General features: G+C 50.2%; 2 protein-coding genes across 2 annotated transcripts; one reads left to right on the forward strand and one right to left on the reverse strand.

The window, feature by feature from the left end:
* The first annotated feature begins 2,010 nt into the window (after nt 1-2,010).
* LOC147105934 (SLA class II histocompatibility antigen, DQ haplotype C beta chain-like) lies at nt 2,011-30,217 on the forward strand. The gene is made up of 8 exons (XM_086008541.1): nt 2,011-2,213; nt 24,059-24,331; nt 25,222-25,494; nt 26,050-26,163; nt 26,711-26,740; nt 26,840-26,938; nt 28,868-28,897; nt 29,825-30,217. Exons 1-7 carry the CDS (start codon nt 2,132-2,134, stop codon nt 28,894-28,896), a joined length of 900 nt encoding a protein of 299 aa, XP_085864667.1. The 5' UTR covers nt 2,011-2,131; the 3' UTR covers nt 28,897; nt 29,825-30,217.
* Nucleotides 30,218-38,452: 8,235 nt separating this feature from the next.
* Nucleotides 38,453-49,118, reverse strand: LOC147105935 (class II histocompatibility antigen, B-L beta chain-like). Its single transcript, XM_086008542.1, has 6 exons — nt 49,046-49,118; nt 45,388-45,645; nt 44,032-44,313; nt 40,850-40,954; nt 40,175-40,261; nt 38,453-39,186 (listed from the first exon to the last, which is right to left on the reverse strand). Exons 1-6 carry the CDS (start codon nt 49,116-49,118, stop codon nt 39,053-39,055), a joined length of 939 nt encoding a protein of 312 aa, XP_085864668.1. The 3' UTR covers nt 38,453-39,052.
* Between the last annotated feature and the right edge of the window lie 21,478 nt (nt 49,119-70,596).

Consider the following 70,596-nt stretch of genomic DNA (forward strand, 5'->3'; position numbering starts at 1 on the left):
CAGGAGGCCGAATCATAAGGACTACGGACGAGCTTGGAGGTATGTATGCCAGAGGGTCAACTCCAGCAGCATGGTGACCAGGAGCCCTGTCCAATGCAGAAAGAAATTCAACGACCTCACTCAGGTCGTGAGGGTGGGTGTTGTTTCTGCAAACTTCTGCATCCCTTCATTTGCACCTGACTTTATGGCTACAGGGTGGCCTGTGCCCCATTGGCCATCTACCAGCAAGCACCCATGGCCCTTTCTGGGCACACACATGCACATTTGACTCAAGGCATCATGTAAGGGCTCTTGCACCATGGGGGGCATGAGATGACCACTCAGGGCATCAGGTAACGTAACTTCCCCTCCTTTCCCCTGCAGTCCAAGCTGGCGAGGATTGGCAAAGACCAGCTTCGCACCGGTGGAACCTCCACAAGTGGTCACTCTCACGGATCTCGAGGAGAGAGTCCACCAGATTCTTGGAGGACGTCTGAGTGGTCCTGTAACCACTGCAGCTGCCGACCCCATTGTCGACAGCGATGGTAAGGTTCTCACCTTTTACAACTGTCTCCTTCCACTTGTTCCCCCCGCCAGCATGCTTTCTCACTGTGGACCCATGTCATAGCCTTGCCGCAATCTGGCATCCTTTGCTGCCAAGCTGTCCTTTTGCTAAAGCCACTCTTCCACCTCCCTGCTTTCAGATGTTGCATCACCAGCTCGGGAGCCGGGCCCTCAAGCTGCCAGTGCCTCCAAAGGCTCAATGAGAAAAGTACTGTCCAACAGAAGGTCAGCAACTCTCTCCAGCAACGATCAGAATGGCCAGCCCAAATGACTGCAGCTTTTATACTAGTGCTGTCCCCTTTAAATAGCGCCCCCCGAGTCCGGGAAGGGCCTGGGAACGCTCCATCCAACTGTCACTAATAGCGCCAGGCAGAAAGGTTGCGGGCGCTACCGAATATCCGGTCCGGGGCGCCAAAAAGGTGTTGCACACTGAAATGACGTCATGATCTGCCTGCGCCCGCGGGCGCGCGCAAAGAGTTAGCACCGGCGCTAAAAGGATACTCAATATGGGAGGCGGTGCTTTATTCACTGCGCCTGCCCGAAAATTGAGTAACGCCCCAATTCTCGGGCTCTTTAGGCGCTAATCGCTGGCGCTACCAATCGAATTTCTAGGCCTTTATTTTGAAACTTTTATTTTGGTGGGCTGGGTGTTTGACAAATCCATCCCTATGTTGAAGAACCTCTGAATGGAGCTGCTGAGAAATCTAGATCCTCAGGCTTTCTGTGGGATACGCTCCACTTGCCCAAGTTCAGAGAGATTAACCAGCTAAAACTGTGCTTCTCACCACAGAGCATTGCTGAACTTACGGTCCTTGTCTATACAGGAACACCCCACCAGTTGGGGCATGGGCCTGCAGGGTTGCCTGGAACCCATGGGAAGAATCGCAAGCCCCAGCAATGGCTCTACCCCTCCAGTCCTCATCAATGGGCCTGACTGGTTGCTCAGTCAACAACAGTGTCCTGGAATAGTTCAGGACCTGCCTGGCTCAGATATCAGATTCATGAATCTGCCACGGAAGGTTGACTCCAATCTTCCATCACCAGGCATGATATTCTGGAGCCAACTCGATCCCAAAGAGACAAGAGATTCCACCAACACCCCCACCACCACCACCAGGAGCAGTTTAATAATGGTCATCAGGCAACTGACAAGTGTGAATTTGAGTCCTCACTAGTTGGTACCAGGAGCTCCTCAGGAGTAGCCTGGTGAGCAGCCCGACTGACCAGAACATGTGGCCCAGGATCGACACATCACACCTCATCAAAGGCCGTCCCACCAGTCACTTTTTATGACAACACTATCCCTTTAATAGAAACTATCCCTTTAATGGATGTTTTGAGAAAAGCACAAGGAAAAAGAAGAAAATTAATTGTCTGTCAAAGTGCAGTCACCAGATTAAGCACATGTAATTGGAGTCTGCAATCTTTTGGTTTTTCTTGTTCCAGAAGCTTTGGTGGGTGGAGTCAGGAGACTCAATGCAAATGAATGTAGCGAAGGAATTCAAAGCAAGTCTCACCGGACGCCTCACTTCAATTACTTGCACCTTTAATACAGATTTGCTCGGAAATCCATTGCCTTCCTTTCAAGATGCCAGTTTTCTACAGATGGATGTTCGTGGCTGTTGTTGCCGCAGTGGTTTCTGTTCTGGATGTGGTGGGCGGTTGGAGCGGTAAGTGGGTTATTACCCTCACTCACGTTAACATTCTACCTGACTGCTGTTATAAGTGGAACACAGTGCGTATGTAAATCTGTGCTTTAGACATGGATTACTAACTGAAAATCTCCCGGTACTGGCTGCAAGCAATACTGGAGCGTCTTTTCGTTGGAACAAAGAAGGTCCAGAGGAGATCGAATGGAGGATGTTCAAAGTTCTGAGAGGTTTTGATAAAGTAAATCAGGAAAACTATTTCTACTGAATCAGCACACTTAAGATATAGAATGCCCTACCAGAAACTGGTGGAAGCAAAATAAATAAGTGTTTAAAAATGAAATGAATTAAAACTTGGTGAAAACAAAAGCGTTTGGGAAAAGAGCAGGGGAATGGGACAAAGGGGAGAAACCTGGCACAGGTGTGATGGGCTGAATGGCCTCCTGGGCTGTAAAATTCTGTAATTTTGTATTTCTAGGAATGTTGGAAATCTGAAATAAACAGAAAATGCTAGAAACACACAACAGGTGTGTCAGCATTTGAGAGAGACAGACAGATTAATGTTTTAAGTAGAGAGCCTTCATCAGAACGACGAGAAGAGGAGAACAGGTAGATATACTAACTACTAAGAGGCAGCTAATGGGTTTAATACCGAGAGACAGATTGTAAGTAGCGGGAGAGCTGGTGAATACTGGATGGTATATGATCTGCACCACAGACGCTACATTCTACACCAGAGCATCTGAAATGTCACAACATAGCAAGGTTCAGGATTAGGATCCAGAGTGACATCAGTAGGACAAAGACTAAGGTAGTAGACTGGAAAAGAGCAAATTATGAGGATATGAGAGTGGAACTAAAGAAGGTAAACAGAGAAAATATTGAAAAACAAAGAGACAGCAAAACAGTGGGAAATCTTTAAAAGGAAATCAATAGTGTTGAAGAGAAATGTATTCCAATAAAAGCCAAAAACGAGAAAGCTAATTATGGGGCACCATGGATGAATAAAGAACTGAAGGAAAAATTGAATCTGAAGGAAATGAGATACAAGAAGCACTTAGATACTAACGGAGAAGAGGACAAAAGGGAATACGAAGAACTTAATAAGTTAAAAAGTGAAAAAAGCCACCAGGAAGACAAAGAAAAATTACAAAATCAAATTATCAAGCAATATAAAAAGAAATAATAAAGTGTTGTATAGACACTTAAATAACAAAAGGAAAATTAAAGCAAGGATAGGGCCACGAAAGGATGAGCAAGATAAATGTATAGGTAATGACAGAGAAATGGCAGAAGTATTGACTATTTACAAAACCTCCGTTTTTACTAAAGAAGATAATGAAATAGACACTTCACCAGAGGATGAGCTTAAAACGTATATGAACACAGTTGGGATAGAAAGGGGGAATATAATTGACAAAGTAGCAAAACTAAAAGAGGATAAAACCCCAGGTCCGGATGATATGCACCCATGCATATGCAAGGAAACTAGGGAGGAGATAGCAGAGGCACTAGTTTATACACACAAAGGTTCCATAGAAGAGGGGGCAGTGCCAGAGGACTGGCGGACAGCTAATGTTGATCCTATATCCAAAATGGGAGATGGAACAAAACCTGGGAACTATAGACCAATCAGCTTAACGTCAGTGATAGGGAAGATACTGGAATCTGTACTAAAAGAAGTGACAGAAGAGCATCCAGAGACAGAAAATAGTCAGCGTGGATTCTGAAAGGAACTCTTTGAAGTGGTAACAGAAAGAGTAGACAAGGGTAATGCAGCAGATGTCATAGACTTGGATTTTCAAAAGGTCTTTGATAAGGTACCACACAGTAGGCGCATGACAAAGGTGAGGGCATGTGGAGTCGGGACAAATATCTGAATGGATAGCAAATTGGCTAAAAATAGAAAGTAGAGGTAAAGAGTAGTTATTCAGATTGGAGGAAGGTAGAAAGCGGTGTTCCAGAATGATCTGTGCTGGGGCCACTGTTATTCATAACTTACATTAATGACTTGGACTTAGGAATAGGTAACGCAATATCAAAACTTGCAGCTGATACTAAACTCGGTGGGGGGGGGGTTGGGGGGCGCAGCAGGTATAGCTAACACTGAGGAAGAATGCAACACAATAAAAGACTATGGGCTAGATTTTCAGTATCGGCAGTTTTGGGGCGCTAACCTTAGTGCCCGCCCGAAGTTAGCGCCCGCCCCAAAGTAGCGCCCCGTTGCCGGGAATTCAGTGGCTTCGCCCTAAGAGGTTGGTCGAGCGCTAAAAGAGGTGTTCCACTACTCTCTTTAGGCGCTAAGCCGGCGGTCCAGAGGGATAGCGCCCAGGCGGGGCGCAGCGTGGGTGCGGTCATTTTTGGACTGACAGCAGACCCCGTGGCGCCGACCAGCTCTTAAAGGGGGAAGGCACGAATTGGTCTGCTGCCACGCCCTGCACACTGCAGCCTTGCAAAGAGGCCTCAACACTGCTGCTCAGCCCCAGGGAGTCATGGCAACGCCAGAGAAGGCCCGTCAGCGTGCCCTGCGCTTCTCAGAGGGTGATCTGGACATCATGCTCACAGCTCTGGAGGTGAGGCGCAAGATCTTGTTCCCAGAGAGTGGGAGGAATCCAACCCACCACGACTACACCAAAGCCTGGAAGCAGATCGCCCAGAGGGTGACATTCACCGGCGATGCCCCCAGGACCCACAAACAATGTCGTAAAAAATACAACGACCTGACCAGGATTGTCAAGGTGAGTAGCCTTTCCAGTCTCCTCCTCATTCTTGCATGTACACCTGACATGATGGGCAAAGGGAGCTGAAAGTCCTATTGGCCAGCCCTCAGCCAGCAGCATTGGGACAGTCATGAGCATCAAATGGCCATTCGGCACTCTACACTTTGGCCAAGCTATTCCACCATGGGAGGCTGTGCACACTACATCAGGGCTTCACTCTGGCCAAGCTATTCCACCATGGGAGTCAGTGCACACTACATCAGGGCTTCACTCTGGCCAAGCTATTCCACCATGGGAGGCAGTGCACACTACATCAGGGCTACACTGCGCACTTACAGCCCGTCCTTTCTCTTGCAGGCTAAAGTAGCGTTTAATCACCAGGCCCGTGCCAGGGGTGGCCGCGCCAAGCTGCAGAAGCTCACTCGGCTGGAGGAGCGCGTGTGTGTGCTCATGGGAGCACGTGTGATTGTCCCCACAGCGTGCGGTGTATCCGACCCTCCACTGCCCGGCAATGGTAAGGACCTCGCCTTTTGGCCCTCTCACATCACACTGGCCCATCCGAGCTACCTCCTTTGCCACTGTCCCACCAATGCGCTGTATGCCACCAGTCCTAACTCCCTCGCTGACGCCGTCTCCTCACTCTGAAGCTACTCTTGTGCATTCCTGCTTTCAGCTGGTGACGACCAGGACCCTGAAGCTGCCAGTGACAGCACCTCCGAGCAGGAGGAGGAGGAGGAGCAAGCCGGACCATCGGGGGAACAGTCACGTCCCGCAGGAGAGGAGGAAATGCTTGACACCTCCTCACTGGACGAGTGCCTGGAGGAACTGTCGCAGGGCAATGCAGCTTCTGGGACCAGTGGCGTCCAGCCACCCAGGAGCCGTGCGCGTGGCCCGCGGCCCTCCCCCCAAAGGAGGGAAGGATCAGAGGGGAGTGCTGCTGATCAGCACACTCGCCGCCACCAACGTGGCAAGGGTCCCTTAGTTCGGCCCCCTCCTCCCCAGCGGGAGAGTCGCGACTCCAGTCCGGACACCTTCACCTCGGAGGAGGTGCGGAAGCTGGATAAGATGGCCGAGGGTTCGGACCGGCGCCACACGGAGCTCATGAGCGTGGTGGGGCGCATGCCTGAGGCCATCGAGTTGCTGGCGACCAGTGTGCGCGAGTTCGGGGCAGCAACTGCCGCGAGTGGCCGCATGCTGACTGATGCCGTCAAGACCCTGGCGGATGTGATGCGCGCGCACACCAGGACAACAGGGGCTCTCACTGCTGCCACACGCGCCGTCTCAGGCAGGCATCGCCAGGGCAGCCGCCGCGCTGGACCATCCCAGCAAGCCGCCCCTCGGCTGATTGTTACGGATCATGCAGTGCGGGCCCGGCCGAATGCCACCGCGCCACAGCACCAGCCAGCGCATCCCAGATGCCAGCTGGCCCACATTGCGCCATCCGTCGCTGCCATTCCCACACTGGGGCGTCAAGGGCAAGCGGCTGCAGCTGATGGTGGCCAGGCTCAGGTGCGCCACTCAGCAGACGGCCCCTCGAGGCCCAAACGCCGTGTAGGCCGCCCCCCAGCGGCATCTGGCGGAAGGGCATCTGAGCCTCAGGCCCCTTCCCCCAGCCTCGCAGCAGCCACTGGGCAGAGCTTGCGAAGGAGCAGCAGGCCGGGCAGGGGAGGCAAAAGGCTGGGCAAGGTCTCGCCCTCACGGGCCACTCAGTAGAGGGTGTGGCCAGCTTTCCTTTTATATGGCGGTGGCCATCTTTATTTTGCCCATGGTTGTGTTGTTGGAGGGCTTATATTTTGCGTTAGGCCGACGTTGAGGCCCGGTTTGAAGAAAGGTGGAGTGACTCCTCCCCAGTTTGTGGGAGTGAGTCGTTTGTTGGGCTTTTTGTGGGGCCCGTTTATTGTTTTGGGGGATTCATGTGGGAAGGGCTTTTCATTTTTGTGTAATAAAAAATTATCTTTATTCATGCAGTCTCCATGGTTTTTCTTCTTAGTGTTTGTTGGCTTCGCCGGCTGAGGGCTTGTGGAGCGGCTGCATTCATCTTCCCTCATGGCCCCTGGCCATTCCCTGACAGGGGGCTTAGAAGTACCGTGTAATAAGGTGGAGTTGTGCGGCCCTTGGCCCTGGTCGCTCCCTTCTGGGAACGTACTCCTGCTCCTCCTCCTCCTCCTCCTCATGCTCCTTCTGCTCCTCCTCCTGAGGTGCTGGTCCAACGTCAGGTGGCAGTGCCTGAGTCCTGCGGATAGCCAGGTTGTGTCGCATGCAGCAAACCACCACAAATTGGGAGACCCGGTCCGGCGAATACTGGAGAGCTCCTCCGGAGCAATCAAGGCAGCGGAACTGCTGCTTGAGGACCCCAATAGTTAGCTCGATGATGTTGCGGGTGGTTTGATGGCTCTCGTTGTAGGCCTCTTCAGCAGTGGTCCTGGGCGCGCGGAGCGGGGTCATGAGCCAGGTGCACAAAGGATAGCCTTTGTCCCCGAGTAGCCATCCTCTTGGGGGAGGCTGTGCCTGGAACATGTCATGCACAGTACTCTGCCGCAGGATAAAGGCATCGTGGCTGCTGCCTGGGAAGCTGGCATTGACTGCCATGATGCGCTGCTTGTGGTCACAGACCAGCTGCACATTCAGAGAATGGTAGACCTTCCTGTTGCGATACTGCTCGCCATGCTCCAGAGGGGCCCGCAAAGCCACATGCGTACAGTCTATGGTGCCCTGCACCAAGGGGAATTCCCCGAGTCTGGAAAATCCCAATGCGCGCTGATGCTGGCTCTCCAGGGCCATGGGGAAAGAGATGAATTGGCTTCTCATTCTGAACAGTGCTTCGGTCACCTGGCGGATGCAGCGATGCGCTCCGTACTGGGAGATGTTTGCTATGTCCCCAGCAGCGTATTGGAAGGAGCCGGTGGCATAGAAGTTCAATGCCACCGTCACCTTGACTTCCACCGACAGAGACGTCCTGCACCTGAGCTTTGGCCGCAGATCTCGGCGAAGCAGGTGGCAGATCTCTGCAATCACCTCCTTTCGGAATCGGAGCCTTTTAACACATCGCGCGGCACTCATGTTTAGGTAGGAGCGCTGCTGGCGGTATAGCCTGACAGGGTAAGGCCTACGTGGCCGACGCCTGTAGCCCCCTCTGCCTCTAGCCAGGGCTGCCCCTCTCACAATGCGTCTGCGAGCCCTACGGACATGGAGCTGCAGCTCCGCGTTGGCACCCCATGCAACCCCCATCAAATCCTGGCAAACACTCAAATTTCCAAAAGGCCACTTGCAGCGCTCTGGCCTGAGTCCAAAAATACCTGAGCTCTTGCTGCTTGAAACCAGTTAGCTATCCTCGTTTTTGTGTCTCCAGAAATGCGTTGCACAAGAGTGTTTTCTGAAAAAAGGCTGACCTTTATACTGGAGAGCACGTCCCCTTTAATTTGCGCCCCCCGGGGCCCGCGCTGGTTGTGTTGCGTTCCTTTTTCCAAACGCTCCGGCCGCCAGCCGCATATTGGGGCGGTCCGACTGAAGTTTGGAATCGGGGCGCACAAAGGGCGTTGCACGAGGATGTGACGTCATTTTCTGCGCGTGCATCCGGGCGGGCGCTAAACTTTGCGCCGGCGCTTACGGGCAACTTAATTTGGGGCGGGGTGCAAACTGCGCTGCGCACGGGCGCTACACGCATAGCGCCCGAAAATCACTTCTCTTAAGGCGCTAACTGCTGGCGCTATCAACTGAAAATCTAGCCCTATGAAAACTTGCAGGCTGGGCAGTTAAGTAGAAAATAGATAAATGAGAGGCGATACACTTTGGTATGAAAAATAGTAACATCACCTACACCTTAGAGTCATAGGCCTAGAAATTGAGTGGGCTTTGCGCCCATTTTGCGGCGCTAGAGGTCATTGCGCTGGACTTACAGCCGCTTCAGAAATTCCCTGGGGCCCTACCATCGGCGGTAGACCGGTTGCGCTGCGCCGGCACCGATGACGTCATCGGTGTGCGCAGCGTCCCGGTTGCCGTGGTGACGGGCCCCAGCGCCGAAATTGAGTTGCGGCCGCCTCGCCCGTGGCAGCCGCAACTAAGACTCTGGCAACCGAGTCTTACAGGAGTTTGCACCGGCGCATTAAGGTCGCGCTGCGGCCGGCCGCTTTCCCGCCGGCCGCCTGCCCGCACCTCCCTCCCCGGACTCCTCCACCCCCCCCCCCCCGCGGAACAGATGCTTCTGGGCTGCGAGCCCGGCACTTCCCCGAGGTGCCGGGCTCATTTTTGTGAAGATTTTACCGGCCAGCGGGCGGGTGCAGGCAGCTCCTCCTTAACTGAAGGAGGAGGCCTGCAATTCCCGAGCCTGCCGCACCGCATCGGGCGCCGCAGCGCCGGAATAGCGCCGCAATGCGGCAGGTAGCGCCCATTTTCAGGCGCAAACACCCTTCAGTAGCGCCGGCAGCCGTTTGGGCGCGGCGCTACTGAATTTTTGGCACGCGCAGGGGGACTTAGCGCCGGCGCTAACTTTCCGGCGCTAAAGCCCTGGCGCGGCGCCAACTGAATTTCTAGGCCAGGGTTGCCAGAGTCTTAGTTGCGGCTGCCACGGGCGAGGCGGCCGCAACTCAATTTCGGCGCTGGGGCCCGTCACCACGGCAACCGGGACGCTGCGCACACCGATGACGTCATCGGTGCCGGCGCAGCGCAACCGGTCTACCGCCGATGGTAGGGCCCCAGGGAATTCCTGAACCGGCTGTAAGTCCAGCGCAATGACCTCTAGCGCCGCAAAATGGGCGCAAAGCCCACTCAATTTCTAGGCCATAGGGCTAGATTTTCAGTTGCTTGCGCCAGCAGTTAGCGCCTTAAGAGAAGTGATTTTCGGGCGCTATGCGTGTAGCGCCTGGGCGCAGCGCAGTTTGCGCCCCGCCCCAAATTAAGTTGCCCGTTAGCGCCGGCGCAAAGTTTAGCGGCCGCCCGGATGCGCGCGCAGAAAATGACGTCACATCCTCGTGCAACGCCCTTTGGCCGCCCCGAATCCAAACTTCAGTCGGACCGCCCCATTGTGCGCCTGGCGTCCAGAGCGTTTGTAAAATGGAACGCAACACACCCTGGGGAGCGCAAATTAAAGGGCACTCGTACAAAAGGCACTCTGCATGTGTTGTGTGGAAGTAAGCTGTGTGTTGTTCTGAACGGACTATTTATGTTTCCGGGCACCAATCATTCCTCCTCCTCCTCCTCCTCCTCCTCCTCCTCCTCCTCCTCCTCCTCCTCCTCCTCCTCCAGACTTTGCATTTGAAAAAAATACATGCACCCTTCCCCTTTAAGAGCTCACTGGCACCAGAGTGTCTGCCGTGCGCTACGCCCGAGCTCGGGTGTTGCGCTCTCCACCGCCGGCTTAGCGCCTAAAGATACTAGTGGAACGCCTCTTTTAGCGCTCCACCAACCTCTTAGGGCGAAGCCACTGAATTTCCGGCAACGGGGCGCTACTTTGGGGCGGGCGATAACTTCGGGCGGGCGCTAAGCTTAGCGCCCCAAAACTGTCTATACTGAAAATCTAGCCCAAAGAGTCTTAGGGCTAGATTTTCAGTTGCTTGCGCCAGCAGTTAGCGCCTTAAGAGAAGTGATTTCCGGGCGCTATGCGTGTAGCGCCCGGGCGCAGCGCAGTTTGCGCCCCGCCCCAAATTAAGTTGCCCGTAAGCGCCGGCGCAAAGTTTAGCGCCCGCCCGGATGCGCGCGCAGAAAATGACGTCACATCCTCGTGCAACGCCCTTTGGCCGCCCCGATTGCAAACTTCAGTCGGACCGCCCCATTGTGCGGCGGGCGGCCGGAGCGTTTGGAAAAAGGAACGCAACACAACCAGCGCGGGCCCCGGGGGGCGCTAATTAAAGGGAACGTCCTCTCCAGTATAAAGGCCATCCATTATTTCAGAAAACAGTCTTGTGCAACGCATTTCTGGAGACACAACAAGGAGGATAGCTAACTGGTTTCAAGCAGCAAGAGCCAGGTATTTTTGGACTCAGGCAACAGCGCTGCAAGTGGCCATTTGGAAATTAGAGTGTTTGCCAGGATTTGATGGGGGTTGCATGGGGTGCCAACGCGGAGCTGCAGCTCCATGTCCGTAGGGCTCGCAGACGCATTGTGAGAGGGGCAGCCCTGGCTAGAGGCAGAGGGGGCTACAGGCGTCGGCCACGTAGGCCTTACCCAGTCAGGCTATACCGCCAGCAGCGCTCCTACCTAAACATGAGTGCCGCGCGATGTGTTAAAAGGCTCCGATTCCGGAAGGGGGTGATTGCAGAGATCTGCCACCTGCTTCGCCGAGATCTGCGGCCAAAGCTCAGGTGCAGGACGTCTCTGTCGGTGGAAGTGAAGGTGACAGTGGCATTGAACTTCTATGCCACCGGCTCCTTCCAATACGCTGCTGGGGACATAGCAAACATCTCCCAGTACGGCGCGCATCGCTGCATCCGCCAGGTGACCGAAGCACTGTTCAGAAGGAGAAGCCAATTCATCTCCTTCCCCATGGCCCTGGAGAGCCAGCATCAGCGCGCATTGGGATTTTCCAGACTCGGGGAATTCCCCTTGGTGCAGGGCGCCATTGACTGTACGCATGTGGCTTTGCGGGCCCCTCTGGAGCATGGCGAGCAGTATCGCAACAGGAAGGGCTACCATTCTCTGAATGTGCAGCTGGTCTGTGACCACAAGCAGCGCATCATGGCAGTCAATGCCAGCTTCCCAGGCAGCAGCCACGATGCCTTTATCCTGCGGCAGAGTACTGTGCATGACATGTTCCAGGCACAGCCTCCCCCAAGAGGATGGCTACTCGGGGACAAAGGCTATCCTTTGTGCACCTGGCTCATGACCCCGCTCCGCGCGCCCAGGACCGCTGCTGAAGAGGCCTACAACGAGAGCCATCAAACCACCCGCAACATCATCGAGCTAACTATTGGGGTCCTCAAGCAGCGGTTCCGCTGCCTTGATCGCTCCGGAGGAGCTCTCCAGTATTCGCCGGACCGGGTCTCCCAATTTGTGGTGGTTTGCTGCATGCTACACAACCTGGCTATCCGCAGGACTCAGGCACTGCCACCTGACGTTGGACCAGCACCTCAGGAGGAGGAGCAGGAGGAGCATGAGGAGGAGGAGGAGGAGGAGGAGGAGGAGCAGGAGTACGTTCCCAGGAGGGAGCGACCAGGGCCAAGGGCCGCACGACGCCACCTTATTACACGGTACTTCTAAGCCCCCTGTCAGGGAATGGCCAGGGGCCATGAGGGAAGATGAATGCAGCCGCTCCGCAAGCCCTCAGCCGGCGAAGCCAACAAACACTAAGAAGAACAACCATGGAGACTGCATGAATAAAGATAATTTTTTATTAAACAAAAATGAAAAGCCCTTCCCACATGAATCCCCAAAAACAATAAACGGGCCCCACAAAAAGCCCAACAAACGACTCACTCCCACAAACTGGGGAGGAGCCACTCCACCTTTATTGAAACCGGGCCTCAACGTCGGCCTAACGCAAAAAAAAAGCCCTCCAAAAGCACAACCATGGGCAAAATAAAGATGGCCACCGCCATATTAAAGGAAAGCTGGCCACACCCTCTACTGAGTGGCCCGCGAGGGCGAGACCTTGGCCAGCATTTTGCCTCCCCTGCCCTGCCTGCTGCTCCTTCGCAAGCTCTGCCCAGTGGCTGCTGCGAGGCTGGGGGAAGGCGCCTGAGGCTCAGATGCCCTTCCGCCAGATGCCGCTGGGGGGCGGCCTACACGGCGTTTGGGCCTCGAGGGGCCGTCTCCTGAGTGGCGCACCTGAGCCTGGCCACCATCAGCTGCAGCCGCTTGCCCTTGACGGCCCAGAGGGGGAATGGCGGCGACGGATGGCGCAATGTGGGCCAGCAGGCGTCTGGGATGCGCTGGCTGGTGCTGTGGCGCGGTGGCACTCGGCCGGGCCCGCACTGCAGGATCCGCAGCAATCAGCCGACGGCCGGCTTGCTGGGATGGTCCAGCGCGGCGCCTGCCCTGGCGATGCCTGCCTGAGACAGCGCGTGTGGCAGCAGTGAGTGGCCCTGTGGTCCTGGTGTGCGCGCGCATCACATCCGCCAGGGTCTTGACGGCATCAGTTAGCATGCGGCCAGTCGCGGCAGTTGCTGCCCCGAACTCGCGCACACTGGTCGCCAGCGACTCGATGGCCTCAGGCATGCGCCCCACCACGCTCATGAGCTCCGTGTGGCGCCGGTCCGAGTCGTCGGCCATCTGATCGAGCTTCCGCACCTCCTCCGAAGTGAAGGTGTCCGGACTGGAGTCGCGACTCTCCCGCTGGGGAGGAGGGGGCCGAACTAGGGGACCCTTGCCGCGTTGGTGACGGCGAGTGTGCCGAGCAGCAGCACTCCCCTCTGATCCTTCCCCCCTTTGGGGGGAAGGCCGCGGGCCACGCGCACGGCTGCTGGGTGGCTGGACGCCACTGGTCCCAGAAGCTGCATTGCCCTGCGACAGTTCCTCCAGGCACTCGTCCAGTGAGGAGGTGTCGAGCATTTCCTCCTCTCCTGCGGGACGTGACTGTTCCCCCGAAGGTCCGGCTTGCTCCTCCTCCTCCTCCTGGTTGGAGGTGCTGTCACTGGCAGCCTCAGGGTCCTGGTCGTCACCAGCTGAAAGCAGGAATGCACAAGAGTAGCTTCAGAGTGAGGAGACGGCGTCAGCGAGGGAGTTAGGACTGGTGGGATTCAGCGCATTGGTGGGACAGTGGCAAAGGAGGTAGCTCGGATGGGCCAGTGCGACGCGAGAGGGCCAAAAGGCGAGGTCCTTACCATTGCCGGGCAGTGGAGGGTCGGATACACCGCACGCTGTGGGGACAATCACACGTGCTCCCATGAGCACACACACGCGCTCCTCCAGCCGAGTGAGCTTCTGCAGCTTGGCGCGGCCACCCCTGGCACGGGCCTGGCGATTAAACGCTACTTTAGCCTGCAAGAGAAAGGACGGGCTGTAAGTGCGCAGTGAAGCCCTGATGTAGTGTGCACTGCCTCCCATGGTGGAATAGCTTGGACAGAGTGAAGCCCTGATGTAGTGAGCACTGCCTCCCATGGTGGAATAGCTTGGACAGAGTGAAGCCCTGATGTAGTGTGCACTGCCTCCCATGGTGGAATAGCTTGGACAGAGTGAAGCCCTGATGTAGTGTGCACTGCCTCCCATGGTGGAATAGCTTGGCCAAAGTGTAGAGTGCCGAATGGCCATTTGATGCTCATGACTGTCCCAATGCTGCTGGCTGAGGGCTGGCCAAAAGGACTTTCAGGTCCCTTTGCCCATCATGTCAGGTGTACATGCAAGAATGAGGAGGAGACTGGAAAGGCTACTCACCCTCACAATCCTGGTCAGATCGTTGTACTTCTTACGGCATTGTGTGTGGGTCCTGGGGGCCTCGCCGGTGAACGTCACCCTCTGGGCGATCTGCTTCCAGGCTTTGGTGTAGTCGTGGTGGGTTGGATTCCTCCCACTGTCTGGAAACAAGATCTTGCGCCTCACCTCCAGAGCTGTGAGCATGATGTCCAGATCACCCTCTGAGAAGCGCAGGGCACGCTGACGGGCCTTCTCTGGCGTTGCCATGACTCCCTGGGGCTGAGCAGTAGTGTTGAGGCCTCTTTGCAAGGCTGCAGTGTGCAGGGCGTGGCAGCAGACCAATTCGTCCCTTCCCCCTTTAAGAGCTGGTCGGCACCACGGGGTCTGCTGTCAGTGCAAAAATGACCGCACCCGTGCTGCGCCCCGCCTGGGCGCTATCCCTCTGGACCGCCGGCTTAGCGCCTAAAGAGAGTAGTGGAACGCCTCTTTTAGCGCTCCACCAACCTCTTAGGGCGAAGCCACTGAATTCCCGGCAACGGGGCGCTACTTTGGGGCGGGCGCTAACTTCGGGCGGGCGCTAAGGTTAGCGCCCCAAAACTGCCTATACTGAAAATCTAGCCCATAGAGTTATACAGCACAGAAAGAGGCCCTTCAGCCTATCGTGTCTGCGCCGTCCATCAATCCCTGTCCAGTCTAATCCCATTTTCCAGCATTTGGTCCATAGCCTTGTATGCAATGGCATTTCAAGTGCTCATCCAAATGCTTCTTGAATGTTGTGAGGGTTCCTGCCTCTACCACCCTTTCAGGCAGTGAGTTCCAGATTCCAACCACCCTCTGGGTGAAAAAGTTCCTCCTCAAATCCCCTCTAAACCTCCTGCCCCTTACCTTGAATCTATGCCCCCTTGTTATTGACCCCCCTACTAAGGGGAAAAGTTCCTCTTTATCTACCCTATCTATGCCCCTCATCATTTTGTACACCTCAATCAGGTCCCCCCTCAGCCTTCTTTGCTCCAAGGAAAACAACCCCAGCCTGTTTAGTCTTTCTTCATAGCTGAGGTGCTCCATCCCAGGTAACATCCTGGTGAATCTTCTCTGCACCCTCTCCAAAGCAATCACATCCTTCCTATAGTGAGGCGACCAGAACTGCACACAGTACTCCAGCTGTGGCCTCACCAGCGTTTTGTACAGCTCCATCATAACCTCCCTGCTCTTATATTCTATGCCTCGGCTAATGAAGACAAGTATCCCATATGCCTCTTTATCCACCTTATCTACCTGTTCCGCTGCCTTCAGGGATCTATGTACATGTACACCAAGGTCCCTCTGACCCTCTGTACTTCCTAGGGTCCTACCACTCATTGTGTATTCCCTTGCCTTATTTGTCTGTCCAAAATGCATCACCTCGCACTTTTCAGGGTTAAATTCCATTTGCCACTTTTCCGCCCATCTGACCAACCCGTTTATATCGTCCTGTAGCCTGAGGCTTCCCTCCTCGCAATTTACCACCCCACCAATTTTCGTGTCATCCGCGAACTTACTGATCATACCTTTTACATTCTCATCCAAATCATTTATGTAGATCACAAACAGCAAGGGACCCAGCACCGATCCCTGAGGTACCCCACTGGACACAGGCTTCCAGTCACAAAAGCAACCTTCGACCATCACCCTCTGCCTCCTGCCACTCAGCCAGTTTAGGATCCAACGCGCCAAGGCACCCTGGATCCCATGGGCTCTTACCTTCTTCACCAGTCTCCTATGCGGGACTTTGTCAAAAGCTTTGCTGAAGTCCATGTAAACCACATCCACAGCTTTTCCCTCATCCACACACCTAGTCACCCCCTCGAAAAATTCAATCAGATTTGTCAGACATGATTTACCCTTGACAAAGCCATGCTGACTATCCCCGATTAATCCTTGCCTCTCCAAGTGGAGACTAATTTTGTCCCTCAGAATTTTTTCCAATAATTTCCCTACCACAGATGATAGGCTCACTGGCCTGTAATTCCCTGGTTTATCCCTGCTACCCTTCTTGTATAATGATACTACATTAGCTGTTCTCCAGTCCTCTGGTACATCCCCTGTGGCCAGAGAGGTTCTGAAAATTTGTGTCAGAGCCCCTGCAATCTCCTCCTTTGCCTCATACAGCAGCCTGGGATACATCTCGTCCGGGCCTGGGGATTTATCCACTTTTTGGCCTGCTAAAACCGCTAGTACCTCCTCCCTCTCGATGCTAATATGTTCAAGTATGTCACAGTCCCCTTGCCCAATTTCTATGTCTACATCGTCTTTCTCCATAGTGAACACAGATGCAAAAAATTCATTTAAAACCCCGCCTACATCATCTGGCTCTACACACAGATTGCCACTTTGGTCCCTAATGGGCCCTACCCTTTCCCTGGTTATCCTCTTGCCCTTAATATACTTATAAAACATCTTAGGATTTTCCTTTATTTTGCTCGCCAGTGTTATTTCATGGCCCCTCCTCGCCCTCCTAATTTCTTTTTTAAGTATGCCCCTGCACTTTTTATACTCCTCTAGGGCTTCCTCCGTCTTTAGTCTTTTGTAACTGCCAAAAGCCCCCCTTTTTTTCCTAATGCATTTTTGTATATCCCTTGTCATCCAAGGTTCCCTTTGCTTGTTGGTCCCACCCTTGACCTTTACAGGAACATGTTGGCGTTGTACTCTCTCTATTTCCCTTCTGAAAGTCTCCCACTGTTTTGATGTGGATTTTCCTATAAGTAGCTGCTCCCAGTCCACTTTGGCCAGATCCTGCCTTATCATATTAAAATCGGCCTTCCCCCAATTTAGAACCCTTATTTCCGGGCCGTCTTTGTCCTTTTCCATGACCACCTTAATTCTCACCGAATTATGGTCACTGTCGCCAAAATGCTCTCCTACTGACACTTCCACCACTTGCCCGGCTACATTCCCTAGAATTAGGTCCAGTACCGCCCCCTCTCTTGTAGGACTTTCTACATGTTGGCTCAAAAAGCTCTCCTGGATGCACTTTAAGAATTCTGCACCCTCTAAGCCTTTCACATTCTGACTATCCCAATTAATATTGGGGAAGTTGAAATCCCCCACTATTATTACCCTATTATTTTTGCACTTCTCTGAGATTTGCCTACATATCTGTTCCTCTATCTCCCCCTGACTGTTTGGGGGCCTATAGTACACTCCCAGCAAAGTGCTTGCCCCCTTTTTGTTTTTAAGTTCTACCCATATGGCCTCATTAGAGGAACCCGCTAATATATCATCCCTCCTTACAGCAGTAATTGACTCCTTAATTAATATTGCAACACCCCCTCCCCTTTTACACCCCCCTCTGTCTCGCCTGAAGATTCTATACCCCGGAATATTGAGCTGCCAGTCCTGACCCTCCCTCAACCATGTCTCCGTGATAGCAACAATATCGTACTCCCATGTGTTCAACAACAACTTCAGTTCATCCACCTTATTTGCAAGACTCCTTGCATTAAAATAAATGCCTTGCAGCCTTGCCATATTCCCTTTTGCCTTCACATATTTGCTCTGCCTTCCCAGCTGACTTATTTTTTCCTCCGTATTTGGCTGTAAATCACCCCCTACTATAGCTCCACTCTGTATCCCATCCCCCTGCCAAGTTAGTTTAAACCCCCCCCAGCAGTGCTAGCAAACCTCCCCGCAAGGATATTGGTCCCCCTCTGGTTCAGGTGTAAACCGTCCGACTTGTACAAGTCCCACCTTTCCCAGAAGCAGACCCAGTGATCCAGGAAACTAAAGCCCTCCCTCCTGCACCATCCCTTTAGCCACGCATTCATCTGTTCTATCTTCCTATTCCTATACTCACTAGCACGTGGCACCGGGAGTAATCCAGAGATTACAACCTTTGAGGTCCTGCTCTTTAATCTTCCACCTAGCTCCCTAAATTCTTGCTGCAGGACCTCATCCCTCTTTTTACCTATGTCGTTGGTACCTATGTGGACCACGACCTCTGGCTGTTCACTCTCCCCCTCCAGAATGCCCTGCAGCCGCTCAGTGACATCCTTGACCCTGGCACCAGGGAGGCAACAAACCATCACGTCTACGGCCACAGAAACGCCTATCTGTTCCCCTTACTATAGAATCCCCTACCACTATTGCTCTCCCACTCTTTTTCCTCCCTTCCTGGGCAGCAGGAGCACCCCCAGTGCCAGGAAGTTGGCTGCTGCTGCCTTCCCCTGGTGAGTCATCCCCCTCAACAGTATCCAAATCGGTATACCTGTTTCAGAAGGGAATGGTCACAGGGGTCTCCTGCACTACCTGCCTGCTTCTATTGCTCCGCCTGGTGGTCACCCATTTCCTTTCTTCCTGTGCAGCCCTTACCTGCGGTGTGACCAACTCACTAAACGTGTTATCCATGCCCCTCTCAGCATCGTGAATGCTCCACAACCCATCCACCCGCAGCTCCAGCGCCTCAATGCGGTCTGCTAGTAGCTGCAGCTGGATGCATTTCCGGCACACGTGGTCAACAGGGGCACCGGCAGTGTCCCTGAATTCCCACATAGAGCAAGAGGAGCATAACACGGGGCTGGGCTCTCCTGGCATGATTTACCCTTTAATTAATTTAAATTAATTCACTATCACCAATTAAAGATATCTCTAAGGCACTTGTATAGTCTACCTACAGTCCCTGCTACACCAGAAAAGACCCTAGTAACTATAAACTACAGAGTTAAAGTTTAAAAAAGAGAAATACTCACCAACCAATCACTTACCTGCTCCCTGGTGACGTCACACTTGGATTACTTTTTACCTCTCTCCTCTGCTGTTGATTTGATCGGGCCTCACCTCGCAACTGCCGCCGATTTTAAGCTCCGCCGGTCACTGCCCCCTCACAGGTCCGATGCTCTGATCAGGCCTCACCTCGCAACTGCCGCCGATTTTAAGCTCCGCCGGTCACTGCCCCCTCACAGGTCCGATGCTCTGATCGGGCCTCACCTCGCAACTGCCGCCGATTTTAAGCTCCGCCGGTCACTGCCCCCTCACAGGTCCGATGCTCTGATCGGGCCTCACCTCGCAACTGCGAAAATAAGAAACTGCATGGGGTAGAAGAGCAAAGGGATCGAGGGATACAGGTGAACAAATCATTAAAGCACCATCACAGGTCAGCAAAGCAATTAAAAATGCTAACAAAGCACTGGGATTTGTTTCTAGGGGTATAGAATTCAAAAATAGTGAAGTTATGTTAAATTTGTATAGAACCACTTGGAGTGCGGCACAGATTTAAAGTAATTGGTCGGAGGTTTAGAGGGGAGTTGAGAAGAACGTCTTTCACCCAGAGGGTGGTGGGGGTCTGGAACTCACTGCCTGAAAGGGTGGTCGAGGCAGAAACCCTCATCACATTTAAACAGTACTTGGATATGCACTTGAAGTGCCGTAACATACAGGGCTACGGACTAAGAGCTGGAAAGTGGGATTAGGCTGGATAGCTCTTTTTCGGCCGGCACAGACACGATGGGCCGAATGGCCTCCTTCTGTGCTGTAAATGTCTATGATTCTATGAGAGAAAAGGGAATAAATAGAAAGACATGCTGAAAGGCTGAGATGATGTAGATGGAATGGGAGGAGACCCGTGTGGAGTATAAACACCAGCACAGACTAGTTGCGCTGAATGGCCTGTTTCTGTGCTGTATATTCAATGTAATTCTCTCTATGTAAATGTCATTTTCCACAGCTGAAATGTTCCCAATCTGTCATTGAGAAGAACTCTCCCTTCCCACACAAGAATGGCAGGTCCCAACATCTTTACCTTCCATCTAACCAGCCTGTAGCGGATCATCTTCGAACACTGCCGCACATGCCCGATGGGCTGAATGGACTTCTGGACTGTAATTTCTATGAATCTAACAAAGTTCAAAACAAGAAAAGCTCATTCGGCCCTTAAAGACTCCATTGGACCCATGTCTGATTATTCTATCATGGGTTTGGTCCTCCTCCCCCACCTGTTGATCTCTACTTTAAGGAACAGAAACTGCCCCCCCCACCCCACCCCCACCCCGTCCCTTCCCTGAGAAATGAGCGGCGCTGTTAATATCTCTCTAACCCTCAGTAGGTAGCAATTCTACTTAAAGGTTCAGAGTGACCCTTGAATCAATTCCCTTCTCTGGAGTCTGTTCTAAACCTGCAATCCTGAGGAAGGCTCTTTATTCTGTAGATAGAACAGAAATGCCAGCCACAGTTTTCTGCTTACTTACTAGCCTGGAGCTGATAACTCATCTCCAACAGCCAGCGGGTAACGCTTATTGATCCATAAACCAGGCACAAGCATAACAAAAACCAGTCTTTAGAAAGGAGTGTTTGTTCACATGTTGTTGGCTTGGCTCAGTTGGTTTCACCCTCCCTTGAGTCAGAAGGTCATGAGTTCGAGCCCCCCTCCGTAGAAGTGCACAAAATCCAGGTTGACACTCCAATGCAGTACTGAGAGAGTGCCGCACTGCCAGAGGGCCATCCTTCTGATGAGACATTAACCTGAAGCCCTGTCTACCTGTTCAGATTGCGGATGTTAAAGATCGCATGGCATTATAAGATGAAGAGCAGGGAATTCTCCTGGTGCCCTGGCCAGCATTCCTTCCTCAACCAACACCCCAAACCCATTAACTGGTGGCTAACTGAGGAAGTTAAGGATGGTATCAAATTGAAAGAAAAGGCATACAATGTTGTGAAGATTAGTGGTAGGCCAGAGGATTGGGACATTTTTAGAAACCAGCAAAAGATGACTAAAAATTAAGAGGGAGAAGATAGATTATGAAAGTAAACTAGCAAAAAATATAAAAACAGACACACACAGAAACACACAGAAACCCCACAGTGCAGATAGAGGCCATTTCGGCCCATCGAGCCTGCACCGACACATATCCCACCCGATCCCCGTAACCCCTACACCAACACATATCCCACCCTATCCCCACGTATTTAATCCCCCCTAACACTAAGGGTCAATTTATCATAGCCAATCAACCTAACCCGCACATCTTGGGACTGTGGGAGGAAACCGGAGCGCCCGGAGAAAACCCACGCAAACACGGGGAGAATGTGCAAACTCCACACAGACAGTCACCCGAGGCCGGATTCGAACCCGGGTCCCTGGCGCTGTGAGGCAACAGTGCCACTGTGCTGACAGTAAGAGCTTCTACTATATAAAAGGGACGAGAATAGCTAAAGTAAACGTTGGTCCCTTAGAGGATGGGACTGGGGAATTAATAATGGGAAACAAGGAAATGGCAGAGACTTTGAACAAATATTTTGTATCAGTCTTCACGGTAGAAGACACTAAAAGCCTCCCAATAATAATTGATAATCAAGGGGCTATAGGGAAGGAGGAACTTAAAACAATGACCATCACTAGAGAAAAAGTACGAGGCAAACTAATGGGACTAAAGGTGGACAAGTCCCCTGGACCTGATGGCCTGCATCCTAGGGTCTTAAAAGAAGTGGCTGCAGAGATAGTGGATGCGTTGGTTGTAATCTACCAAAATTCCCTGGATTCTGGAGAGGTCCCAGCGGATTGGAAAACCGCAAATGTAACTCCCCAATTCAAGAAAGGAAGGAGACAGAAAGCAGGAAACTATAGGCCAGTTAGCCTAACATCTGTCATTGGGAAAATGCTGGAATCAATTATTAAGGAAGTAATAGCAGGACATTTAGAAAATTATAATGCAATCAAGCAGAGTCAACATGGTTATATGAAAGGGAAATCGGGTTTGACAAATTTACTAGAGTTCGCTGAGGATGTAACAAGCAGGGTGGATAAGGAGGAACCAGTAGATGTAGTGTATTTGGATTTCCAGAAGGCATTTGATAAGGTGCCACATAAAAGGTTACTGCACAAGATAAGAGGTTGGTGGTAATATATTAGCATGGATAGAGGATTGGCTAACTAACAGAAAACAGAGAGTCGGGATAAATGGGTCATTTTCCGGTTGGCAAACTGTAACTAGTGGGGTGCCACAGGGATCAGTGCTGGGGCCCCAACTATTTACAATCTATATTAATGACTTGGATGAAGGGACAGAGTGTACTGTAGCCAAATTTGCTGAAGATACAAAGATAGGTGGGAAAGCAAGTTGTGAGGAGGACACAGAGTCTGCAAAGAGATATAGACAGGTTAAGTGAGTGGGCAACAATTTGGCAGATGGAGTATAGTGTGGGAAAATGTGATGTTATCCACTTAGGTAGGAAAAATAAAAAAGCAAAATATTATTTAAATGGGGAGAGATTACAGAATGCTGAGGTACAGTGGGATCTGGGGGTCCTCGTACATGAAACACAAAAAGTTAGCATGCAGGTACAGCAAGTAATTAGGAAGGCAAATGGAATGTTGGCCTTTATTGCAAAGGGGATGGAGTATAAAAGTAGGGAAGTCCTGCTACAACTGTACAGGGCGCTGGTGAGACCACACCTGGAGTACTGCGTACAGTTTTGGTCTCCTTATTTAAGGAGGGATATACTTGCATTGGAGGCAGTTCAGAGAAGGTTCACGAGGTCGATTCCTGAGATGAAGGGGTTGTCTTATGAAGAAAGGTTGAGCAGGCTGGGCCGATACTCATTGGAGTTTAGAAGAATGAGAGGTGATCTTATTGAAACATATAAGATTCTGAGGGGGTTGGACAGGGTAGATGCAGAGAGGATGTTTCCCCTCGTGGGGGAATCTAGAACTGGGGGCACAGTTTCAGGATAAGGGGTCGCCCATTTGAAACGAAGATGAGGAGGAATTTCTTCTCTCAGAGGGTCGTGAATCTTTGGAATTCTCTACCCCGGAGAGCTGTGGAGGCGGAGTCAGTGAATATATTCAAGGCGGAGATAGACAGATATATGAGCTACAGGGGAGTCAAGGGTTATGGGGAGCGGGCGGGAAAGTCGCGTCGAGGCCAAGATCAGATCAGATCAGATCAGATCAGATCTTATTGAATGTCAGGGCAGGCTCGAGGGGCCGAATGGCCTACGCCTGCTCCTATTTCTTATGTTCTTATCTCATTACTGTTTGTGAAACTCACTGTGCATGAAATGGCTGTCATATCTGCTTCCAGAACAGCAGCCTGAGTATTTCATTTCTTATCAATTATTGATTTAAATGTTATCTAATCAGAGCGGCCTACTGGCCTGTACTGAGCCCCATGCAGATCATCTGTGGCTGAAGTGCAGCTCTTTGTTTGGAGCCCGTCCACCTACTAAATCCTGATTATATGAGGTGAAGAATAACACAAAGGATCTGGTCAGCTGCAATAAATCTGGCAACCTTCACTTCAATATATTTTGCATGTACTCAGTTCTGAAGCAACTGGTCTGGAGCCTGACAAAGACCCAAAGTGCAGCAACACCACTGCTACTACAAGCTTGGCTTGATGAGGCAAAGAACCACTGCTGGTAACTGTATTAGGGAAGGAATATGAGAGGAAATAAGAGGCAAGGAGAAAGAAAAGGAATGAGATGAGGAGAGGATAAATCGGGAGACAGAGGATAAGAGAGAGACAGAATGAGACCAGGTGTATTTTGCAAATTCCTCAATAAATGGCTCAGTGACACCTCAAAATGGGCCCAACAGCAATTAGCCTCTAACTGACCCTAAGATGTGCCTAACAACAGTTAGATTTTGTGGCCTCAAAGGGACTCGGAAACTTGAACACAACTCCAGCATAGCAGCAGAATAATACACTGCATTACACCGTATAATGCTACTGTTGTATCATCTGACACACCAGGCGCAATGGCACAGGAGATCCACACTACTGATTTAAAAAAATGCTCAGGTCAGATCCTGATCCAAGGCCTGATGGCAGAATGAGCTGAATGTCCTTTATAGGTCCACCATTCTTGTAATGATCTGCTGTGATTTCCTTTCAGATATGCACTTATTTCATGTGCAGTGTGAATGCATCTATCGTGACGGTGGGCTGGCTGATATATCTTTGCAATATGCTTACGATGGTGCGACTATTATGTACTATGATGTGGGTATTAAAAGATACATTGCAGCTCAGCCTATTGCACAAGCTGAAGTGGACAGGCGGAACTCGGAACCAGATTACGTCGTGTCTGTTCCACGCCGTGTCGAGAGTGTCTGTGATGAAATTAAACAAGCAGCTATATCAAGCAAAATCACCCTGGAAAAAATGGGTAAGATAGTTCATATAAACAGCAACTTACACTTACATAACGCAGCAAAATGTCCCAAAGAACTTCACGTGGGTGGGTGGGTGGGGGGATTCTGACACCGCGCAGGGAGTGGGGGAGGAGATATGGACGAAGTAGATGATTTTGGGGAGAGATATAGTAAGGTAGAGGGTTTGGGAAGAAAGTCCTAGAAAGCAGGGGTGTGATGGTGAAAGGCTCTGCCATCGATGGAGGGGAGGACACAACGGTCCAGGCTCAGAGGTGTCAGCTGGGCCGTGAGGTAGGAGGAGGTTCCTGAGGTAGGGTGCAGTGTGGCTTTGGAAAGATTTACGTGCTTGAAATGAATAAGTTGCGCAATTACAGCCAACAGACAGAGGAGACTTTCATTCTATCATTCTGGAGCTGGATTCAAACCCACAGTAGAAGGAAAGTGCTTGAACCACTGCACCATCATTTCAGGAAAAGCCAGGCTTGTAGGAGTGCTTGAACTCCTAACGAAAGTACTGAGACTGAAACTAGCAGTTAACCAAACGTGGTTTAATGCACTAGTAAAAGTTACAAACAAAACCGCAGGAGAAACTCTATACAGGTCTGTACATCAACTGGTTCCTCGAGGACAGCGGGGGAACGCCTCTCCCCTCTGACGTCATGACATCATCACGTTTCCCGCCGTTGGGAACGCCACGTGACCTGCATGATGACATCATCGCGCTGGATCGCCATTTTACCGAACCCGCGCTGTTTATACAGAGCAAATACTTCAAGGTAACAAGCCCCTGTTAAAGGCAATGATATACTTTACTGCAAGAGTCTCTTGGTGGCTTGGCACAGGCTCAGAGTTTTTTCAACAGGGCTAATTATAACCTGCAATCCGTTCTTGTCTGTTTTCACAGCTCCTACATCCAGCAGAGCCTTTGTTCAGAGGAAAGCAGGCCAGAATGATTTGGTGTGTTTGGTGAAGAACTTCTTCCCCAATGACATCAAAGTGAGCTGGGTCAGAAATGGGGCAGTCACTGTCAACGGACCAGTGACAACTAACATTCTACCTCAAAGCAACGGGACGTTTCAAGTGAGAAGTATCCTCCGACTGAACAAAGATGCTGATGCTTCATACTCCTGTCAAGTGGAACACGAGGCCATCAGTGGGAAACTCACGGTACCTCTAGGTAAGGTTCGCTACTCGAGAAAGCTCAGGCAGGAAGAAGCCATTAGACCCAACAAACCCATCCTGTTCTCAAAGATCAATCCTGCCTACTCACCATATCCCTCACTCTCTCCAGAAACACATCCAATCACCTTGTGACTCCACCCATTCCGTCTGCTATGTTATTCTTCCCTGCTAACCTATTCCACAACTTGATTATCCTTTGGGTGAAACCATTCCTCCTAACTTGTTAAAGTTTAACTAAGGGCCACCTGCTTTCTGTCCAATGAAATAATGTGAGGTCTGCATTAGTGGAAAGTTGACCTCCCTCAAAGTGGAGGCACCTCCCCAGTCAGTAATGGAAATTGAAAAAATAATCCACTTCCTTCACTGTGTCTCTCAAACTTCTACCATATCTCCAACTCACTGTCAGCAATGCCACGAGCCAGTTACTAGTAACGCTCAGGTAGCTTTTCCATGTACGTAACCGGACGGGTGTGGAGAACGTCCTGTTGTTAGATTATAAAACACAAAGTAAAACTGGAAATCACCAGACTCCCAACTGTCCTTTCCTCAGAACAGAACAGGAACACTGCAAATGAAGCTTTGATCATCATCGGAGCCATGCTGGGGATACTGGGAATAGGTGCTGCTGTGGTGACTGGAATTCTGTATTGCTGTGTCTTAAATCGTAAGCTATTACACAAATGACAAACTATCGTTAATGTTCCAGATTATATTGGGAGCCAGTACCTGCACTATGCTTTGCACAGACTTTAGCAAAGGGCCCAAATATTTTGACCTCCTCCATACATTTGGTGTGTTTTAAAAAATGGGGGTTTCAATATGTAAAGAGAACTATGGATATAATTGATCATTGCAGGACAAGGAATGTGCTAACTAAAGGAAATGGTCAGAGTTAGACATGTCTGTGTATATATCAGAGAACCTCACGTTCTCCGTTTTAATGGGGCTATTGGAGAAAAGGTAAAATAAAAGGAGTCTTTAAAGAGATAAACTTTGAAATTAATGTTTGAGATATTGTGGTGCAAAAGTTTAACCAGTTTAAATGATAATCCTTGTCCACTGAGGGTGTGTGTGTGTGAGAGAGAGGGGGGAAGCTGAGGAAGAGACAGAAAACACAGGTGAAATAAAATAGAAAGTGGGAGGGAACATTTAGATATACATCACTTCCAGGGGCTAATGTCAAACTGTTAACCCTTCTGTTTCTCATACAGGTTGCAACCAGTTCAAGTTTCAACCAACAGGTGAGATAAACAGTCCTTTACTCTGAATAATTTTGGCCTCATTTTGTGGTGGGTAATATTTAATGTGGTAGTACAATTTGGTGATTTTTCTCTTTCTAGCAAAGTTCACTAATCGGGCAGGGCCATGCCGATCGAATCCATGCAAAGCCAGCACACGGTCCAGTACCTCCAACACCTCCAATTCCAGCATCTCTTCAGGTAACAGCAGTTTTGTAACCCAGTCAACAATCAAAACCATAAGAACATAAGAAATAGGAGCAGGAGTAGGCCATTCAGCCCTTCGAGCCTGCTCTGTCATTCAATGAGATCATGGCTGATCATCTACCTCAACTCCACTTTCCTGCATTATCCCCATATCCTCGATTCCCTTAATATCCAAAAATCTATCAATCTCTGCCTTGAATATACTCAACGACTGAGCCTCCACAGCCCTCTGGGGTAGAGAATTCCAAAGATTCACATCCCTTTGAGTGAAGAAATTTCTCCTGATCTTATTCCTAAACGGCTGACCCCTTATTCTGAGACTGTGACCCCTGGCTCTAGGCTCCCCAGCCAGGGGAAACATCCTCCCAGAATCTACCCTGTCAAGCCCCTTAAGAACTTTATACGTTTCAATGAGATCACCTCTCATTCTTCTGAACTCTAGGGAATATAGGCCTAGTCTACTCAATCTCTCCTCATGGGACAATCCCCCATCCCAGGGATCATTCTGGTGAACCTTCGTTGCACTCCCTCTATGGCAAGTGTATCCTTCCTTAGGTAACTGTACACAATACTCCAGGTGTGGTCTCACCAGGGCCCTATATAATTGCAGGGAGACGTCCTTACTCTTATACTCAGATCCTCTTGTAATAAAGGCCAACATACCATTTGCTTTCCTAATTGCTTGCTGTACCTGCATGTTAACTTTCAGTGATTCGTGTACAAGGACACCCAGGTCCCTCTGAACACCAACATTTCCCAATCACTCACCATTTAAAAAATACTCTGCTTTTCTATTTTTCCTACCAAAGTGGCTAACTTCACATTTGTTCACATTATATTCCGTGTGCCATGTTCTTGCCCACTCACTTAACCTGTCTATATCCCTTTGCAGCCCCTTTGCATCCTCCTCACAACTTACATTCCAACTTAGCTTTGTATTGTCAGCAAACTTGGATACATTACACTTGGTCCCTTCACCCAATTCATTGATATAGATTGTGAATAGCTGAGACCCAAGCACTGATCCTTGCGGTACCCCACTAGTTACAGCCTGCCAACCTGAAAATGACCCGTTTATCCCTACTCTCTGTTTTTTGTCCGTGAACCAATCCTCAAACCAAGCTAATATATTACCGCCAACCCCATGAGCCCTAATTTTGTGTAATAACCTCTTGTGCGGTACCTTATCGAATGCTTTCTGAAAATCCAAATGCACTACAGTCATCTCAGCAACGTGATCTTACCCAAGAACAACAGAGCTTGATCCTCCTCCCCACGGTCACTCAGATCAGGAATAACAGAGCTTGATCCTCCTCCCCACGGTCACTCAGACCAGGAGTAACAGAGCTTGATCTTCCTCCCCACGGTCACTCAGACCAGGAATAACAGAGCTTGATCCTCCTCCCCACGGTCACTCAGACCAGGAATAACAGAGCTTGATCCTCCTCCCCACGGTCACTCAGACCAGGAAGGTCCCACGTTTGATCGCTGGGCCTGTGCTGAGATACTTCATCTCAGCTGCTCTGAGGTAGGGGTGCAACAATTGGCCTCAGTTCCTTGGGCTGGGGGGGAAGAAATCAATAAACATCCCTGCTCCTGGTCACTATCCGATGATTCCTGCTGGAAAGAGCACGTGTGTAGACATTAATATCAGGATCAGGCCGTGAAACCCACCCCACCAACTGTTGACACTCACTGTCCAGTCACACATGACAACTGGCTCCTAGCATGGGCAACCAGGGATCCAGTGGCTGTGGGACTGAAATTAAACAAGGAGACATTATCAGGAGGGAAGGGGAGAGGTTGGTGAGAGAAAAAATATTCTTTGTATCTATGAGCTTTTTGAAGTACGTTTTCCTGGTTTGTAACCCAGGACGACAGATTCTGAATAAATGAACTTACATTTTATTATCTTCTTTTCAGCTGATGGTTTGACTAAATCCTCTGCATAAGGTAAAAGTTCTGTCAAATATATTCAGTGTTTCTGCAGTGATGCTTGTAACTGGGAGAAGTGCCTCTGTGCCGTCTGTGAGGGATTCATCCGTCACCTGAACAGGCAGAAGGACGCAGCTCTTTTCTGAGCAATAAGCATTGGTTGAATAAAATCTCAAAAGGATTTAGTGCAGAACCTTCCTCTATATAATAAAGAATGTCACTGTATCGATGCAGTAATTCAGTCTCGAGTTATTTGCTCTGGATTTCCTAAAGGAACATTACTGTGCTATCAGCTTGGCTCAGTTGGTAACATTTATGTGATGAAATATTCCATTCATCACTCATCAGTATTTCTCTGCCTGTGACTGTGGTTGGTTTCAGTTTCATTTCCATTGTATTGTACTATGTGTAGGGCTCCGCCCATACCTGGCTCCTATGTAAGCTGGCCCAGCCTGCAGCACATCCAGTACGGCAGACCTCTGGATGGAAGATACATTCTCCTCTGTGTGTTACCTTCTAAGTCAATAAAAGCCTTGTTTTGTTTCGCTAACATCGAGTCTCGGATTTATTGAGGCACATCAATTTACATCTCTGACTTAGAAAGCTGTGGGCTCAGAACTTAAGAACATGAACTAGGCTGAGACTCAAGTGCAGTATTGAGGGAGTGCTGCACTGGCTTTTGAATGAGATGTTAACCTGAGGCCACGTCTGTCTATTCAGTTCGATGTTAAAGATCCCACGGTGTTGTTAAAAAGAGCAGAGAGTTCTCTCAGTGCCCGAGCCAATATTACTCCCTCAACCACACCTTCAATGGCTACAATTTGCTTACATAGGTCACTTCAAACTAATTCATTATGAAGTACTTTGGGATATTTGAGAGACATGATAAAGTGTTATATCAATGCAAGTATTTACTCCTTAATCTCATTCGTGTTTCCTTCGTAGAATGCAAGGAGATGCAGAAGATGAAAGGCCCTGGTGAAGTTTGAGGAGTTTTATTTCCATGTCTCCGCCTGTATTTGCTGTTTATTCTGATCAAAGCATTTGCTGTCATTGTAGATCAGTTCCTCAGTGGCCTGTTTGTGTATTTTTTCACTGGGATTGGGATCAATCACACACATTGTTCTGTGAAATGTCAGTAGATTTATTGATGACTCTCACCATTTACCCAGAATATGTTCATGAAACAATGGGGTCAGTTTATTAGACCCATTTAATTACATGCGAGTGAAAGCTGGACCATTGTAGTTGTGAATATTTCATCTTATACCATTACCTACAATGTAAACTACTGTATTTGTTCTTAAACTGGTTAAAATTAAAGCATGTAACCTAAAATTCAGAATCTCCGGCATTTAATAAAAATACATGGGCCTAGAAATCAGATTGCTCCTGAATCGGGTGTGATCAGGATGCAGCGCACTGTGCACACACCTAAAGAGAGTGGTGGCAGGACCACGGGAAATTGGTCCGCGGCCTCATTAGTATAGGACCAACGAGCTTCGCGTTCAGTCGTGGCCCCAGAAGCAGCTCACCAGTCGCTGGCGGAATGAGATCGGCCGGCCGAGACCAGCAGGTAATTCCGGCGGGGAGGGGGGTGATGCGCTATCAATTACTCATAAAAGACTGAGAGTTAAGAGAGTAACTAAAGGCTTTTATTAACAAAAGAATGAAGGTCTGCCTCGAGTGGTCGACCGGTCCAGAATACAAAGGGCTGGGGAGCAGTCACCTTTATACTAGGACTTGTGGGAGGAGTCAGCCGAGGCATGTCCAGGCATGTACACAGTGGAATACAAACAGTGGTTTACCACATTCACCCCTTGTTTAAAATTGAGTCCGGCGGGGTGAAGTGTATTAAAAGTTAGTGTATTGGAGTCTCTCCGGAGGTCTTGTCTGCCGCTGTGATCGGCGTGGCGACGGCAGGGGTAGTGGAGCTTCCGGCGTCGAGTCCTGCGTAGGCTGTGGCACCGGCGTGTCGTCCTCGTGGATGTCGAGCGGGTTGCGGGGCCCAGGCCTGCCGTCTGCTGGGGCTGGATATCGGATCGTGGGGGGCGGTGGTAGTGAGTAGTGGGTTACTGCGGCCCCCGAGGGTGCAAGGTCTCTTATGGAGACTGTGTCCTCCCGCCCGTCCGGGTATGCAATGTAAGCATACTGGGGGTTGGCATGGAGGAGGTCGACCCTCTCGACCAGGGGGTCCGTTTTATGGGTCCTCACGTGTCTTCTCAGTAGGACCGGCCCTGGGGACGTCAGCCATGGCGGTAGCAATGTCCCCGATGTGGACTTCCTTGGGAAGACAAACATTTTCTCATGAGGGGTGGCGTTAGTGGCAGTGCAGAGCAGTGACCGAATAGAGTGGAGCGCATCGGGGAGCACATCCTGCCAGCGGGAGGTTGGAAGGCCCCTAGACTTTAAGGCTAGCAGGGCGGCCTTCCAAACTGTCGCATTTTCTCTTTCCACCTGTCCGTTCCCCCGGGGGTTGTAACTGGTGGTCCTGCTTGTGGCAATACCCCTAGTTAGCAGGTACTGACGGAGTTCGTCGCTCATAAACGATGAGCCCCGGTCGCTATGGATATAGCTGGGGAAACCGAACAGGGTGAAGAGGTCGTTCAGACATTTAATGACCGTGGCACTGGTCATGTCCGGGCAGGGGATGGCGAATGGGAAACGGGAGTACTCATCAATAATATTGAGGAAGTACACATTGCGGTCGGAGGAGGGGAGAGGCCCTTTAAAATCAACGCTCAGGCGCTCGAAGGGGCGAGTGGCTTTTATCAGGTGGGCCCTGTCTGGTCTATAAAAGTGCGGTTTGCACTCAGCGCAGACTTGGCAGTTCCTGGTCATGGTCCTGACCTCCTCAATAGAGTAAGGCAGGTTGCGGGCCTTGATGAAGTGGAAGAACCTGGTGACCCCCGGGTGGCAGAGGTCATTGTGGAGGGCCCGCAGTCTATCGATCTGCGCGCTGGCGCAGGTGCCACGCGATAGCGCATCCGGGGGTTCATTGAGCTTCCCGGGCCGGTACAAGATCTCGTAATTGTAGGTGGAAAGTTCGATTCTCCACCTCAAGATCTTGTCATTTTTGATTTTGCCCCTCTGCTTGTTGTTAAACATGAAAGCAACTGAACGCTGGTCAGTGAGCAGGGTGAATCGTTTTCCGGCCAGGTAGTGCCTCCAATGACGCACAGCCTCCACAATCGCCTGGGCCTCCTTCTCAACAGCGGAGTGTCTGGTCTCCGGGCCTTGGAGGGTTCGTGAAAAGAAGGCCACGGGTCTCCCCGCCTGATTGAGGGTAGCGGCCAGGGCAAAGTCGGACGCGTCGCTTTCCACCTGGAAGGGGATGGATTCATCCACTGCGTGCATGGTGGCTTTGGCAATGTCCTCCTTGATACGGTGGAAGGCTAAGCGGGCCTCTGCCGTCAAGGGAAAAGAGGTGGACTTGATCAGCGGACGGGCCTTGTCCGCATAGTAGGGGACCCACTGGGCGTAATAGGAGAAAAACCCTAGGCACCTCTTCAGGGCCTTGAGGCAGTGGGGCAGTGGGAGTTCCATAAGGGGACGCATCCGGTCGGGGTCGGGGCCGATGACTCCGTGTTCCACAACACAGCCAAGGATGGCGAGGCGGTTTGTGCGGAATATGCACTTCTCCTTGTTATATGTCAGGTTCAGGAGTTGGGCGGTGCGAAGGAATTTTTCGAGGTTTGCGTCATGGTCCTGCAAGTCACGGCCGCAGATGGTCACATTGTCCAGATATGGGAAAGTGGCCTGCAACGCATTTTGATCTACCATCCGGTCCATCTCCCTTTGGAAGACGGAGACCCCGTTGGTGACGCCAAAGGGAACCCTAAGGAAGTGATAGAGGTGGCCGTTTGCCTCAAAGGCAGTATACTGGCGGTCCTCAGGGCGGATAGGGAGCTGGTGGTACGCTGATTTCAGGTCAATGGTCGAGAAGACGCGGTACTGCGCGATCTGGTTGACCATATCAGCTATGCGGGGAGTGGGTAGGCGTCCAGCAGGGTGTAGCGATTTATTGTCTGGCTGTAGTCGATGACCAGGCGCTGCTTCTCGCCGGTCTTAACGACCACAACCTGGGCTCGCCAGGGGCTGGTGCTGCCCTCAATAATCCCTTCCTTTAGGAGCCGCTCCACTTCGGTTTTAATGAAAACCCTGTCCCCGGCACTGTATCGCCTGCTCTTTGTGGCGATGGGCTTACAGTCGGGGGTGAGGTTAGCAAACAGTGGTGGGGGGGTGACTCTGAGTGTGGAGAGGTTGCACCTGGTGCGCGGCGGGCAATTTGGAAGCTGCTGGCTGCGGACTGTGAGTGGGGGTAGGGGTCCACCGTACGCCATCGTAACACTTTTAAGGTGGCACTGAAAATCTAACCCCAGCAGGACGGCAGCGCAGAGGTCGGGCAGGACCAGAAGTTTAAAATGATCGTACACAGTCCCATCTACTACGAGTGTCACCACGCAGTAGCCGCCGATGTCCGCCGACTGGGACTCGGAGGCCATAGAAATCCGCTGGTGCGCAGGCAGGACTGGGAGAGAGCAACGCCGCACCGTGTCGGGGTGGATGAAGCTCTCCGTGCTCCCAGAGTCAAAAAGGCAGATTGTATCGTGACCATTTACCTTAATGTCCATTGTGGAACTGGCCAGCTGGTGCGGTCTCGCTTGGTCCAGTGTAACGGATGCCAGCGTAGGGGTCGGTGTGTCACTGCGGGTATCAGATGAGGCGGTGTTGGGGGCCTGCTGCGTTCCGGCTGTCGTCCAAGATGGCGGTGTCCATGATCCCCATGTGGCTGGAGGCGTCCAAAATGGCTGCTGTACCGGTGGTTCGCACATGGCCGGGGAGGCCCAAGATGGCGGCCCGCATGGCCCACACGCGGCGCTGCTGGGGTTCGGGGTGGCTTTGGCCCTGCAGACGCTAGCGTAGTGTCCCTTCTTCCCGCAGCCCGAGCAGATCGCGTTTTTCGCCAGGCAGCGCGCTCTGGGGTGTTTTGCCTGGCCACAGAAGTAGCATTTCTGGCCTTGGGGCACTGCTGTCTGGCCTTGGGACACTGCTGCGGTAGTTGGGCCGTTGCTGGGGTGTGGCTGGGGTGGCACGGCGCTATGAGGCGGTCCTACCGTGTCCCAGGCTGTCATTCCCCGCGGCATCCACGGTGCAGCGGAGTAGGCATCCATGCCCCGGTAGGCTGCATCCAATGATAGTGCGAGTTCAGAGGCCTTGTTGAGGTCGAGGTCACTCTGCTCCAACAGTCGCTGTCGGGTACAATTGGATCTGTGGCCCGCTACAAAAGCGTCCCGGATAAGTTCCTCTGTGTACACGGCGGCCTTTACATCCTTACAACCACAGGCCCGGCCAAGCACAGACAATGCCTGAAGGTATTCCACGGTCGATTCCCCAGGTTGTTGTTTACGACTCCCCAGAAGGTGCCTGGCGTACACTTCGTTCACTGGGCGCGTGTACTGGTCCTTGAGGAGCTTGATAGCGTCCGTGTACGAGGTCGCGTCTTGGATGACCGAGTACACTCGGTGGTTCACTTTGGAGGTCAGGACATCCAGTTTGTCCTCGTCCGATTTGATTGCTGCGGAGGCGGTCAGGAATTTTTCGAAACACTTAAGCCAGTGAGTAAACTTGGTGGATGAGTCCGCCTCCCGATGATCTAAGTCCAGGCATGCTGGTGTGAGGATCTTCTCCATTATAAAAATTTTGTTAATAAAATTGATGCGCTATCAATTACTCATAAAAGACTGAGAGTTAAGAGAGTAACTAAAGGCTTTTATTAACAAAAGAATGAAGGTCTGCCTCGAGTGGTCGACCGGTCCAGAATACAAAGGGCTGGGGAGCAGTCACCTTTATACTAGGACTTGTGGGAGGAGTCAGCCGAGGCATGTCCAGGCATGTACACAGTGGAATACAAACAGTGGTTTACCACAGGGGGGAGATGGTGAACGGTGACTGGCAGTGCCCCACAGTTGTAATGTGGAGCCAGGCGATGACTCGTGCTCCTCCTGACTCCACATTCAGGTAATTAATACATTTCTTACTATTTTGATGGCAGCTTCCAGTGGTGCCTGTAAAAGACCACTGTGTGCCTGAGAAAACTGACTGCAACAGGCAAAGCGTATAATGCGATCAGTCAAGAACCAATTAAGGTCTGAAACATGCGTTAAGCCCCCGACTTGCAGAGGCAATGGGCCCAACTACTGTTCCGGGTGGGTGCCCTAATTAACATGGCATGCGGCGCAATTCCAGTGCGGACGGAGGTGTGCACGCCACAACACATTGAACCCTTAAGCACCTGTGTTTCGTCTGATAAACGTGTGCTGTGCAAACAAATAAAGTGCTTTACAAAGAGTGACAGGACGGCAAGCAGCAGAGTTCAGGGAGGGGTCAAAGGTGCAGCCACCTCCCCTAAATCTCCGATTCATTCCATCCCATTCCCTAGCACTCAAGCCGAGCTGATGGTGTCCAGCCTTGGTGTCCTGTTTAACTCTAAGCTAATCTTCAATCGCTACACCCTGTCCATTACCAAGATCGTGATCAGGAGGCCAGCGAGGAGATCCCCAGAGACTGGAACACATAATCTAGGCTGACACTTCAGTGCAGTACTGAGGGAGTGCTGCACTGTCAGAGGTGCCGCCTTTTGGATGAGATGCTAAACCGAGGCCCTGTAAGCCCTCTAATGTGGACATAAAAGATCGCATGACACTATTTGATGGAGAGCAGGGGATTATCCCTGGCCAATATTTATCACTCAACCAACACCACTAAAACAGATTAACCAGTCATTAGATAGTTTGTGGGACCTTGCTGTGTAGGAATTGCCTGATGTGTTTTCGACATTACAACAGTGATTATACTTCAAAAAGTGCTTCATTGGCTGTAAAGCGCTTTGGGAGGCCCTAAAGTCCTGGAAGGTGCTACAGAAATGTAAGTTCTTTCTTCATAAAGGTCAGTTTTAGTGCTAGTCGAGAGATTGAAAAGTTCCCACTGGTGCTGTTCCCAGGGTGCTGTTCAGGCACATGGATGGGGTTAATTAGAACCGAGGTTACACTGCAGCTTAAAAAAAATCATTGACTGAAGCACTGTGGGATGTCCTGAGGACATGAAAGGTGCTATTTCATTGTTCCGTCGCACACATGAAGAATGGCTACTTGGATGATGCAAGATGAAGGGCAACTTGAGCTTTGAGCACTGACACTGGCCGTGTGCCAGAGGTGGAGCTGGGGATATGGGAAATCGCACACCTACAGTGGTTAGCACTGTTGCCTCACAGCGCCAGAGACCCGGGTTCGAATCCGGCCTCGGGTGACTGTGTGGAGTTTGCACATTCTCCCCGTGTTTGCGTGGGTTTCCTCGGGTGCTCCGGATTCCTCCCACAGTCCAAAGATGTGCAGGTTAGGTTGATTGGCTATGATAAATTGACCCTTAGTGTTAGGGGGATTAAATACGTGGGGTTACGGGGATAGGGTGGGATATGTGTTGGTTTAGGAGTTACGGGGATCGGGTGGGAGGATCGGGTGGGATATGGCAGGCTCGATGGGCCGAAATGGCCTCTATCTGCACTGTGGGGTTTCTGTGATTCTGTGATACAGCAAACTGGAATTCATTCAACCCCAAACGGGGATTTCATTGACAGCAGCTCTTTCTGTCCAGCCAGGAACTGGTTAGGATGAAACCACGGCACGTGTACCTCAGAGATAAACGTGTTGTAGCTCCCACATAACTCTCATTCCTTCAGCAGGTACGAATAGCTTAGCAGCGGTTAACTCACCATGTGCTGATTCTCCTCACAGTTTAAGGTTAGAATCCTTGGCCCTGCAATTACACTGTGGAAAAATAGCACCAAACACTTAACACTCGATTTGGAAGAACAGCAGACTCCCAAAAATTTCATCTCAAAAAGACAGAAGATGGGATTTCCTGTGCCCAGGCTATCATCGACTTGCTGACGGAGCCCGATGTGGCACCACAGAGCTGGATACAGCACCAAGCTGTGAGCAGATCGTCAATGGGATGGCTCGTGCAGGGCTCCACAACCAACCCAGCGCACAATGGAGTGAGTGAGTGAGGATCAAATGTAACAGACATAACCTGACAGGCGGACAACTGCCAACTGTATTAAACAGGGCCTCCCCTTCAGTGCTACTCGGGCATCCAGTCATATTATGGGCAAGTCCCCCCAATTTAAATACTCGCTGGGACTTTGTGTGCACAGTTTGGGTACAAGCTCCCAGTGGTCTACATTAATGACTTGGATATGAATGTAAAGGGTATGATCAGTAAGTTCGCGGATGATACAAAAATTGGTAGGGTGGTAAATAGCGAGGAGGGTAGCCTCAGTCTGCAGGACGATATAGATGGGTTGGTCAGATGGGCGGAACAGTGGCAAATGGAATTTAACCCGGAAAAGTGCGAGGTGATGCACTTTGGGGGGACTAACAAGGCAAAGGAATACACAATGAATGGAAAGACCCTAGGCAAGACGGAGGGTCAGAGGGATCTGGGTGTGCAACTACACAGATCCCTGAAGGCGGCGGAACAGGTGGATAAGGTGGTAAAAAAGGCATATGGGATACTTGCCTTCATTAGCCGAGGCATTGAATATAAGAGCAAGGAGGTTATGATGGAGCTGTATAAAACACTGGTTAGGCCACAGCTGGAATACTGTGTGCAGTTCTGGTCGCCACACTACAGGAAGGATGTGATCGCGTTAGAGAGGGTGCAGAGGAGGTTCACCAGGATGTTACCAGGGCTGGAGCGCTTTGGCTATGAAGAGAGACTGGGCAGATTGGGTTTGTTTTCCTTGGAGCAGAGGAGGCTGAGGGGGGACATGATTGAGGTGTACAAAATTATGAGGGGCATAGATAGGATGGATACTGAGGAGCTTTTTCCCTCAGTAGAGGGGTCAATAACTAGGGGGCATAGATTCAAGGTAAAGGGCGGGAGGTTTAGAGGGGATTTGAGAAAGAACTTTTTCACCCAGAGGGTGGTTGGAGTCTGGAACTCACTGCCTGAAAGGGTTGTGGAGGCAGAAACCCTCACAGCATTTAAGAAGCATTTGGATGTGCACTTGAAATGCCATAGCATACAAGGCTACGGGCCAAATGCTGGAATATGGGATTAGATTAGACAGGGCTTGATGGCCGGCGCGGACACGATGGGCCGAAGGGCCTCTATCCGTGCTGTATTACTCTATGACTCTATGACTCTATGATCTACACACTGCACGGCTACACTTTGGCACGTTGAAGACCTTTGGCCTCTGCCTCCGATAATATGGGGAGAGAGTGCCCATCGTCACGTTCGAGGCCCCCTCTCCCCACCCCCCGCGTCAGACACACATGGAATGGATCAATGCACTACATCAAGACCGAGAATATCTTCAGAGCTGCTGCCGCTCTGCCCATGTAACTTCCCCGCAAGTGCGGTGGGAACCCTGTTTATGTAAATGGAGTTACTGCCGCATTTCCGCTGATGTTACGGCGGAGGAGCTGCTGCTGCGGTCGGTTCCCCGCCCGAGGGTCAGATGCAAGAAATGGAATGGACTACATCAAGCGTCAGTCACACACATGGAATGATCAGTAACTTGCATTTATATAGCGCCTTTAACGTACAAAACATCCAACGGTGCTTTACAAAGGAATAAGAGAACAGAATGGCGCACTGCAGCGAATTTAGGACACATGAAATGGTCCAATACACGACAGACACCTGCCTGGAGACCTGGCAAGAGGTTTCAGGCTCGGACAGAAAATGGTGCAGCGAGAACAAATACATTGTAAGGGGAAATGTAACAATAAATAGGAGACAGAACAGAATCGCACTCCAAAAGATAATAGAAGAAAACGATGTGTTCAGAATGTTAGCCCCGGCCACATTTTAGTGGAAGTGTGTCTTCAGTCACAATAAGGGTGAAGCATGTCCCCCGAGTTCTTGCAGTTAACAGAGCTTGGAGCAGCTTGGGTTAGAGAAAACATATTAAGCCAGGGGCTGATTGTACCTCGGATTCGGCTCCTCCCAACCGCTTCATGTGGTTCAGTCTCTGAAGGGATTGACCATAGGTCTGTCGCTAAGGTCGAATCTCCGTTAAACAGGAGCAGCTCTTTAGAGGCTCGGAATTCAAGCTGCATCAAGAGTCAGATTCAGCCAGGCCGGTGAGGATGAAGACGGTGGTCACCTGGTCTCCAAATATTGGTGGGTGTTGTGAATGTGATCATTGTAAGGAAACGTCACGTCTGCAGGCGCAGGATTTGGTGACTGTCCAATTTCTGCACACAGTTGCTCAGCTTCATCCTGTGACCAGACACCTGAGAAGCAAAGTGGAGGAGGGATGATACAGATCGAGGTCAGGGTATATCTACAGGCAGCATCAGTTCAGTATTGTCTGCTACACCCCACTGTGTTACATTCTCCTGACTCCATTAAGCAGTTGGCTCTGTGCAGTTATTCTATGACACCTGATAATTTTGTTGGTAAAAGTTATTTATAAAATCCTCATTTTACAAGATAATCAAATGAATAAAAATTGCACTGCTGCACCATTTCACAATATTGTTTCTCAATAACAGTTTCTACAATCTGGGACTCCTCACCACTGATTTTTATTTTGTAACATTTTCCCCTTCTCATTTCCTCCTTTCTCTCCTGAAGTCAGCGACTCTCGCTAGGGTACAGGTTCCACAGGCAGCGGCCGCCCCTCCACTACCTCACCCAAGGGCTGATACTTTATGTGGGAGCCCAGACTGTGAATGTCGGCAGGGTATTTGACATCACTGCCGAACCCGATCCTGTCCTTGCCCAATGTCCGCACATGCACTTTCCACCAGGAGTTACTGGATGGAGATCAGGAAGAGGAAGCTTGGCTGGCTTTTCCTCGCACTAACTCAGGGGCTGTGAGGCCGGTTGTAGAGCTCCTATCCTCACTGCAGGCGAGAGTAGCTAACTCAGCACAGATCAGGAATTAAACTCGGGACTTTCTGGTCTGTGTGACGTTCCTCACTAGCCCACCGGAGGGAAATTCTGCTCAGTTTGGAGGGGCCTGGAGAAAGATTGCAGAACCTCCCCTCAAGAGATGAAACAGGTTGGGTAGAATCCATGCCAGTGTTCAGGAAGTGGGCTCAGTGACCTTATGTAACATCAACTACAGCTAGCCAGTACAGAAGCATCTACAACTTGGCTGTAAGGTTGTAAATAATCACAGCGCAGCATTCTCTGAGAGAATAACCGATAACGTGTGTGTGCGTGTGTGGTGTGGGTGTGTACCACAATGTGGAGATTGACTGGGGAAGCCGTTACCTGAATTTGTGTTAGAGACACAGGTGTCTGAATGGGCGTTGGCTTGACTCTGGTTCGGCCCAGGTTGTGAGCCACTGGCGTAGTGCACTGGAAAGAAATAATCAACACAGCTCTGATTACACAGCTGACTCTCCCTCCCCCCTCGCAAATCAATGTGAAAGTGTCCCCAGTGAGACTTTGTCTGTCTCACTCCTCAGGTGTTCACCTGGAATCGGTACCTTTAATGGGAGATAAATGAAGAGTAATGCCATGAAATGCACAACAGGACCATTGAACTCTTGGGCTGATTGCACCTATCTGCACAGCTACCTGTTTTATCTATTTGGCAACACACACAGGCTTTGAAACAAGTCCGTCACGCTTCAGGTGTCACACTGTCATATATGCAAATTTCAGAGTCACATGTCAGGAAGGAGAGAAGGATAGCCAATCATTTCCAATCTACTGCAAAACTTCGCAGCAGAAAATCCCTTCTAATCAATTTAAGGAGTAACAGTTTAAAAAAATTGAAAATTGGAAAGTCTGTCCGCCCGCGAACGATTAGCCTCTAAGTGACCCGAGGAGGCACAGCAAATACGCAGATATACCGATTGTGGCGTTTGGAAGGGACTGTCTGAGAAGTTTGCAAAGGACAGTGTTTCCTGGACTGATTAGCACATGCATCAATCTTCCTACCTTTCCATCTGATGATTCCTCCAGATACAGCAATGACGATAGCGGCGATCCCAAGTATTATCCCAACCACGTATCCATAAGCTGCTAAGTTTTTACTCTTGGGAGCTGTAGAGAAATGTAGAATTAGAGTGGAAAGATATGACAGTACAGGCTGCAATGGCTGTTTTATGGGTGGGGTATGAGCCCCTCTTTATTTTCTCCCCTAGACCCTGGGCCTCCTAAGGTCATGGACTAATGCAGCCGAGAGGATGGACAGGCCAGCTGCTCTCAGGCTATCAATGCTACTGGCAGCTTGCATCTAAAAGGTGCAAGATAGCAACCCAGTGATGCATTTGCTCCAACTTTCCCTGTGCATCACACCTTCGCCCCTGGGACACGACTAAGCTCACAGGCGAGGGGGTCGCGCCCACAGGCGAGGGAGTCGCGCACACAGGCGAGGGGGTCGCGCCCACAGGCGAGGGGGTCGCGCACACAGGCGAGGGAGTCGCGCACACAGGCGAGGGGGTCGCGCACACAGGCGAGGGGGTCGCGCACACAGGCGAGGGAGTCGCGCACACAGGCGAGGGAGTCGCGCACACAGGCGAGGGAGTCGCGCACACAGGCGAGGGAGTCGCGCACACAGGCGAGGGGGTCGCGCACACAGGCGAGGGAGTCGCGCACACAGGCGAGGGGGTCGCGCACACAGGCGAGGGGGTCGCGCACACAGGCGAGGGAGTTGCGCACACTGGCGAGGGAGTCGCGCACACAGGCGAGGGAGTCGCGCACACAGGCGAGGGAGTCGCGCACACAGGCGAGGGGGTCGCGCACACAGGCGAGGGGGTCGCGCACACAGGCGAGGGAGTCGCGCACACAGGCGAGGGGGTCGCGCACACAGGCGAGGGGGTCGCGCACACAGGCGAGGGGGTCGAGCACACAGGCGAGGGAGTCGCGCACACAGGCGAGGGAGTCGCGCACACAGGCGAGGGGGTCACGCACACAGGCGAGGGGGTCGCACACACAGGCGAGGGGGTCGCGCACACAGGCGAGGGGGTCGCGCACACAGGCGAGGGAGTCGCGCACACAGGCGAGGGGGTCGCGCACACAGGCGAGGGAGTCGCGCACACAGGCCAACAGCCCTGCACTCTCATGTTATGTATTGTCAATGTGCTGCCACTCGTTAACCAGTGGCTGTGATAGAGATGATCTGGCTACAATTCAGTTACTGACCTGTGTGAACAGTCTAGACTCACATGGGGCTGTAATTGTTACATATTCTCACTTCCTCCCCTGAGGGCACTAGGGTCCATGTTCCATGGGCACTGGCTGCCCTCTGGTACCTCCTCCATGTGAGAGCCCAGATAGTGAGCATCAGCAAGGTATTCAACTGTGGAGGGGGCACCACCCAGCTCAAAGCTCTCTCACCCATATCCATGTCACTAAATGTTGATCAGAAGCAGGAATCCTGGGAGATTATTATTCTCTCCGTACAACCCCCCTCCCCACCCCAGCTCAGAGGAACTGAGGCCGATTGAAGACCTTGTAAGGCGCAAAGACAGTTTCCTTAAACCGAGCGAGTCCCCTGTGAATCAAAACCTGCACCTGTAGTGATGTCCTGAGGTGATGGCATGCCAATTATTCTTCAGTTACAGTATAATGCACCAGAAACCAAATGGAATGCCCACCACATCCTCCCGTCTACTTCAAATGTGATAAATACCAGTCAAACCATTCTGGTCAGGCTAAAACTAATGGCTAAGTTTGTTTACAAGTAGGAGAATTACACTGAGCAGTAAGTCACTGCAAGAATCTAAGAGGCTAATTTTCCAAGTTGGCACTTGCGCTCTTGCACATTCCTACCAGCTGAGATCATCAGGTGGGAGATGGAACTTGGGACTTTCCTGGGCTGTATGGCTCAATAATGCACCAGGTGACCAGGGCATTTAGACGCTGAGCCACCAAGGGCTTCAATTATGCCTTTTGATGATATGTACTGAAGGAGCCTGTGTGTTGGGAGCAGTTGTTTCTAAAATGACAGTTCCTCAAGAAAAACTATATTAGATGACGATATAAATTACTTAAAATTAACAGCACAGAAAAAGGCCTTTCAGCCCAACTGGTCTATGCGAGCATTTATGCTCCACACGAGCCTCCTCCCCCTTACTTCATCTCATCCTATCAATATAACCTTCGATTCCTTTCTCCCTCACCTGCTTATCTAGCTTCCGCTTCAATGCATCTATGATAATTCGCCTCAACTACTCCTTGTGCGAGTTCCACATTCGCACCCCTCTCTGGGTAAAGAAGTCTCTCCTGAATTCCCTATTGGCTTTATTGGGGACTATCTGATATTTATGGCCCCTAGTTTTGGACTCTCCACAAGTGGAAACATCTTCTCTATGTCCACCCTCTCGAATCCTGTCATAATTTTAAAGAGCTCTATCAGGCCGCCCCTCAGCCTTCTTTTCTGGAGAAAAGAGCCCTGGCCTGTTCAGTCTTTCCTCGCAGGAAGTGTTAAAAATGATGAAAGGGTTTGAGAGGGTAAACATTATTTTTACTGGTGGGTGAATCGATAACCAGGGGGCTTTAACACAGGATCAATACTAGAAGCAGAAAGGAAGGATTTGTTTTCACTCAAAGGATTATTAGAACATCAACTGGCTACTGAAGGCGAGTCAGTTGCATCATTAAAGAGTAAATTAGATAAGCATTGAAGGAAAATATTAAAGGGTCTGGGAAAAGGACAGAGAAATGGGGTCAGAGTAGCAGGCTCCGACAACGCAGATAGCAGCAGCATAGGAGCAATGGGCCGAATGGTTCCCTATGATTGTGTGTCCCAAGAAGGCTCATCGCCCATACCTTCAAGTTTAGGGGTCTGATGATATCGGCCACTTGGAAACTATGTTCAATCTTGAAATCAAGTAGGAAAAACCTGCACTTCTCATGTGAACCCCAGCACTTCTGGGTGAAGGAGGGTGCACTCTGACCACCCACACCTACTGGGAAACCATGGGTGCTGCCCTCAACTTTCTGTCCATTTCCCCCCACCCTCTCATCCCCCCTCGTGTGTCAGAAGATCAACTTTTCTTATATTGGGAGATAGTTGGTACCACGGCTCCTTTCCTTTCCTCAGGGTCCAATTGGACACTTGAGTTAATGAGGAAAGTAGCCTTGGCCTGTCGGACAGTTCATACGCCGGACCTTACCCCAAACTGCAGTTAGTTTGTCAGGGGCGCTTCTGTGCTCCAGCTGACAGGTGTAGGAGTCGTCCCTCCCGGGATCAACGGTGACCTGCAGTGTGAGCTGGAACGTCCCGTCCTTGTTTGGTAAAATCCTGCTCATTAACACCTCCTGTTGAACGGCTTCACCATTCCGCAGCCAGGTTGTGTTGATGTCTCTCGGGTAAAATCCATCGACTCTGCAGTTCAGAAATAAGGGATATTCCCCCCCGCTCAGGCGTTGTGGTGTTATAGTGATGGAAGGCTTGGCTGCAGAAGACAGGACAATGGCTTTAAATCTGGTCAGCAAAGCGGCAGGACAGGAAACCCCAAAGGCAACAAAATTGAAATAAAATGGGGTTGTTTGCCCAGTTTCCTCCCCGTCTCCTGAAGAGACTGACTCCTGATTGACGACAGTTCCAGTGACTTCAGCAGCTTTCTAGTACAGGCACGGTGGGCCGAATGGCCTCCTTCTGTGCCACATCATTCTATGATTGCAGTATATCACCCAAGGGGCCATTCTGGTTGTGTGGAGGCTAGACGGAGGGAGGTATCACTGCCATTGGAGTGGATGACAGCCAGACCCGATCCTGTACACACACACAATGTCCTGAGAGCTTGGACTGCGAGAAGGTGGAATTGTGGCTCCATTGGGGACACAAGGCAAAACCCAGCAGGTTCTGTGAAAAGAGACAGAAAAAGTGCTGTTGCAGTTGCTGACTTGTGCTCGAATTACCAGTTGGATTCATATACACGGCAGCATCTGGTGCTGTAAATTCTGATTCGGAGATCTGCTTGTCCAATGCTTACACAGGTCGACACAACACTTTCCACCTCTAGTCACGAGCTGCTGAGACCGATCGTGGAGTTGAACCACCCCTGGCTGAGATCAGCTAACTCAGCGCAGGTGCCAGGATCAGAGCTGGCACCTTCCTGATGTGCATGGCTCGGTACCAGACAGCACAGCAGGAGGCCATTTGGCCCATCGTGTCTCTGCCAGCTCTTTGAAAGAGCTATCCAATTAGTCTGGCTCCCCTGCCCCTTCCCCATAGCCCAGCAACATTTTCCCCTTCGCGTTTTTATCCAATTCCCTTTTGAAAGCTATTCTTGAATCTGCTTCCACCGCCCTTTCAGGCAGCGCGTTCCAGATCACAACAACTCGCTGCATAAATATTTGTTCTCATCTCCCCTCTGGTTTCTTTGTACAGAGTCGGTGGGCCGTTGATGGAACCATTTTACAATCAGAATGAAGATCTTCAAGGCCTGCGACGGTCTAGAGTAAGAAACATACTAGAAGGACCGACTGGTCGGCCGGTGTTTGCGAATCACGTTGAGGCAGCTTACCAGTCAGGGTGTGAGTGGCCTGTAAAATGGTCTCGGCGAAGAAAGGGGCGTAATGACTGTAGCGGTCTGTATTTTTGATGTCCTTGGGGTTGCTGTTCAGTTCGTTGATGAAAGGTGTCACGAGCGGGCTGGTGGACACAAATTTCTTTGTGGTGTAATTAAAGTGAGCGAGTTCTTTTCCGTCATAAGCAAACCGCAGGATCATCTCCGCGGGCTGAGGACCGTCACAGGAAAACATCAGCTGGCCCGTGTGTAACGCTGGAAAGCACAAATAAACCCGCATGGAGGCAACAGAGTTCACACCCGAGGGAATTTGGAAGAAATCTAACAGGAGCACAGTGATTTCACCCATCGGTCTGAATATTCCTCCTATCCTCCCTCCCCCCGACTCCCTCCCTCCCCACTCTCCCCATCCTCCCTCCCTCCTCCCTCTCTAACCCCCTCCCTCCCTCCGACTCCCTCCCTTCCTCTCTCTCCCCACCCTCCCTCCCTCCCTCTCTCTCCCCACCCTCCCTCCCTCCCTCTCCCCACCCTCCCTCCCTCCCTCTCCCCACCCTCCCTCCCTCTCTCTCCCCCCTCCCTCCCTCCCTCTCTCTCCCCCCACCCTCCCTCCCTCTCTCTCCCCCCACCCTCCCTCCCTCTCTCTCCCCCCACCCTCCCTCCCTCTCTCTCCCCCCTCCCTCACTCCCTCTACCCACCCTCCCTCCCTCCCTCTCTCTCCCCACCCTCCCTCCCTCTCTCTCCCCACCCTCCCTCCCTCTCTCTCCCCCCACCCTCCCTCCCTCTCTCTCCCCCCACCCTCCGTCCCTCTCTCTCCACCCTCCCTCCCTCCCTCTACCCACCCCTCCCTCCCTGTCCCCACGCTCCCTCCCTCCCTCCACCCTCCCTCTCTCTCCCCACCCTCCCTCCCTCTCTCTCCCCACCCTCCCTCCCTCTCTCTCCCCAGCCTCCCTCCCTCTCTCTCCCCACCCTCCCTCCCTCTCTCCCTCCCTCCCTCTCTCTCCCCATCCTCCCTCCCTCCCTCCCTCTCTCCCCATCCTCCCTCCCTCCCTCCCTCCCCATCCTCCCTCCCTCCCTCCCTCTCTCCCCATCCTCCCACCCTCCCCATCCTCCCTCCCTCCCTTTCTCCCCATCCTCCCTCCCTCCCTCCCTCTCTCCCCCTGTCCCTCCCTCTCTCCCCCCTCCCTCCCTCTCTCCCCCCTCCCTCTCTCCCCCCCTCCCTCTCTCCCCATCCTCCCTCCCTCCCTCTCTTTCCATCCTCCCTCCCTCCCTCCCTCTCGCCCCATCCTCCCTCCCTCCCTCCCTCTCGCCCCATCCTCCCTCCCTCCCTCTCTCCCCATCCTCCCTCTCTCTCTCTCCCCATCCTCCCTCCCTCTCTCTCCCCATCTCTCCCCATCCTCCCTCCCTCCCTCTCTCCCCCCATCCTCCCTCCCTCTCTCTCCCCATCCTCCCTCCCTCCCTCCCCATCCTCCCTCCCTCTGTCTCTCCCCATCCTCCCTTCCTCTCTCCCCATCCTCCCTCTCTCTGTCTCTCCCCATCCTCCTTCCCTCTCTCCCCCTCTCCCTCCCCCCTCTCCCTCCCCCCCTTTCCCTCCCCCCCTCTCCATCCCCCCCCTCTCCCTCCCCCTCCCTCCCACCCCTCTCCCTCCCCCCTCTCCCTCCCCCCTCCCTCCCCCCTCTCCCTCCCCCCTCTCCCTCCCCCCCTCTCCCTCCCCCCCACTTCTCCCACCTCTCCCTCCCCCCCTCTCCCTACCCCCCTCTCCCTCCACCCCCTCCCTCCTCCCCCCTCTCCCTCCCCCCCTCTCCCTGCCCCCTCCCCCTCCCCCCTCTCCCTCCCCCATCTCACTCCCCCCCTCCCTCCCCCCCTCTCCCTCCCCCCTCTCCCTCCCCCCCTCTCCCTCCCCCTCTCCCTCCCCCCTCTCCCTCCCCCCTCTCCCTCCCTCCCCCCTCCCTCCCCCCTCTCCCTCCCCCCCTCTCCCTCCCCCTCCCTCCCCCCTCTCCCTCCCCCCATCTCCCTCCCCCTCTTGCCCTCCCCCCTCGCCCTCCCCCCCTGCACTCCCCCCTCTCCCTCCCCCCGTCGCCCTCCCCCCTCTCCCTCCCCCCCTCGCCCTCCCCCCTCTCCCTCCCCCCTCGCCCTCCCCCCCTCGCCCTCCCCCTCGATCTCCCCCCCTCGCCCTCCACACCCTCACCCTCCCCCCCTCGCACTCCCCCCTCCCTCCCTCCCCTCTCCCCCCACCCCTCTCCCTCCCTCCCCCCTCCCTCCCTCCCCCCTCTCCCTCCCCCCTCTCCCTCTCCTCTCCCCCCCTCTCCTCTCCCCCTCTCCCTCTCCCCCCTCTCCCTCCCCCCTCTCCCTCCCCCCCTCTCTCTCCCCCCTCTCTCTCCCCCCTCTCTCTCCCCCCTCTCTCTCCCCCCCTCCATCCTCCCTCCCTCTCTCTCCCCATCCTCCCTCCCTCCCTCTCCCCATCCTCCCTCCCTCTCTCTCTCCCTATCCTCCCTCCCTCCCTCCCTCTCTCCCCATCCTCCCTCCCTCTCTCCCCATCCTCCCTCCCTCCCTCTCTCCCCATCCTCCCTCCCTCTGTCTCTCCCCATCCTCCTTCCCTCTCTCCCCGTTCCTCTCTCCCCGTCCCTCTCTCCCTGTCCCTCTCCCTCCCCCCTCTCCCGCCCCCCTCTCGCTCCCCCCTCTCCCTCCCCCTCTCCCTCCCCCTCTCCCTCCCCCTCTCACTCCCCCGCTCCCTCCCTCACTCCCTCCCCCCTCCCCCTCTCCCCCTCCCCACTCTCCCCCTCCCCCCCTCTCTCCCCCTCCCCACCTCTCTCCCCCTCCCCCCCTCTCCCCCTCCCCCTCTCCCCTCCCCCCTCTCCCCCCTCCCCCCTCTCTCCCCCTCCCCCTCTCTCCCCCTCCCCCCCTCCCCCCTCTCTCCCCCTCCCCCCTCTCCCCTTCCCCCCTCTCCCCCTCCCCACCTCTCTCCCCCTCCCCCCTCTCTCCCCCTCCCCCCCTCTCTCCCCCTCCCCCTCTCTCTCCCCCTCCCCCCCTCTCTCTCTCCCCCCCTCTCCCTCCCCCCTCTCTCCCCCTCCCCCCCTCTCTCCCCCTTCTCCCCCTCTCTCCCCCTCCCCCCCTCTCTCTCTCCCTCCCCCCATCTCTCCCTCTCTCTCCCTCTCTCTCCCTCTCTCCCCCCTCCCCCCTCTCCCCTCTCCCCCCTCTCCCCCCCTCTCCGCCCCCCTCTCCCCCCCTCTCCCCCCTCTCCCTCTCCTCTCTCTTTCCCCCCTCTCCCTCTCCTCTCTCTCTCCCCCTCTCCCTCTCCTCTCTCTCTCCCCCCTCTCTCTCCCTCCCCCCCTTCCCCGCCTCTCCCTCCCCCCCTTCCCCGCCTCTCCCTACCCCCCCTTCCCCGTCTCTCCCTCCCCCCCTTCCCCGCCTCTCCCTCCCCCCTTCCCCGCCTCTCCCTCTCCCCCCCTTCCCCGCCTCTCCCGCCCCCCCCTTCCCCGCCTCTCCCTCCCCCCCTTCCCCGCCTCTCCTCCCCCCCTCTCCTCCCCCCTCCCCGCCTCTCCTCCCCACCCCCTTCCCCGCCTCTCCTCCCCCCCGCCTCTCCTCCCCCCCCCTTCCCCGCCTCTCCCCCCACCTCCCCCCTCCTTTTCTCTCTCCCCCTCCTCCCCCCCTCACTTACCCAGGGCCTCCGAGCAGAGGTGGCCGAGGCCTGCGATCCACAGGACGGCCCGGGGCCGGGAAACTGCCTCCATTTCCAGGATTGAGCTGCTGGAAGGCCGAGGGCTGGGGGCGGGGCCCGGGGGGAGAGGGGCGGGGCCCCTGATTGTTTCCCATCTTTCTCTCTCTCCCTCCCTCCCTCCCCCTCTCTCTCTCCCCCTCTCTCTCTCTCCCTCTCTCTCTCCCCCTCTCTCCCTCTCTCTCCCTCCCTCTCTCACTCTCTCTCCCTCTCTCTCTCTCCATCTCCCTATCTCTCTCTCTCTCTCTCACTCCCTCTCTCTCATTCTCTCTCTCTCACTCCCTCTCTCTCACTCAATTCAATTCAATTCAATTCAATTCAAATGCTTTATTGGCATGAAAGTTTACAGAGAACCATATTGCCAAAGCTTACATAGCAAAAAGGTACAGTTTTCCAACATTCTGTAGGTGTCAATCGATTTGACATTTGTTGGGTACATACAATATTACTTTTAACAATATTAATTTTAAACAGTCTTACTTTTAAACAGTCCTCAGGTTGTGACATGTTGTTACATATTTGGCCCCAAGGTATGGTCTGTCTCCTTCTCCCAGGACTAATCTCAATTTTGACAGGTCATCCAATTCCTTGAAATCTGGGGTTGTTTGGCTTAGCTTGTTGAATAATATGTTTCTTGATGTGTTGAATTTTTCGCATTTTAGGAGGAAATGCATTTCTGTTTCAACCTCGCCGGCCAGACATTGATCGCATATTCTATTCTCTCTAGGCTGCCAGGATTTCTTGTATCTGCCTTTTTCAATTTCCAGTTGGTGGTCGCTTAGTCTGTACCTGGTGAGGGTCTGTCTCTGTTTTGTGTCTCTGATGGTCGTGAGGTAGTCTGCCAGTTTATAATCTCTTTTTAGGGCCCGGTAACATTCTAATCTGCTTTGGCTTTCGGTTATTTTGTTCCAATGTTCCAGGTAGGTTTCTTTGCATTGTTTAATGATTTGGTTCACTCGGATTGGTGTTTGGATGGCTGTGTTGGTCTGGGGCTGGTCAGGGTCCGGCTGAGTACTTAGTTTCAGTAGCAGCTGACTCAGGGGACTCTTTTCTGGGTTTAGCTCTTGGGTCTGAAAGGCTTTGAAATGAAGGGTGTCTGGGGAGCTAGATTTGAGGTGATTTAGGAAGTTTAGTGCTCGTTTTTGGATGTTTATTATCAGTGGGTATCTGCCTAGTTCAGCTCTGCATGCATTTGTTGGCGTTTTTCTTTGGGTGCGAAGGATGCTTCGGCAGAATTCTGCATGTAGGGCTTCTATTGTGTGTTTTTCCCATTTAGTGTAGCTTTGGTGATTTAGCGGGCCCCATACTTCACTACCGTACAGTGCAATGGGCAGGATTATGCTGTCAAATATTTTGAGCCAGATTTTGATTGGGATTTGGATGTTGTAGAATTTTCTTTTTATTGCATATAGGGCTCTTCGGGCTTTTTCTTTTAGTGCATTCACTGCTATGCTGAAGCTCCCTGATGCTGTAATAGTTAGACCAAGGTAGGTGTAGCTCATAGTGTGTCCTATAGCGGTATCACTGAGGGTAAATTGGTATTTGTTTTCCTGACATCTGGGCCTTTTTTGAAAAATCATGATGTTGGTTTTCTTTAGATTTACTGTTAGAGCCCAATTTTGGCAGTATTTGTCGAGTAGGTCTAGTTGTTGCTGTAATCCCTGTTCTCACTCTCTCTCTCTCTCTCTCTCTCCCTCTCCCTCTCCCTCTCCCTCTCCCCCTCTCTCTCTCTCTCTCTCTCTCTCTCCCTCTCCCTCTCCCTCTCCCTCTCTCTCTCTCTCTCTCTCTCTCTCTCCCTCCTTCCCTCCCTCTCTCCCTCCCTCACGCTCTCTCTCTCCCCCTCTCTCTCTCCCCCTCTCTCTCTCTCTCCCTCTATCTCTTCCTCTCTCGCACCCTCTCTCTCACTCTCTCTCTTTCTCTCTTGCTCTCTCTCCCCCTCTCTTTCGCTCTCTCTCTCCCTTTCTCTCTCTCTCTCGTACTCGCACCCTCTCTCCCTCTCACTCAAATTCAAATTGCTTTATTGGCATGATGACAAGATACATCTTACGTTGCCAAAGCACAGATAAAGAACATATATAATTGAACAGATAAACGCAGATCTAGACATACAGTGTATAGACAAATATACCCATGTATACATAAATATACACACATATAATATACATATAATCTTTTCTTAGATTCAATGGTCACTGGTTGTCCCTCTGTTTATGGCAAGCTGTAACATAGTTTGCCGCTAATGTTACACATTTTCTCTGTTCCCCTAATAGATATGAGAGTTTTTGGTGGTCATTCAAATTTTTGATTTCAGAGCATATTTTTATGAATTTTAGGTAGAAATTTCCCCTTATGTCCTGATAGTTTCCACAAGTTGTGAGGAAGTGCTTCTCTGTCTCCACCACTCCCTGACTGCAGTGAGAGCACAGCCTGTCCTCTCTGGGCTGCCAGGTCTGCCTGTTTCGATGGCCAGGCTATGCTCACTAAGTCTGTACATTGTTTTTCTCAGTTTGCTATCTTTCACCATGGTCAGGTAATCAGCCATGGTGTACAGTCTGTTTAGGGCCAAATGGCAATCGAGTTTGTTTTGGGTTTTTGTCATTTCTGTCCAATAGGTCAAATACTTTTCTTTTTGTTTAGTAATAATTGTGTTGGGTCGAATTCTCTGTGCTAGGATGTCACTGTCCTGGGGCTGATTATTATTAGTAGTGTTAGTAGTTACAGTACTTCACTGAGTCCCAGGACCAGTTGACTGAGGGGACTCTTCTTTATGTTCACCTCTTGGCATTTCAGGGCTTTGTAATGATAGCAGTGGGGGTTGCTCATTTTTAGATGTTTCCAAAATTTGATGGCTCTTTTTTGGATATTAATTAGTAGTGGATATTGGCCTAATTCTGCCCTGCATGCATTGTTTGTGGTTTTCCTCTGAGTCCGGAGCATACGTTTACAGAATTCTGCATGCAGGATCTCAGTTGGATGTTTGTCCCATTTTGCAAATTCGTGTTGTGTTAGTGGACCCCACACCTCACTGCCATAAAGTGCAATTGGTTCAATTACTGATTTAAAAATTTTGAGCCAAATGCCAATTGGAATTTCTATTTGGATTGAATTTTTAATGGCATAGAAAGCCCTTTTGCTTTCTCTTTCAGTTCATTCACAACCAAATGAAAATTTCCTGTAGAACTGATTTTTAAGCCTAAGTATGTGTAATTTGTAGTTTGTTCAATTTTAGTTGCTCCTAATATGAAGTTTATTTTGGGTCCCTGATGTCTGGATCTTTGCTGGAACACAAGGACTTTAGTTTTTTGGGGGTTTATTGTCAGGGCCCAGGTCTGACAGAACGACTCTAGCAGATCCAGGTTCTGCTGCAGACCCTCCTCTGTTGGTGAGAGCAGAACCAGGTCATCTGCTTAGAGGAGGAATTTAACCTTGGATTCATATAGGGCGAGGCCAGGTGCTGTAGATTGTTCAAGTAGTTTTGCCAATTCATTTATATAAATATTAAAAAGAGTCGGTGAGATAGACGAGCCCTATGCCACGCCACACCCCTGTGAGAAATATTTTGTTTGTTTGTCTCCAATTTTAACTGCACATTTATTGTTTGTATACATTGATCTAATTACATAATGGCCCAGAAATTAGGTTCGGGGGCTTGCCGCGCGTGCAAGCCCCCGATGTGCACTTACCCGGCGCGCTGACATTTCAATCCTGGCCCGCATTGCATTTCCTGTCACTGGCCCGCTAGGGTGAAAATATGATCCGATGTTCTATAATTTGGTAAGAATCCAATTTGGCTTTTACTCAAGACATTGTGCTCCATAAGGAAGTTTATATGTCTTTTGTTTATGATACTACAGAATGCCTTCCACAGATTACTGGCCACACAGATGCCTCGGTAGTTATTTGGGTCAACTTTGTCTCCACTTTTATATATGGGCGTTATGAGTCCTTTGTTCCAGACATCAGGGAAGTAACCGACACTCAGAACCAAGTTGAATAGTTTTAGGATGGCCAGTTTCAGTTTATCATCAGTGTGTTTAAGCATCTCATTTAGGATGCCATCTGCAACTTAGGATTTTCTTGGTCGCAGGTCCTTGAGTTTTTCAAATAGCTCTTTGTCAGTTATTGAGGAGTCTAAAGGGTTTTGGTAAACTTTTATGGTCAGTTCGAGCTTTTCCAATTTTTTACATATTTGATCTTGCTCTGGGCTTAGCGTGTTTTTCTGGTATAATTTTTCAAAATGGTTTTCCCATGTTTCTCCATTTTGAATGGGCAATTCATTGTGTTGCTTTTTGTGTAATGTATTCCAGTTGTCCCAGAAACAATTAGAATGAATAGATTCTTCAATGGTGCTGATTTTATTCTTAATATACTGTTCTTTCTTGGTTCTGAGTGTGTTTTTGTATTGTGTTAGTACCTGACAATAAGCAAGGCGTAATTCCTCATTTTCTGGTTGTCTGTGTTTTTGGTTTGATATTTTTCTGAGTTTTTTCCTCATGTTATAACAGTCTGAATCAAACCATTTTTCGTGGTTTTGTGTTTTGGATTTACTTTTGGAATATTTCAAGTTCGACATTGATGCCAAATTATCAAAAATATTATTTAGATTATTCACTGCCAGGTTTACGCCGCCTTTATTGTGAGTGTATGTGTTTTCCAGAAAGGTGTCTAAGAGAGATTGAGTTGATTGACTGCTAATTGCTTTCTGGTATTTTTCAGTGCTGTTTTGGGCCCATCTGTAGGATTTTTTAATGTTGTACAGCTTACTGGGCTGTCTTTCTGTGTTGGTTGTTTCTGTCCTTTTAAGATACGCAGTAATTTGGCTGTGATCTGACAGAGGTGTTAGTGGTTTGACTGTGAATGCTCTGAAAGAGGATGGGTCCAGGTCTGTAATCATATAGTCTACGGTGCTGATGCCAAGAGGTGAAGAATAGGTCGATCTTCCTAGAGAGTCCCCTCTGAACCTACCATTGACAATGTACAGACCCAGGCTTCGACAGAGCTGCAGGAGCTGCTTTCCGTTTGCATTTGTCTGTTTGTCGTAATTATTCCTGTGTGAATGAAAAGGAAGATCAAAATGGTTATTCCCAAATATGTAATTATTCCCCTGAGTACTGATAAAGTCTGGTTCTTCACCAGTTTTTGAGTTGAGATCACCACAGATCACCACATTCCCCTGGGCCTGGAAATGGTTAATCTCCCTCTCAATGTTGGAGAAGGTGTCCTCTTTGAAGAACGGTGATTCTATAGGGGGGATATAGATTGCGCAAATGAAAACATTTTGCATGCTAGAAACGATGTCTTTCTTAATCTTGAGCCATAAATGATTTTCGCACTTTTTTATAAATTCAATGGAATTCCTAAGCTCTGCTTTAAACCAAATCAGTATGCCTCCAGAGTCTCTGCCCTGGGTTACTCCTGGCAGTTTATTGGAGGGAACCACCAGCTCTGTGTACCCAGGGGGACAACCAGTGGGCCCTTCTCCTCTACACCATGTCTCTTGCAAAATGATAATGTCTAGATCTTTGATTTCATCTAACAACTCTGAGGTCCTGCTCTTCAAACCAAACACAGAAGAGCGTAGGCCTTGGATATTCCAGGTTGAGATGCACAAGGATTTCATGTTAAGATTGGTCTTTTACTGTCATAGGTGTGTGTGTGAGTGAATGTGTGTGTTTGTCATGTTAAATGAGGAAAAAAGAACATTTCAAGTGTCTACAAATACTGAGAATATATAACTGCAACTCTTTCTAACAATCACACCTTTTATTGTGTCAGGTGTGAAATGGGCTAGTCACTATACTTCCTGTTCCATAAGGCGGGAGCAGATGATGCTGAGCATCTGCTGTATGTCTCTCAATGGATTGTCTCTGCCTGTAGTATTGCTTACAGCCTGAACATACCTCAATCTGCCGGGCTGGAGTTCCTGCTGCTGGGGTGGTCCTGCTCTCCTGGGGGGCAGGAGTGGTGCAGGTCGGACAGTGGTGCTGTGCTCTGATGGCGTGTACGTGGTGATCCTCTCTGGTCCTGGTTGGGCTGGGTGATGGGGATGGGGATGTCTGGGTCTTGATAGCAGGGTCCGGGGTGGTGGTGGTCGCTGTAGTGGTCCTGGGCTGTACCTCGCTGGTCTCTGATGGCCGGGGGGGGGGGGAGGGTCCTTTTCCTCTTGGAGTCTGGGTGTGGTCACGGTTAAGAGCGACGTCCTTCAGGGCCTTAGCAAAGACAGGCACTAGCTCCTTGTAAAGATGGACGTGGTCGTAAAGGCATTCCACATCGAGGGTGGGATGTTGGGCCAGGTACACGTTTTGTTTTAATGCACAGTCTCGTGATATGCTGGGATTTACCTTGTGGATTGTTTTGTGGTGAAAGTCTTCACTCGGCAACAATGTGGAAACATTGATCTTTGTGTTTGGGAAGGTGGTGCTTGCCTTCTCAATCACTGTTCGGAGGGACGTTGCCACCCTCTCCTGCTGGGCCCTTAGGTCATTAGTGTCGGTGTGTATTATGATGTGTTGGGGGGAGGCTAAGTGGCTTGTGGACAACATTTCCAGGGCTTTGTCTGATGTTGGGCACCAGAGCTTGGCTACTTTATGTTTAGGGAAGAGCTTTTTCTCCTGGAGGAATTTCCCATTTGAGTCTATTAGTATTACAATGTCAGCCTTGTTGGTGTTTGCTGGCTGGTGACTCTCGCCTGGACTCACAGGTTGTGTGTTGGACTGGGGGGGTTGTGTCCGGTGTGGGCGCTCCTCTTGTGAGGCGGAGGCTGAGGGGCTCGGCTGTGATTCCAAAGTGGGGGGGGGCAGACTGGGCTTCAGCGTGCTGGTTGGTCTGTGTGGCACTCCCTGTAGTGTGGGTCTGCTGCTGTTGCTCAGTGAAAGAGTGCAGCTGCTCAGTAAGGCTCTACACTGCCTTGTCTCTGGCCTCTAGCTGCTGGGCCAATGTAGCTATCTCTCCCCTGTAGCTCTCCCTGTCCCTCTGCAGCTCTCTCACCTGCTCTCCAAGTAAAGTCAGCTCTCTCCTGTAGCTCTCCCTCTCTTGCTTTAGTTCTTGCTTTAGTGCTGAAATGCTGCTTACTTGATCGCTTTTCAGTTTAGCAACCAGGTTTTGTAACTGTTTTGTTGTGTGTTGCTCTGGATTCGGAGTAAGGACAGTCTCTCTGAGCTGAACCAGCTCTATCTCCAGCTGGGTGATCTGCTCCTTTAATTGTACCGGGGGGCTGTGGGGCCCCAGGGTGTGTGCCTGGTCAGAACTGGGGGGCTCACTCTCCTCCTGGCTAGGCTGCTTTACTCCTGGTGAGCTGCAAGTGGTGGGGGGAGTGTGTGTGGCTTTCTCACTGGTAGTTACACTGGGGCTGGTCCCTCCCTTCTCTACTAATCCTCTCAGTGTCTGGAAGGCCATTTCAAAGTCTTTGAGGTTGCCTTGCACCATTATTGTCCCATTGTTGTACATGTTGACAGTTGTCATTTCTCTATCAAGGTCCTCTGATTCCCTTATTTTCAGTTTGAACCCATTAGTGGTTTCCTCACGCTGAACACAGGGATAGTGTGTGGTGATTGCTTTGTGCCAAGCAGTGGACTGATCTGAGTAAAAAATAAGATTACTCATATTCCCATTTTTGTACAAGTCAGCAAAAAGAGCCTCTGGCCTCTCTCTCATCAGCTTTTGCTTGAACTGTTTTCTTGCACTGTCTTTGATGTCAGGGGGGAACTGAAAGCGGGTGCGCTCAGTGCAGGGGGAGGGGGAGTACTGGTTGCTGCTCTGAGGCGCAGACAGTCTGTCAGTTCTGCTGTGCAGCACGGGAGCTGCTGCAGCTCTTCTGATTCGCTCATTTACAAGCTAATTTGCATACTGCTGCGGGGGAGGGGCTCCAGCTCTTCTGATTGGTTCATTTACAAGCTAATTTGAATGGTTACATTTGAAATTGGAGGTGAAAATGTCTCTCAACAGTCCAAAGATGTGCGGGTTAGGTTGATTGGCTATGATAAATTGACCCTTAGTGTTAGGGGGATTAAATACATGGGGTTACGGGGATAGGGTGGGATATGTGTTGGTGTAGGGGTTGCGGGGAATTGGGTGGGATATGTGTCGGTGCAGGCTCGATGGGCCGAAATGGCCTCTATCTGCACTGTGGGGTTTCTGTGATTCTGTGATTCTGTGAACTCTGAACTCTCGACTGTCAACTTTAGCATTAGCCTAGCCTTGCGCTGAGCAGAAGCTAGCTTTAGCAATATTACGACTGAAGAAGAAATACAGGCTGTTTTTAGTGTAAAAGTAAAAAATTCTTGTTGTCCTTAGAATATGGGGGTGTCCTCCTCAATATTGTTGTACTCACTCAATTCAGATTTTGGTAGAAGGCAAGTTTCCGTGAAGTGTTAGTCCTCCTGCTGTTTGCTGTTCTGTGGATGTCAAATCCCATTAAAAGTGTATGGCCTAGAAATTCGGTTGGTTGCGCCAGGGATTAGTGCCTAAAGAGGGCAATAACTGGGGCGATAGCCAAATTCCGGTGGGGTGCAAGGCGTTTAGCGCCTCGCCCCATATTGAGTATGCAGTTAGCGCCGGCGCTAACGCTTAGCGCCCGCTCATGGGCGCAGGCTAATTATGATGTCATCTGAGTGTGTGAAATAGAGAGTAGCTTGCCTTTCAAAAGCTAGGCTTTATTAACCTTAAAAAACCAGCAGTACATGTTAAGCACCCAGTCTCAACCAAGCTGTAGAGAACTGAATTTAAGATGGCCACCACAGGTCACATGGAATCAACTAACCAATAAGTTTACAGCATATATCTCAAGGCAGGAAAGCAGGCAACCAATTACAATGCTTCTTATAAAACAAGAATAATCACCACATTCACCCCTCCTTTTAAAATATACTTCAACCTAGGTAGCCTTTACAGTTTACAATTAGCTATTTATGACTAGAGCAATACATGTATAATGCCTTCAACAATTTTAAAATTTTACTATTAAATTATTAATTATTTTAAAAGTCCATTTTGAATCGGTCGACCGGATATCTTGTTCGTGTCGACCTTCTTAGCCCTGGTGGAGTTCCTTGCCCTCCCACACCAGGAGACACAGAAATATCTTCTGCAGGGAGGCTATCAATATCCCGATTATCAACGGTTTCCGGATTGGAAGTCCCATTAGAAGGTAAACTGGGAGGGTCATGAACATCCATTGGGGGCAGACTGAGAGAATTGTAAGTGTCTGCAATAGGATTGGAAATGTTCGTAGTATCTGTGACGACATCAACATTATCTGAATTATGGCTATTGTTAATGTCCTCAGGAGAGGGCTGGCCACCACAAGGAGCTAAGGGCTAGATTTTCAGTATAGACAGTTTTGGGGCGCTAACCTTAGCGCCCGCCTGAAGTTAGCGCCCGCCCCAAAGTAGCGCCCCTTTGCCGGAAATTCAGTGGCTTCGCCCTAAGAGGTTGGTGGAGCGCTAAAAGAGGCGTTCCACTACTATCTTTAGGCGCTAAGCCGGCAGTTCGGGCGCAGCGCACAGCAGACACTCTGGTGCCAGTGAGCTCTTAAAGGGGAAGGGTGCATGTGTTTTTTTTCAAAGGCAGAGTCTGGGAGGAGGAGGAGGAGGAGGAGGAGGAGGAGGAGGAGGAGGAGGAGGAGGAGGAGGAGGAGGAGGAGGAGGAGGAGGAGGAGGAGGAGGAGGAGGAGGAGGTGGTGGTGTCCGGAAACATAAATACGCCATTCAGAACAACACACACTGCATCCTTCCACACAACACATGCAGACTGCGGTTTATAGTGCAGGAGGAGTGCCCTTTAATTTGCGCTCCCCAGGGTGTGTTGCGTTCCATTTTACAAACGCTCTGGACGCCAGCCGCACAATGGGGCGGTCCGACTGAAGTTTGGATTCGGGGCGGCCAAAGGGCGTTGCACGAGGATGTGACGTCATTTTCTGCGTGCGCATCCGGGCGGCCGCTAAACTTTGCGCCGGCGCTAACAGGCAACTTAATTTGGGGCGGGGCGCAAACTGCGCTGCGCCCGGGCGCTACACGCATAGCGCCCGAAAATCACTTCTCTTAAGGCGCTAACTGCTGGCGCAAGCAACTGAAAATCTAGCCCTAAGTCTTTAACTGAAACCGTACTTTCTTTCCCATCTTGGAATCGAATATGAGCATATTGGGAATTTGCCTCCAATAGCTCCACCTCCTCCACTAAAGGATCATACTTTGACAGTCTAACATGGCGTCGGAGCAGCACAGGTCCCTGCATAGTAAGCCATGAAGGTACCGAATATCCCGTAGAGGATCTCCGCGGATAGTTAAAGAGCCTTTCATGGGGGGTCACATTAGTAGCCGTTGAAAGCAATGATCTAATGGAATGCAGGGCATCAGGCAGTACCATTTCCCACTGTGTATTCTTAAGGTTCCGGGATGTCAAAGCCAACATAACTGCCTTCCAGATCACCCCATTGTATCGTTCGCACTGTCCATTACCCTGGGGATTATACGGGGTAGTTCTGCTAGTAGAAATTCCCCGACTCTGGAGGTATTCCTTCAACTGGGAAGACATAAAAGAACTTCCCTGATCCGAATGGATATACGCAGGCATCCCAAAGATGACAAAAAGTTGAGTCAGACATTTAATAACTGTAGCAGCTGACACATCTGCACAAGGAAAAGCAAAAGGGAACCTTGAAAACTCATCCACAACAGTAAATATATATCGATTCTGAGTCGTTGAAGGAAGAGGCCCCTTAAAATCAACGCTCAGGTGTTCAAAGGGAGAAGTAGCCTTTATAAGATGAGCTCGTTGAGGCTTAAAGAAATTCGGTTTACACCGGGCGCAGACAGAGCATGACGAAGTCATCCGCTTGACGTCTTCAACTGAAAAGGGCAAATTCTTACTGCGTACGAAGTGTATCATCCTCGTAACGCCAGGATGGCACAAAGCATTATGAAGATTAATAAGCGTATCTCCGTGAAGCACAGAACAATAAACCCTCGACAGCGCATCAGCGGCAACATTATCCTTCCCCGGACGATAGACTATATCAAAATGATAGCATGCCAACTCGATCCTCTACCTCATTATTTTATCATTCTTAATCTTTCCGAAATGTTTGACATCAAACATGAAGGACACAGATTTTTGGTCAGTTACTAACGTAAAATGTCGCCCAGATAAATAATGTCTCCATTTACGCAGTGCTTCTACTATTGCGTACGCCTCTTTCTCTATTGATGAATGTCTCTGCTCACTATTGCTCAGAGTACATGAGAAAAAGGCCACAGGTCTTCCATTTTGGTTCAGGGTAGCCCCAATTGCAAAATCGGAAGCGTCCACCTCAATCACAAAGGGAACCTGCTCATCAATAGAATGCACAACTGCTCCAAGGATATCCTTTTTAAGATTATCAAAACACATCCTGGCCTCCCATGATAGAGGATATGTCATAACCCGAATAAGGGGCCGGATCTTCTGCGAGAAGTTTGCAATCCAATTAGAATAATAAGAAAACAGTCCAACAACTCGTTGCAAGGCCTTAGAATTAGTAGGGCAAGGTAACTCAATCAGTGGTCGCAGCCGTTCTGGATCTGGTTTAATCTTGTTTCCCGAGATAATATACCCCAGTAAATTTACCTCAGTGGTCGAAAAGATACACTTCTCTTTATTAAAAGTTAAGCCAACTTTTTCCGCAACTTGAAGGAATCTTTCTAGATTAAAATCGTGCTCCACCCTTGATTTGCCACACACCGTGATGTCATCTAAATATGAGAAGGTGTCAGAGAGAGAGTTATCACTTATAAAAGCATCCATTGCCCGTTGAAAACAGGCGACACCGTTAGTAACACCGAATGGTACTCGGCAAAACTGGTACAGCTTTCCGCCAGCTTCAAAGGCCGTATATGGTTTGTCCCTCTTAGCGATAGGAATCTGATGATAAGCACTCTTTAGGTCAATAGTGCTAAAAACCTTATATTGAGATGCTTTATTGATAAGCTCATCAATCTTAGGCAGGGGGTACGCATCTAATTGAGTATACCTGTTAATAGTTTGAGAGTAGTCTATCACCATTCGCTTCTTATGTCTCTCATTAGTGGTGACAACTACCTGTGCCCGCCAGGGCGAAAAACTAGGTTCAATGATTCCTTCCGATAAAAGACATTGAACTTCAGAATTAATAAATTCTTTATCCTGACTGCTATACCTTCTTGACTTGGTAGCAATTGGCTTACAGTCTGGCATCAAATTGGAAAAAAGTGATAATGGAGAAATGAATAAAGAAGTTAATCCACAAATAGACAAAGGTGGCTTAGTTCCTCTGAAAGAAAGACTGAGGGACTCATGTAATTGAAGCACATCATGACCAATCGAAATGTCCGCACAGAGATTAGGCAGAACGGATAGGCGTATATCAGTATATGTATTACCTAGGAGAATTAATTTCACAAGGCAACAACCAGCTACTTGTGAGGTGAGAGTCGTCTGAGCCATACACACCTGATAGGAAACAGGCGAAATTTTCAAACGCTTCTCCCTCACAAACTGAAGACTTATAAAGCGCTCAGTACTGCCCGTATCTATAAGGGCCTTCATTTCTAACCCATTAACTTGGGCCATAACTATAGCTTTGTTTAGGCCATGGGAAAAGGCGGCAGAAACTGATGCAATAAACGCCCTATCTAAAGGCTGAATGGTCGCAGAGGAGGCAACCGATTTGCAAACACGTGCATAATGACCTCCCTTGCCGCATTTACTACACACAGCCTCCCGGGCAGGCCACTTCAAACGGGGGTGCCAGGCATTCCCGCAAAAATAACACTTCTGAATCCTAGAGGCAACAGCTGCTGAAGTAGAAACTGTTTCGGAATCTGGTAAACCACTCCTATTAAATCCACGTGACTCCCTTTCATCTGGAACTGCCGAAACCACGGTCGCAGGCCGATCAAAAAGAGCATAAGAATCCGAACTTCTCTGAGCCAAATCCAATGTAGAGGCTTGCTCAAAAGCACTCTTAAGATCCAAGGTCTTATTTTCTAATATCCGCTGATGAATTGATCTAGACAGTAATCCATTAATAAATGCATCCCGTACCGACTCTTCCTTATGTTCTTCTGCAGACACGGCCTTATAATTATAGTTAGCACCAAGGCGCCGGAGTGCTTGTAAATAAGCATCCAAGGATTCTCCCGCCTGCTGCCTACGGGCAGATAAAAGGTGACGTGCAAATACCTCATTTTTGGATTTAACAAAAAAAATTTCCAACGTAGCAATAGCCAATTCATAAGTTTCACAGTCCAAAATATACTTATACACATCCGGAGCAATGTAGTTGATTAGTATGTCCAACTTATTCAGAGATTGCTGATCCAACACACCCAAAAAGTTTTTAAATGTACGATACCAATGTTTCCATTGATCATCCACTCCTGCAGAATTAGGGTCAACATTAAATCGTTCCGGTCGAAGATATCGTTCCATTATAGCAAAAGGTTAATAAATTGAAATAAAGAGTAGCTTGCCTTTCAAAAGCTAGGCTTTATTAACCTTAAAAAACCAGCAGTACATGTTAAGCACCCAGTCTCAACCAAGCTGTAGAGAACTGAATTTAAGATGGCCACCACAGGTCACATGGAATCAACTAACCAATAAGTTTACAGCATATATCTCAAGGCAGGAAAACAGGCAACCAATTACAATGCTTCTTATAAAACAAGAATAATCACCACAGTGTGCAACGCCTTTTTGGCGCTCCAGACGGGAAATTCAGTGGTGCCCCCCTCCGTAGCGCCTGGCGCTATTAGTGACAGTTTTCCTGGGCCTTACCAAGTCGCTCTCGGGCTGGAGGAGCGTTATTTAAAGGGGACTGGTGTGGTTTAAAAACGGCACACATTTCTGGTGCACAACTTCCTCGAGAGCTACAAAGAGTTGCTGACCTGCACACTGAGAGCCATTTGACCACTGGGCCCACGCTGGCAGAGGAACAGCAGCCTTCTGACCATCGCCTTGCTGTTGGTGAGCCTTTACAACGGGGAACCTTCCTGTGGGCACTTATTATGGGGGCTGCATTGGAGGAGAACGTCCTGCTGCTGAATCATCTGGAAAGGGCACTGAGACGCTGGGAGAGTGGGGCGGGCATGGCCAGACGGAGGAGGGCCAACAGACGTCGCCACAGCAGACCTTACACTGGCAGGGTTTTCCGACAGCAGTTTTCCTACATGAACATGCCGGAGGAGCAGTGTGTCAGAAGGCTGCGATTTAGAAAGGAGGTGGTGACTGAGCTGTACCAGCTGCTTCAGCCAGATCTGCAGCCGGTCTGATACCCCCAAGCCTGTGAAGGGCAAGATGCATGTAAATAGCAGGCATGGCCATTGTAAATGAAGAAAGTGTTTCATTACACAAAATGTGGTTCCTTCAAACATGAGAAAGCTATGGCAGCAGAAAGCAAAACTAATACATTGACACATAACTGCCTCTCACACCCGGGAGACTGTCCAAAACATAAATCACATTCCGACCATCTTCCTTGGCCTTGATTCCACTGCGCCAACCAAAGCATCCAATGCCCCAGCAGTGAGGCGTTCCGCCCTCTGCCTCACCCTTTCCATGTCTTGCTAGGCTGGTGCGCCACAGGTAGGCTCCCACCGATTTGAAGGCCTACAAGGCAGTGAGTGTGTCTGATGATGCCAATTGACCTGCCCCTTTAAGAGCTGGCCGGCGCCACTGTGTCTCAGGGAACGTGATTATTGAAAGCACCTGCGCTGTGCCCCGCCGCAGCGATATTGGGTAGCGCCTCCGCGTTAGCGCCTTAAGAGTCGCGTGCAGCGCCTGATTTACCGCCGCAAACACCATCGGGGCGCAACGACCCAATATCGCGCCAGGTGGCGCTAAGTCGCAGCTGGCAGTACCCTTAGTGCTTCGCCAGATCTAACGCTCCAAACGGGGCTATACCGAATTTCTAGGCCATATATATTCCTTGATTTTTGTTGTTTTTCCTTAGTTTGACCTCTGTATCCTCTTGTTGCTTTTTGCCCAAGGTTTATGTAGAAATTAAACTTTTTTTGTCATTTTTTAATGACAAAAAACACAAAAGTGTCAGGAGCTCATCTTCAGCGTGTCGCTCTCCCTGCCTCTCTCTCCCTCTCTCTCTCACTCTCTCTCTCTCTCACTCACTCTCACTCCCTCTCACTCTCTCTCTCTCCCTATCACTCTCTCTCTTCCTCTCCCTCTCTCTCCCTCTCCCTCACTCTCTCTCTCTCACTCTCTCCCTCCCTCTCTCTCCATCTCCCCATCTCTCCATCTCACTCTCCCCCTCTCTCTCTCTCACCCTCTCTCTCTCTCCCTCTCTCCCTCTCCCTCTCACTCTCTCTCTTTTACGCTCTCTCTCTCCCTCTCTCTCTCTCGCACCCTCTCTCTCACCTTCTCTCACTCTCTCTCTCTCTCTGTCTCTCGCACCCTCTCCCTCTCTCTCTCTCTATCACTCTCTCTCTTTCTCGCTCTCTCTCACCCTCACCCTCTCTCTCTCTCTCTCGCACCCTCTCTCTCACTTTCTCTCTCTCTCTCACCCTCTCTCTCTCTCGCACCCTCTCTCTCGCACCCTCTCTCTCGCACCCTCTCTCTCTCCCCCTCTCTCTCTCTCCCTCTCTCCCCCTCTCCCTCTCTCCCTTTCCCTATCACTCTCTCTCTCTCTCACTCTCTCTCCCTCCCTCTCTCTCTCCATCTCCCCATCTCTCCATCTCACTCTCTTCCTCACTCTCTCCCTCTCTCTCTCACCCTCTCTCTCTCTCTCCCCCTCTCCCTCTCACCTTCTCTCTCTCTCTCTTTGTCGCTCTCTCTCACCCTCACCCGCTCTCTCTCTCTCCCTTTCTCTCTCTCTCCCTCTCTCACTCTCTCGCAACCACTCTCTCTCACCCTCTCTCTCACTTTATCTCTCTCTCTCACCCTCTCTCTCTCTCGCACCCTCTCTCTCACCCTCCCTCTCTCTCTCTCTCCCTCTCTCTCTCTCTTTTCGCACCCTCTCAATTCACTTCATTTCAATTCAAATCGCTTTATTGGCATGACAAGGTACATCTTATGTTGCCAAAACATCGAAAAACATTTATGGTTGTACACATAAACGCAGATCTATCCATACACTGTATAAACAGATATATCCCTGAGTGTATAAATATACATTCGTATAGTTTGTATATATTCTTTTCTTAGATTTAATGGTTGTCCCTCTGTTTATGGCAAGCTGTAACATAGTTTGCCGCTAAGGTTACACAATTTCTCTGTTCCCCTAATAGGTATGGGAGTTTTTGGTCGTCATTCAAATTTCTGAATTCAGGGCATATTTTTGTGAATTTTGGGTAGAAATTCTCCCTGATGCCCTGATATTTTCCACAAGCTGTGAGGAAGTGCATCTCTGTCTCCACCACTCCCTGACTGCAGTGAGAGCATATCCTGTCCTCTCTTGGTAGCCGGGTCTGCCTGTGTCTACCTTTTTCGATCGCCAGGCTATGTTCGCTAAGCCTGTACATTGTCAAGGTTTTTCTCAGTTTGCTATCCTTTACCATGGTCAGGTAATCAGCCATGTTGTATTGTCTGTTTAGGGCCAAGTAGCAATTGAGTTTGCTTTGGGTTTTTGTTGTTTCTGCCCAATATGACAGATATTTTTCCTTTTGCTTAGCGACGATTGTGTTGGGTCGAATTCTTTGTGTTACGCTGTCACTGTCCTGGGGCTGGTTATTGTTAGTAGTGTTAGTAGTTACTTCACTGAGTCCCAGGACTAGTTGACTGAGGGTATTCTTCTTTATGGTCCTCTCTTGGCATTTCAGGGCTTCGTAATGATAGCATTGGGGGTTGCTCATTTCTAGGTGTTTCCAAAATTTGGTGGCTCTTTTTTGGATAGTGATTATTAATGGATATTGGCCTAGTTCTGCCCTGCATGCATTGTTTATGGTTTTCCTTTGAGTCCGGAGGATACTTTTACAGAATTCTGCATGTAGGATCTCAATTAGGTGTTTGTCCCATTTTGCAAATTCTTGTTGCGTTAGCGGTCCCCACACCTCACTGCCATAGAGTGCAATTGGTTCAATTACTGATTTAAAAATTTTGAGCCAAATGCTAATTGGGATTTCTATTTGGATTGATTTTTTAATGGCATAGAAAGCCCTTCTAGCTTTCTCTTTCAGTTCATTCACAGCCAGATGAAAATTTCCCGTAGAGCTGATTTTTAAGCCCAAGTATGTGTAGTTAGTGGTTTGTTCAATTTTAGTTGTTCCTAGTGTGAACTTTATTCTGGGTCCCTGATGTTTGGATCTTTGCTGGAACACAAGGACTTTGGTTTTTTGGGGGTTTATTGTCAGGGCCCAGGTCTGACAGAATGACTCTCTCTCTCACCTTCTCTCTCTCTCTCTCTCTCTCTCTCTCTCTCTGTCTCTCGCACCCTCTCCCTCTCTCTCTCTCTCGCTCCCTCTCTCTCTCTCGCACCCTCTCCCTCTCTCTCCCTCTCTCTCCCTCTCTCTCTTTGTCTCCCCCTCTCTCTCACCCTCTCTCGCTCTCTCTCTCACCCTCTATCTCCTCTCTCACCCTCTCTCCCTCACTCTCTGTCTCACCCTCTCGCTCCTCTATCTCACCCTCTTTCTCCTCTCTCTCATCCTCTCTCTCACCCTCTCTCTCCCTCCCTCTCTCTCTCTCTCACTCTCTCTCTCTCTCACCCTCTCTCAATTCAATTCAATTCAATTCAAATCGCTTTATTGGCATGACAAGTTACATCTTATGTTGCCAAAGCATCAAAAAACATTCATGTTTGTGCACAAAAATACAGATCTATCCATACAGTGTATAAACAGATATATCCCTGAGTGTATAAATATACATTCATATAATTTATATATACTCTTTTCTTATATTTAGTGGTTGTCCCTCTGTTTATGGCAAGCTGTAACATAGTGTGCCGCTAGTGTTACACAATTTCTCTCTTCCCCTAGTAGGTATGGGAGTTTTTGGTCGTCATTCAAATTTCTGAATTCCGGGCATATTTTTGTGAATTTTGGGTAGAAATTCTCCCTTATGCCCTGATATTTTCTACAAGCTGTGAGGAAGTGCATCTCTGTCTCCACCACTACCTGACTGCAGTGAGAGCATATCCTGTCCTCTCTTGGTAGCCGGGTCTGCCTGTGTCTACCTTTTTCGATCGCCAGGCTATGTTCGCTAAGTCTGTACATTGTCAAGGTTTTTCTCAGTTTGCTATCCTTTACCATGGTCAGGTAATCAGCCATGTTGTATTGTCTGTTTAGGGCCAAGTAGCAATTGAGTTTGCTTTGGGTTTTTGTTGTTTCTGCCCAATATGACAGATATTTTTCCTTTTGCTTAGCGACGATTGTGTTGGGTCGAATTCTTTGTGTTACGCTGTCACTGTCCTGGGGCTGGTTATTGTTAGTAGTGTTAGTAGTTACTTCACTGAGTCCCAGGACTAGTTGACTGAGGGTATTCTTCTTTATGGTCCTCTCTTGGCATTTCAGGGCTTCGTAATGATAGCATTGGGGGTTGCTCATTTCTAGGTGTTTCCAAAATTTGGTGGCTCTTTTTTGGATAGTGATTATTAATGGATATTGGCCTAGTTCTGCCCTGCATGCATTGTTTATGGTTTTCCTTTGAGTCCGGAGGATACTTTTACAGAATTCTGCATGTAGGATCTCAATTAGGTGTTTGTCCCATTTTGCAAATTCTTGTTGCGTTAGCGGTCCCCACACCTCACTGCCATAGAGTGCAATTGGTTCAATTACTGATTTAAAAATTTTGAGCCAAATGCTAATTGGGATTTCTATTTGGATTGATTTTTTAATGGCATAGAAAGCCCTTCTAGCTTTCTCTTTCAGTTCATTCACAGCCAGATGGAAATTTCCCGTAGAACTGATTTTTAAGCCCAAGTATGTGTAGTTAGTGGTTTGTTCAATTTTGGTTGTTCCTAGTGTGAAATTTATTTTGGTTCCCTGATATCTGGATCTTTGCTGGAACACAAGGACTTTGGTTTTTTGGGGATTTATTGTCAGGGCCCAAGTCTGGCATTACGACTCCAGCAGATCCAGGTTCTGCTGTAGACCCTCCTTAGTTGGTGACAGCAGAACCAGGTCATCTGCATAGAGGAGGAATTTAACCTTGGATTCATATAGGGTGAGGCCGGGTGCTGTAGATTGTTCAAGTAGTTTTGCCAATTCATTTATGTAAATATTAAAGAGTGTCGGTGAGATTGGCGAGCCCTGCGTCACCCCCCGCCCCTGTGGGAAGTATTTTGTTTGTTTGTCTCCAATTTTAACTGCACATTTGTTGTTTGTATACATTGATTTAATTACATCATATGTTTTTCCCCCTACCCCGCTTTCAATAAGTTTCAGGAATAAACCATCATGCCAGATGGAATCGAAAGCCTTCTGGAAATCTATAAAGCATGCGTAGATTTTGCTTTTGTTTTGATGAACGTGTTTGTCAATTAGGGTCTGTAGGGTGATGATATGATCTGATGTTCTATAGTTTGGCAGGAATCCAATTTGGCTTTTACTCAAGACATTGTGCTCCTCAAGGAAGTTTATAAGTCTTTTGTTTATGATACTACAGAATACCTTCCCCAGGTTACTGTTTACACAGATGCCTCGATAGTTATTTCGGTCGACTTTGTCCCCACTTTTGTATATGGGCGTTATGAGTCCTTTCTTCCAGATATCAGGGAAGTAACCGACACTCAGAACCAAGTTGAAGAGTTTTAGGATAGCTAGTTTCATTTTATCGTCTATGTGTTTAATCATCTCGCTTAGTATGCCGTCTGCCTCGCAAGCTTTTCCTGGTCGCAGGTCCTTGAGTTTTTCAAATAGTTCTTTTTCTGTTATTATGGAGGGTTTGGGTTATCTTTTATGGCCATTTCGAGCTTTTCCAGTTTTTTGCATATTTGGTGTTGCTCTGGCCTTAGTGTGTTTTTCTGGTATAATTTTTCAAAGTGGTTTTCCCATGTGTCTCCATTTTGGATGGCCAATTCGTCGTGTTGTTTTTTGTGTAATGTATTCCAGTTGTCCCAGAAACAATTGGAATCAATGGATTCCTCAATGGAGCTGAGTGTATTCTTAGTATACTGCTCTTTTTTGGTTCTGAGCGTGTTTCTGTATTGTGTTAGTGTCTGACAATAAGTAAGGCGTAATTCCTCGTTTTCTGGATGTCTGTGTTTTTGGTTTGATATTTTTCTAAGTTTTTTCCTCATGTTATGGCAATCTGGGTCAAACCATTTTTCATAGTTTTTTGTTTTGGGTTTGTTCTTGCGAGCTTTCAAGTTTGACCTTGTTGCCAAATTATCAAAAATATTGTTTAGGTTATTCACTGCCCAGTTTACGCCTTCTTTATTGTGAGTGTATATGTTATCCAGAAAGGTGTCCAAGAGAGCTTGACTTGATTCATTGCTAATTGCTTTCTGGTATTTTTCCGTGCTGTTTTTGGCCCATCTGTACGATTTTTTGGTGTTGTACAGCTTACTGGGTTGTGTTTTTGTGTTGGTTGCTTCTGTCTTTTTAAGATACATAGTAATTTGACTGTGGTCTGACAGTGTTGTTTGTGGTTTGACTGTGAATGCTCTGAAAGAGGATGGGTCCAAATCCGTAATCATATAGTCTACGGTGCTACAGCCAAGAGGTGAGCAATAGGTCAATCTTCCTAGGAGGTCTCCCATGAACCTACCATTGACAGTGCACAGACCCAGGCTTCGACAGAGCTGCAGGAGCTGTTTTCCGTTGGTATTTGTCTGCTTGCCGCAGTTATGCCTGTATGGAAGGGAAGGGATATCGAAGTGGTTATTCCCGAATATGTAATTGTTTCCCTGATTATTGGTGAAGTCTGGTTCTTCGCCAGTTCTTGAATTGAGGTCACCACAGATCAACACGTTCCTCTGGGCCTGGAATTGGATAATCTCCCTCTCAATGTTGGAGGTGTCTTCTTTAAAGTACGGGGATTCCATTGCGGGGATATAGAGTGCGCAAATGAAAACATCTTGGGTGTTACAGATAATCCCCCTCTCAATTTTGAGCCACATGTGGTTTTCGCCCTTTTTTATAAATTTGATGCAATTCTTAAGCTCTGTTTTAAACCAAATCAGTATGCCTCCGGAGTCTCTGCCTTGGGTTACTCCTGGTAATTTATTGGAGGGGACCACCAGCTCTGTGTACCCTTGGGGACGGCCAGTGTGTCCTTTTCCTTTATACCAAGTTTCCTGTAAAATGATAATATCTAGATCTTTAGTTTCATCTATGAACTCTCTCTCTCTCTCCCCCTCTCTCTCACCCTAACTCTCTTTCTCTCTCTTACCCATTTTCTCTCTCCCTCTCTCGCTCTCTCCCTCTCTCTGTCTCTCTCTCGCTCTCTCTCTCTTCCTCTCTCTCTGTCTCTCTCTCCCTCTGTCTCTCTCTCTCGCACCCTCTCCCTCTCTCTCTCACCCTCTCTCTCTCTCAGTCCCCCCCTCTCTCTCTCACCCTCTCTCTTTCTCTTGCTCTCACCCTAACTCTCTTTCT

The sequence above is a fragment of the Somniosus microcephalus genome, chromosome 16, assembly GCF_052327205.1.
Source record: "Somniosus microcephalus isolate GS21.2 chromosome 16, FLI_Smic_1.0, whole genome shotgun sequence".
NCBI lineage: Eukaryota > Metazoa > Chordata > Chondrichthyes > Squaliformes > Somniosidae > Somniosus > Somniosus microcephalus.

Bases quoted from the DNA above. Each gene is read 5' to 3' on its own strand.
- LOC147105935 (XM_086008542.1), bottom strand. From the start codon at position 49,118: ATGGAGGCAGTTTCCCGGCCCCGGGCCGTCCTGTGGATCGCAGGCCTC. The intron at 45,646-49,045 runs GTAAGTGAGGGG...TGTGCTTTCCAG, and splicing joins CCTCTGCTCGGAGGCCCTGG to CGTTACACACGGGCCAGCTG. The intron at 44,314-45,387 runs GTAAGCTGCCTC...TGTCTTCTGCAG, and splicing joins GGCCACTCACACCCTGACTG to CCAAGCCTTCCATCACTATA.
- LOC147105934 (XM_086008541.1), top strand. From the start codon at position 2,132: ATGCCAGTTTTCTACAGATGGATGTTCGTGGCTGTTGTTGCCGCAGTG. The intron at 24,332-25,221 runs GTAAGATAGTTC...CTGTTTTCACAG, and splicing joins AATCACCCTGGAAAAAATGG to CTCCTACATCCAGCAGAGCC. The intron at 26,164-26,710 runs GTAAGCTATTAC...TTTCTCATACAG, and splicing joins GTATTGCTGTGTCTTAAATC to GTTGCAACCAGTTCAAGTTT.